At 50.1% G+C, this 72,089-nt stretch overlaps 1 protein-coding gene across 1 annotated transcript; it reads right to left on the bottom strand.

Moving 5' to 3' along the window:
* Positions 1–13,455: 13,455 nt before the first annotated feature.
* Positions 13,456–56,470, bottom strand: EIF4A3 (eukaryotic translation initiation factor 4A3). The gene is made up of 12 exons (XM_075338117.1): positions 56,194–56,470; positions 53,467–53,539; positions 51,180–51,246; positions 44,084–44,146; positions 43,825–43,957; positions 43,649–43,729; positions 42,853–42,994; positions 42,554–42,692; positions 41,928–42,043; positions 14,405–14,512; positions 14,180–14,307; positions 13,456–13,680 (listed from the first exon to the last, which is right to left on the bottom strand). The coding sequence occupies exons 1-12, from the start codon at positions 56,372–56,374 to the stop codon at positions 13,664–13,666; spliced, it is 1,248 nt and encodes a 415-aa protein (XP_075194232.1). The 5' UTR covers positions 56,375–56,470; the 3' UTR covers positions 13,456–13,663.
* Positions 56,471–72,089: the final 15,619 nt, after the last annotated feature.

Genomic DNA, 72,089 nt, shown 5'->3' with positions numbered 1-72,089 from the left:
GGGAGATTTAGAACTCGTACTAACAATTTGTGGATGTGACGGTGCCTTTTTATTGGAGACCTAATGTAGGAGCTGTCTCGATATTTAAAAAAGAGAATTTTGTTACTTACCGTAAATTCTTTTTCTTGTAGTTCCGTCATGGGAGACCCAGACCATGAATGTATAGCTACTGCCTCCGGAGGACACACAAAGTACTACACTCAAAACGTGTAGCTCCTCCCTCCTAGCATATACACCCCCTGCTAGCCAGTCCTAGCCAGTTTAGTGCAAAAGCTGAAGGAGGACATCCACCCACAAGAAGAGACAGAGTAAAACCCGGAAGAACCGGAACCTCTGTCTACAACAACAACAGCCGGTGAAGACACACGGAACAAGAAACCTGCCAACAGGCAATAGGGAGGGTGCTGGGTCTCCCATGACGGAACTACAAGAAAAAGAATTTACGGTAAGTAACAAAATTCTCTTTTTCTTTAACGTTCCTATGGGAGACCCAGACCATGGGACGTTCTAAAGCAGTCCATGGGTGGGAATAAACAGACAACTGAGAAGCAGGCAAAACCTAACTTCACAAATGGGCGACAGACGCCTGAAAGATGCGTCTGCCCAAGCCCGCGTCTGCCAAAGCATGAGCATGCCTTGGGTAGTGCTTCGAAAAAGTATGCAGACTAATCCGAGCTGCAGTCTGACAGACCTACTGAGCCGTAGCCTGGTGCCTGAAAGCCCAAAAGGCACCGACAGGTCTGATCAAGTGTGCCCTGATCCCCGGCGGGGAAGGCACTTGAGTACACTTGTAGGCATCGGAAATGGCCGACCTAAGCCAACGAACCAGGGTCGGCTTAGATGCCGAGAGACCGCTACGCTGACTAGCGGTCAGCACCAGAGAGAGGTGCACCGCCTAATAACGGCGGTGCGAGACACATAGATCCGGAGCGCCCGCACCAGATCCAGGATATGCAACGCTTCCTCAAAGCGATGAACAGGAGCCGGACAAAAGGAAGGCAGGAAAAATTGCCCCGGATAAGGTGGAAGCAGTAACCACCTTAGGGAAAAAGTCCGGAGTCGGACGGAGACCACCTTGTCTTGATGCAAAAGACCAGAAAAGGGGGTGACTCCGAAGAGAGTGCAACCAAAACTCTCTGGCGGGAAATTATGGCCACTAGAAAGACTACTTTCTGTGAAAGATGAAACAAAGAAACCTCCCTAAGAGGCGCAAAGGGGGGTTTCCGGGAACCGTGAGGACCGGATTAAGGTCCCAGGGCTCCATAGGCCGCCGGAAAGGTGGAATTATGTGAGATGCGCCCTTGAAGGAGCGCACTGGAGCCAGCCGGACGATACGCCGCTGGCACACACTGACAGAGCCGAGACCTGTCCCTTAATGAGGGATAGTCCTAGCTGTAGACCGGACTGTGGAAGGGACAGGAGGGTCGGCAAGGCCAAAAGGTCAAAGGACACTTTGGAGCTCGAGTCATAGTGGAGATGACTTCAGGAAGGATACCAGAAGTCGTCAAGATCCAGGACTCAAGAGCTACGCCGTCAATCTGAGAGTCCAGAATTCTGGCGGAAAAAACGGACCTTTTGAGAAAAGGTCTGGACGGTCCGGAAGATGCCATGGCAACCCAACGGACAGAAGGAGCAGGTCAGGGTACCAAGCCTGCCTGGGTCAGTCTGGAGTATGAGAATGACCCGACGGCCCTCTCTACTGATCTTGCGCAGGACTCTGGACAAGAGCTAGAGGGTGAAATACGTAAAAGAGACGAAACTGGGACCAAACATGAACCAGTGCGTCTGCCGCAAAACCTGAGGATCGTGGACCACGGTTGGACAGCTGAAATAGCCTGCCTCGCAGTTTTCACATCTAGGATGTGGGCTGCGGATACGGTGGACTAGGAGTCCCTTGTCCACTGAAGAATGCGTTGAGCCGCCAACATTGCCAGGCGGCTGAGTGTCCCGCCCTGGAAGTTGATGTAGGAAAACGCTGTCACGTTGTCCGACTGGACTCGAATGTGCCTAGCCGCCAACAGATGGTGAAAGGCTTAGAGAGCTAGAAATACAGCTCTGATTTCCAGCACATTGATCCAGAGGGCTGATTCGGACAGAGTCCAAGCGCCCTGCGCTCCACGGTGGAGATATACTGCTCCCAAGGCGGATAGACTAGCATCCTGGTGAGGATCACCCGGGACGGGGCCAGGAAGGAGCGTCCCTGAGACAGAGTGGCCGAAGCCACCACTGAAACGAGCCCCTGGTCAGTGGCGAAGCCACCACCCCGTGGAAGGAGGAAGTTCGCTTGTACAGCGGAAAACATCCAGTCTCAGAGGACGCAGGAGAAACTGGGCAAGGAATCGCTTCCATTGACGCCACCATCTGACCAGCACCTGTATTCGGTGTCTGATAGAACGACGTCGACCGCCAGCGGAGGGACTACTGTTCGACTAAGAGCAGCTTCACAAGTGCCGACAGTCTCGAATTGCGTCCCTGGGAACCTCTGGTTCGAAGTCAGAGTGGACTTGGACAGAATGACAAGCCACCCGAATTGGTTAGAGTGGCGAGAGTGAGCGAAGCACTCTGCTAAGAGTCTGCACTGGATAAAGCCCCGACAAGAAGACCGTCCAGGGCAAAAGATCACTGCCAATCCCTAGAGGTGAAGGACCCTAATCACAGCTGCCCCAATGAGAATACTCGAGGGGCCGTGGCTAACCCCAAGGGAAGAGCCACGAATTGGACCACTCCGATTGCAAAACGTAGCCAACGCTGGTGTGAAACTGCGATTGACACCTTCAGATAGGGAATCTCCTTGGGTTCTTGATTGATCCGGTGAAAAAAAACACACGGAACAAGACCGAGACTTTATGTGAAAACGCCACACCTGACCATGCTTGAAAAGCTAAAGATCCAGGTCGGAAGGCACCGCCCTCTTCGGGGACTAGGAATAGATTTAAGGAAAAATCTCAGAACCGTTCCCAGTCGGGAACTGGTACAATTACTCCATTGGCCTGCAAAAAATGCCACGGCCTGTGAGAAGGTGGCGGCCTTGGAGCCGGGGGGAGTTGACAGAAAAAATCTGTTTGGCAGGTGGATAGAATTCCATCCTGTAGCCATGGGAGATATAATCCCGCCCCCACTGAACGGAGACGTGTTAAAACCATACGTCGCCAAGTGGAGAGAGCCTGCCACCGACCAGGGAGGTTGTTGGCGTGGCTAGATAGCTCGGAGGAAGCTGACTTAGTGGCAGCATCTCCTGCGGTCTTCTGAAGACGCAGCTTCGAGCGCCATTTGGGTCTATGAACCTTGGCCGAGCTAGAGGGCGAGGCCGAGGGCTTAGAGAACGATCAGATGGAGGAACGGAAACAACCGAAACCTCAACTGATTCCTGCCCTGGACAGGTTCCCTGGTTTAGGTTTGTGGCAAGGAAGAACTCTCCCCGCCAAGAGCTTCCTTAATTTCATCCAGTTGGTTCTGAAGAGACTGGTCCCACAAAAGGGAGCCCAGCAAGGAACTTCTATAGAGGCATCTGCCTTCCATTTCCGAAGCCACAGGAGCCTGCGGATAGCGAGGAAAGTAGCCAAGGCCACCGCCGTGCGGTGTCCAGCATGGCAGACATGGCATAGGATGAAAAGAATGAAGTCTGGAAGTTCAGGCAACCGTTTCGGGCATAGAGTCCCTGTGAGGGAATGCATCTCCTCTAGAGAAGCAGAGAAGGCTACAAAAAAACCGCACTGCTGTAAGGCTGAGGAGAACGAAGCTCCTGCCGCCCCCATACAGATTTGGCCAGAAGGACAACCGGGCGGACCGCAAAACCTTAAGTGAGGAGCCATCAGCCACTGACATAACGGTCCGGGCTGAGCCACCTGAGGTGAATGAGCCCACTTCTTGACCACCATTGGTGGACAGGGAAAAAACAGTCCTCAGAATCACGCTTCATGGGAAGCGACTGTCAGAGCGGACCCTGGACTTGGTCACAGTGGCCTGAAAACTGGAGTGGTTAAGGAACACACATTGTGTTCTCCTAGGCAAGGTAACTCCGGCGGATTGAGGTCCAGTACAAAATTAATGTACCGTGGGATCCTTATAGAGGTGCCGTCAGCCACTGATACAACTATCCGGGCTGAAGTCTAGACACCGGAGGGACCACCCTTGGCGAATGAGCTCACTCCTTGACCACCTCTGATGGGAGGGGGAAACAGGCAGCAGAACCCCGCTTTGGGGTCTGACAGGACAGGCTGTGGGCTTGGACACAGTGGGCTGAAAAACTGGAGTGGTTAAGGAACACACTCCTTGTCCTGTTAAAGGTATACTGATGCCTTTCTGCCAGCGGGGAATACTCCCCTGATACAGGCGGATGGAGGTCCAGTACAAGTATAATGGACGCAATCCAATCATTAGCATCTGCGTCACCTACGGACGGATCAATGGTACATAAAGTAGCGTCCGAGCCCCTGGTAGAGACATCCTCCTCGTCCTGTGAGTCAGCTCGTAATCAGAGCTGCGGGACGGGGAGGACAGGGGACCCTGCGTCTCCCTGTCAGGAGGACGGGGTCTGAGACCAGAAGGAGAGTCCTCTGTGAGCTTTGCTGAGCGAGCTGTAGCAGAAAACGCCCTGAGAAGGGGGCTGCATGCTCAGCAGATGCCGGGACAGCCGACCCCTGGAGGATTCCAGCCAAACCAGGGGTCAGCCACCGAAGCCGGAGCAGCTGGAGGGACCACTAATGAGCCTCCAAGCTGAGGGGCCACAGTGGTTATGAGCTCGGTACAGCCGTACGAGACTACCTGCAGTGGATAATAAAAACAGCCTGCAGCCTCGCTCTGTGAGACATGCTGCAGAGGTGGGGGCTCTGTCTAGAATGGCCCCCAGCATATATAAACAGATAAAATAAGCAGCTGCACAAACCGGAGGTTGTGGCTGCCAGATCGTTTAAACAGACATGTCTGTGCCCTCTATCCCTCAGCCCAGGCCCCCACCTGTCACAGTGTGGAATCTCTGTGCCTATGCAGGCACAGAGAACGCTGAGAAAATGGCGACCGGAGCGAGGAGAGGGGGCGGGGCCTACTCTGAGAGCGGCAAATGAGGTAGCCAGGGGAGGGAATCCTTCCTCAGTGAGGAGTGTCCCTTCCCTGTGCTGCGCAGCCGCTGGGCGGAGCCACACTGTCCCTCTGCCTGACTGACATGCAGAGACAGTGGAAACCGAAACTAGGCCTCAGGCGAAGCCGGGGCCTAGAGTAAAACATGCGGCCGGCGTGCAGGCACCATCGGCGCGGTTCTCCAGTGAAAACTGGAGAACCGGCCGGAAACGTTAACAAAACATAAAACACACTCCCCCAATAAATAAATATAAAGGACCCCTGGAAAGACCACTTTCTGTGGTAATAACGTCTCATATACTTAGCTTGTGAGACGCAGGTTTGCCAGGTCCCTGGGGGGTGATAACTCCGTCCAGCAGGATCCTGAAAAAGGGCTGCGGATGGAGACCGGTCTCCTGCAAAGCAGTGAGAACCGTGTTGGCTCCCACTTCAAGCCAGAGCCCCAGCATGGGATGGTGAAGGAGCGCGGCATGAGAAGGCTCCAGCCTTGGAAAATCAACCTTAACAGCACCGCCGACACAGTGGGGTGAGAAGGGACATGCCGGGAGTCCATGCTGGACCCGCTTTTCTTCCAAATCTTTGATCCAGAAGGAAAAATCAAAAATCAAAATCAGAGAATGCATGTGTGTGTGTAACCTCCTGAAACACAAAGCATTGAACTGGCTAGGACTGGCTAGCAGGGGGTGTATATGCTAGGAGGGAGGAGCTACACGTTTTGAGTGTAGTACTTTGTGTGTCCTCCGGAGGCAGTAGCTATACACCCATGGTCTGGGTCTCCCATAGGAACGTTAAAGAAATAGGAGGCAGGTCACTGATGCATCAGTACTCTGTCATTCACAAATAGGAGGCAGAGCGCTATGAGAAGACCCTGCCCACCCCGATGCATGAATATAGTATTACAAGAAAGCTTAAAAAAAAAAAAAATGATTTCTTCAACACTGGTATCATTTTAATCAGTATTTGGCTCCTTTCACATTGCGTTTTGCCTTACTTTCAGTGGTCCCGTCGGGCCATCCATCCGAACCTCCCCTCCCCCACCCCGCAAAGCGTGTCTCAGACGCATGCGCCAACAGGGCCATTGAGTATAATGGAGCAGACTCAGCGTGTGCTCTGTCTTGCACATATACGTTTTCTGCAGGCGGACACGCGAACATAGTCAACTACATTCGGGTGTCTGCCTGCAGAAAACGTATATGCACGAAAATGGTACAAAACAAAGCACACGCTAACGTAGTGTGCTCCATTACAGTCAATGGCCCTGTCGGCGCATGCGAATGAAACATGCTTTGCGGGGTGGTGGAGGGGCGGTTTGGACGGATGCCCTGACGGGACCGGTGAACCCAAGTAAAACCGCAGTGTGAAAGGAGCCTTACAGCACCAACATGGCCATATCTGTACTGTACATGGCCAAATCCTGCTGACAAGTTTGCTTTAATATGGCTAAAACAGAGCAGTCACAAGAAGAAAAAATATGGCCAACCAATGCACTAGAGTGTTAAGTTCATTAAAAACATTACTCAGTGCTTGTTGGATTTTTTGCACGCCGAATTCTTTAAAAACTATTTCCATTTTTGTAGTAAATATGCAATTCTTGTATTGAAAGTGAAACAGGCTGATACTTCAGCAATATTCAATTTCATCTCCTCCCTCCCAGCCGAGGCTGGCATAAAGTCTCAGAATATCACACGTGCACTAGAGCTCTCAGCATAAATAAGATGATTTATGGGCATGGTCAGTAATTCTCCAGAGCTTGGGAATAGAAGCTGCTTGTTATACATACACAGTGCTGTTTCAGGAGCAGTAACTGGCCATGTTGATCCGAGTACCAGCTTACTAAATGCTGGTTCTCTTTTCCCGCTCATTGACGTAGAAGCAGTTATTCTACATGGACTCTGCTGCTGGAAGATGGGCTCTCTGTAGCGCGATACACTGTAGCTTCTACTGAGCATGTGCAAGGTTTCCAGAACCATGACGACAACTTTGTCAGATCTTGTCAATCAAGCTACGTGAACAGTCTGAATGGATTTGTACTCAAAATGTAGCAATGTATAAATGTACACAAAATGTTGAATGTTAAAGAATTATAGAGTCATTCTGGGATGGATTTGCAAAGTAAGTACACCTCCTCATCAGGGTTAGCCGATTGATCATCTGATATATGCAAATTATATTGTTATTTGGTAAAATATTTCTAATACACCAGCCACCCCAATTTTCCAGAATGTGTACCATTTTACCTTTAGCACACAGTATTGGGAATAAATTGCTAAAAAAGAAGGGAATTTTGTTTACTTACCGTAAATTCCTTTTCTTCTAGCTCCAATTGGGAGACCCAGACAATTGGGTGTATAGCTACTGCCTCCGGAGGCCACACAAAGTATTACACTTAAAAGTGTAAGGCCCCTCCCCTTCTGGCTATACACCCTCCCGTGGGATCACGGGCTCCTCAGTTTTAGTGCAAAAGCAAGAAGGAGGAAAGCCAATAACAGGTTTAAAGACAAATTCAATCCGAAGAAACATCGGAGAACTGAAACCATTCAACATGAACAACATGTGTACCCGAAAAAAACAAAAATCCCTAAGAAAACAGGGCGGGTGCTGGGTCTCCCAATTGGAGCTAGAAGAAAAGGAATTTACGGTAAGTAAACAAAATTCCCTTCTTTTTCGCTCCTAATTGGGAGACCCAGACAATTGGGACGTCCAAAAGCAGTCCCTGGGTGGGTAAAAGAATACCTCGTGATAGGGCCGTCAAACAGCCCTGTCCTACAGGTGGGCAACCGCCGCCTGAAGGACTTGTCTACCTAGGCTGGCGTCCGCCGAAGCGTAGGTATGCACCTGATAATGCTTGGTAAAGGTGTGCAGACTCGACCAGGTAGCTGCCTGGCACACCTGCTGAGCCGTAGCTTGGTGCCGTAATGCCCAGGACGCACCCACGGCTCTGGTAGAATGGGCCTTCAGCCCTGAAGGAACCGGAAGCCCCGCAGAACGGTAGGTTTCAAGAATTGGTTCCTTGATCCACCGAGCCAGGGTGGATTTGGAAGCTTGCGACCCTTTACGCTGACCAGCGACAAGGACAAAGAGTGCATCCGAGCGGCGTAAGGGCGCCGTGCGGGAAATGTAGATCCTGAGTGCTCTGACCAGATCCAACAAATGCAAACCTTTCTCAAATTGATGAACTGGATGAGGACACAAGGAAGGTAATGTGACATCCTGATTGAGATGAAAGGGGGATACCACCTTAGGGAGAAACTCAGGAATCGGACGTAGAACCACCTTGTCCTGGTGAAACACCAGGAAGGGAGATTTGCATGAGAGCGCCGCTAGCTCGGACACTCTCCGAAGAGACGTGACCGCTACTAGAAAGGCCACTTTCTGTGAAAGACGAGAAAGGGAAACATCCTTCATAGGCTCGAAAGGCGGCTTCTGGAGAGCAATTAGAACCTTGTTCAGATCCCAGGGCTCTAACGGCCGCTTGTAAGGAGGGAATATATGACAAACTCCTTGCAGGAACGTGCGTACCTGAGTAAGTCGTGCTAGGCGTTTCTGAAAAAATACAGAGAGCGCTGAGACCTGTCCTTTAAGGGAGCTGAGCGACAAACCTTTTTCCAACCCGGATTGCAGGAAGGAAAGAAAAGTAGGCAATGCAAAAGGCCAGGGAGAAACTCCCTGAGCAGCGCACCAAGCTAAGAATATCTTCCACGTCCTGTGGTAGATCTTGGCGGAGGATGGTTTTCTAGCTTGTCTCATGGTGGAAATAACCTCTCGAGATAATCCTGAAGACGCTAGGATCCAGGACTCAATGGCCACACAGTCAGGTTCAGGGCCGCAGAATTCCGATGGAAAAACGGCCCTTGAGACAGCAAGTCTGGTCGTTCTGGTAGTGCCCATGGTTGGCCTACCGTGAGGTGCCACAGATCTGGGTACCACGATCTCCTCGGCCAGTCTGGAGCGACGAGGATGGCGCGACGGCAGTCGGCCCTGATCTTGCGCAGCACTCTGGGTAACAATGCCAGAGGCGGGAAGACATAAAGGTAGCCGGAATTGCGACCAATCTTGAACTAAGGCGTCTGCCGCCAGAGCTCGGTGATCGTGAGACCGTGCCATGAAAACCGGGACCTTGTTGTTGTGCCGTGACGCCATCAGGTCGACGTCCGGCGTCCCCCAGCAGCGACAGATCTCCTGAAACACGTCCGGGTGAAGGGACCATTCCCCTGCGTCCATACCCTGGCGACTGAGGAAGTCTGCTTCCCAGTTTTCCACGCCTGGGATGTGAACTGCGGATATGGTGGAAGCCGTGTCTTCCACCCACGTCAGAATCCGTCAGACTTCCTGGAAGGCTTGCCGACTGCGTGTTCCACCTTGGTGGTTGATGTACGCTACCGCTGTGGAGTTGTCCGACTGAATTCGGATCTGCTTGCCTTCCAGCCACTGCTGGAAGGCTTGTAGGGCAAGATACACTGCTCTGATTTCTAGAACATTGATCTGAAGGGTGGACTCTTCCTGAGTCCACGTCCCTTGAGCCCTGTGGTGGAGAAACACTGCTCCCCACCCTGAAAGACTCGCGTCTGTCGTGACTACCTCCCAGGATGGGGGTAGAAAGGACTTTCCTTTCGACAAAACGGTGGGAAGAAGCCACCACCGAAGAGATTCCTTGGCCGCCTGAGAAAGGGAGACGTCTCTGTCGAGGGACGTCGACTTCCCGTCCCATTGGCGGAGAATGTCCCATTGTAGTGGACGGAGATGAAACTGCGCGAAAGGGACTGCTTCCATTGCTGCTACCATCTTCCCTAGGAAGTGCATGAGGCGTCTCAAGGGGTGAGACTGGCCTTGAAGGAGAGATTGCACCCCTGTCTGTAGTGAACGCTGTTTGTCCAGCGGAAGCTTCACTATCGCTGAGAGAGTATGAAACTCCATGCCAAGGTATGTTAGCGATTGGGTCGGAGTCAGACTTGACTTTGAAAAGTTGATGATCCACCCGAAACTCTGGAGAGTCTCCAGCGCAACGTTCAGGCTGTGTTGGCATGCCTCTTGACAGGGTGCCTTGACCAGTAGATCGTCCAAATACGGGATCACAGAGTGACCTTGAGAGTGCAGGACTGCCACTACTGCTGCCATGACCTTGGTGAAGACACGTGGGGCTGTTGCCAGCCCGAAAGGCAGAGCTACGAACTGAAGGTGTTCGTCTCCTATAACAAAGCGTAGAAAACGCTGGTGCTCTGGAGCAATCGGCACGTGGAGATAAGCATCCTTGATGTCTATAGATGCTAGAAAATCTCCTTGAGACATTGAGGCGATGACGGAGCGAAGGGATTCCATTCGGAACCGCCTGGTTTTTACGTGCTTGTTGAGCAGTTTTAGGTCCAGAACGGGACGGAATGACCCGTCCTTTTTTGGCACCACAAACAAGTTGGAGTAAAAACCGTGACCTTGTTCCTGAAGAGGAACGGGGGTCACCACTCCTTCCGCTTTTAGAGTGGCCACCGCTAGCCGCAGAGCATCGGCTCGGTCGGGAGGTGGAGAAGTTCTGAAGAAGCGAGTTGGAGGACGAGAGCTGAACTCTATCCTGTACCCGTGAGACAGAATGTCTCTTACCCAACCGTCTGTGACCTGTGGCAGCCAAATGTCGCCAAAGCAGGAGAGCCTGCCACCGACCGAGGATGCGGAGAGAGGAGGCCGACAGTCATGAGGAAGCCGCCTTGGTAGCGGGTCTTCCGGCTGTCATTTTTGGGCGTGACTGAGTCCGCCAAGAATCTGAGCTCCTCTGATCCTTTTGAGTCCTTTTGGACGAGGAGAAATGGGACCTGCCTGAGCCTCGAAAGGACCGAAACCCCGACTGTCCTCTCCTCTGTTGGGGTTTATTTTGTCTGGGCTGAGGTAAAGATGAATCTTTACCCTTGGAGTGTTTAATGATTTCATCTAAGCGCTCCCCAAACAGTCGGTCACGAGAAAATGGCAAACTGGTTAAACACTTTTTGGAAGCAGAATCTGCCTTCCATTCTCTTAACCACAAGGCTCTGCGTAAAACTACAGAGTTGGCGGACGCCATTGCCGTACGGCTCGTAGAGTCTAGGACAGCATTAATCGCGTAAGACGCAAATGCAGACATTTGAGAGGTTAAGGGTGCCACCTGCGGAGCAGATGTACGTGTGACCGTGTCAATCTGTGTAAGAGCAGCTGAAATAGCTTGGAGTGCCCATACGGCTGCGAATGCTGGAGCAAACGACGCGCCGATAGCTTCATAGATGGATTTCAACCAGAGCTCCATCTGCCTGTCAGTGGCATCTTTAAGTGCCGCCCCATCTTCCACTGCAACTAAGGATCTAGCTGCAAGCCTGGAGATTGGAGGATCCACCTTGGGACACTGGGTCCAGCCCTTGACCACGTCCGGGGGAAAAGGATAACGTGTATCCTTAAGCCGTTTGGAAAAACGCTTATCCGGATAAGCGTGGTGTTTCTGGATTGCCTCTCTAAAGTCAGAGTGGTCCAGAAATACACTTAATTTACGCTTGGGATACCTGAAATGGAATTTCTCCTGCTGTGAAGCTGTCTCCTCCACAGGAAGAGCAGGTGGAGAAATGTCCAGCATTTTATTGATGGACGCTATAAGATCATTCACTATGGCGTCACCATCAGGAGTATCCAAATTGAGAGCGGTCTCAGGATCAGAATCCTGATCAGCTATCTCCGCCTCATCATACAGAGAGTCCTGCTGGGACCCTGACCAGTGTGATGAAGTCGAAGGCCGCTCATAGCGAGCTCGCTTCGGCTGTCTGGGACTGGCGTCCGTGTCAGAGCCATCACCCTGGGATGCAAGAGACACCCCCGGATCCCGGAACTGTTCCAACTGAGGGGGACCAGGGAGCAATGAGTTAACAGTGTCCATGGCCTGAGTTACTGGTCTAGACTGCAATGTTTCAAGAATTTTAGTCATAGTCACAGACAATCTGTCAGCAAAGACTGCAAACTCCGTCCCTGTCACCTGGACAGTATTCACAGGAGGTTCTGCCTGGGTCACCTCCAGCAGAGGCCCCGGCCGAGCAAGTGCCACAGGGGCCGAGCACTGCACACAGTGGGGGTCAGTGGAACCTGCCGGTAGAACAGCCCCACATGCGGTACAAGCAGCATAGAAAGCCTGTGCTTTGGCACTCTTGCTTTTTGCGGTCGACATGCTGTTGTGTCCTCTGAGAAATCTAGGAGTTTATATAGCAGAGAATCCCCAGCGACCGTACAGTGCAATGTAAAGCTGCAAGCATAAAATACAATATACACTTCGGCACCAGTGGGGGTCAGCCCTTGAGGGCAGCTTACCGCCCGCTGAAAAGCGGTTGTGTGGGCACCAGAATCCCGTGTCTGGGTCTCCCAGTCTCCTCTCTCCAGCACAGACTGCACCTCAGGAATGGCTGCCGGCGTCCTGTGAAGAGGGGCGGACCGTGGGCGTGCCACAAACAAAGTGCGGGAAACTGGCGTCCCACTGTGCCCAGTGTGAGGGCTGGAGTATGCAAAGCAGACTCCAGCCCTCTGCGCTGACGTTCTGTACAGCGTCCCGCCCTTCCCCTGACTGGCAGGCCTGGGGGCGGGAACGAAACGAAACTAGGCCGCAGAAGCCGGGGACTCGAGTAATAAGCGCGGCCGTGATATATGCACGGCCAGCGCGGAAGTCCCCGGCGCACCACAAGTCCCAGCCGCGCCGCAGCGAAAAAACTGACAGCAGCGGCCGCGCGGCAGTTTCAGATACGTGTCCCCTCTCAGCAAAGCTGCAGATAGGAATGGCACCAGCGCGCAGCGCTGTTGTCCCCGGCGCACTAACACACCCAGCAGCGCTGCGGTGTGCGCGCGATATGTACGGGGACACAGAGTACCTTGACGTAGCAGGGCCTGTCCCTGACGATACTCGGCTCCATTCCAGCAGGTTCTCAGGGGCTGTGGATGGAGCACGGTCTCAGTGCCTGGAGACCGGTAAATCCCACTTCACCCAGAGCCCTAAGGGGGATGGGGAAGGATGCAGCATGTGGGCTCCAGCCTCCGTACCCGCAATGGGTACCTCAACCTTAACAAACACCGCCGACAAAAAGTGGGGTGAGAAGGGAGCATGCTGGGGGCCCTAGTATGGGCCCTCTTTTCTTCCATCCGACATAGTCAGCAGCTGCTGCTGACTAAACAGTGGAGCTATGCGTGTATGTGTGCCTCCTTCGCACAAAGCATGAAAACTGAGGAGCCCGTGATCCCACGGGAGGGTGTATAGCCAGAAGGGGAGGGGCCTTACACTTTTAAGTGTAATACTTTGTGTGGCCTCCGGAGGCAGTAGCTATACACCCAATTGTCTGGGTCTCCCAATTAGGAGCGAAAAAGAAAAATTAAATTAAATAACACATCCTTACGCACAAGGGGGTTTGTATTTTTATTGAAAACTCACCAAATATATTTACAGAGACTTACAATGGGATGCGTTTGGTTCATTGTACTGAAGCTTTAAATACAAGATAGAGATCAGGACAGTAAAATATTCTCTACAAATAAAAACCCGGGCAAAAAAATAAAACATGTTGGTCGATATTTCCATATAATCCTTTCACACAGAAATTCCATTTCAAATCAGATCAGCAACTGTGGAAGAAAAAACAAAAAAACATTAGTGAAAATATAATGCACTCCCATAATCAATGGGTATAATTCTCAACTTGTCAATTAAAGAAAATCTGTCAGCGTAAACTAGTATACCAAAAGTGATAACCGTTTTGTAACCCGATGTATCAGCACTCAGAAATCACGCCTTGAAGACATTTTAAAATTGGTCTGAAAGTGCACTGGGGATCCACTATTGTACTCAAATTCACCAATAGTTTGAGGCGTAAACTCATCCTGACAGATTCACTGAGTGGGCACTGCTCATCCATCCCGTGAATCATTCACAAAAAATGACTGATCAATAGATCAGACTGCGCATTGTTTCACTCCACAAAAGTCAGAATACCTCTATATTAAATGCAGCAATTTCCTAATTTACCCACCATAGCAGACAACTACACTGATAACTGGGAAACTCCCTGCAATGACTGTAGGTGGGCAAACAGGAATATTAGCTTTGGACTAAGGAGATACATACCATTCATAGGCATTTCATCAATCTGAGTAGAGTAGTACTGCTCAATGTCTCGCAAGATACGGATATCATCATTCTTTACAAAGTTAATAGCAACACCTTTCCTTCCGTAACGTCCAGAACGGCCAATTCTGTATTAAAAAAAAAAAAAAGTTATGCATGGCTAGTAAAAAGCTGTAACTAGAGCACATTAAGCACTTTGCACTGGTGATTACATTGAGAACATACCTGTGTATATACAATTCTCTGTTGTTGGGAAGGTCGTAGTTAATGATGAGGGAGACCTGTGGAACATCCAAACCTCTTGCCCAGACATCAGTGGAGATCAGTACTCGACTGTAAAAAGGTGAAAGAACACATAAGATTTATACCCCATCATCGGTTCTCTGAGGCTCTAAGTATTATTATGCCTCATTCTAAATTTGTACACATATGTCAGACATATAACACTGAAAAGGACACATTTTTTGTTCTCTTATTAATGGTGCACAGCTGCGAGTCAATGTGATAGCATCCTTACGTTTTCCACCACCGAGATCTCAAAAATCTTTCTTGTAGGCCAGGACCCATCTTGGAAACCTCAAAGTCTATACCGAGCACTTAGCTGATGAAACTTTATTGGAAAAGGCCACATATTTTGCTGCAGGGAGACAAAATATAAGGTGTAGCCCTCTCCACTAGCTCTCCTCTTTGGATAACAGAGGAAGGGGTCCTGATTATGGTAACCCACCCAACTGATATTCATACACAAGCTGAGGGCAATCCTTCATTAGTAAACCAAGTTCTTGCTCTTCACGGTTCAAATAAGAATGGACTTAATTTTCTCTAGATCATCATTAAAGAAGCACTGCCCCAAACGTTGATTAACCCCTTCACGACCGCGGGCCGTAAAATTACGTCCCTGCGGTCATAACCTTACTGCCCGCGGTCTGCCGACAGCATCATGCTGCGATCGGCACACATCTCAGCTGGTTTTCACAGCTGAGATGTGTGCCTGCTAGGCACAAGCAGAATCGTTATCTGCTCGTGCCGTTTAACCCCTGTAATGGCGCTGTCAATATGTGACAGCGCCATTATAAGCGCGATCGCGGTAACATTTTACTTACCGCCCGATACCGGAAGTCACGTGACGCGATCACGTGACTCCCGATAGTTGTCATGGTAGCACAGGGTCATGTGATGACTCCTGTACTACACCTGACTTGCTTTCACTTTCGCTGTGCCAGTGGCACAGCAAAAGAGAAAGAGCGTATCTGCTGTTTACAGCCTTGTAGCGGTGATCAGCAGATACTGCAGAGTGATCGGAATGCTGATCGCAATAGCCCCCTAGGGGGACTAGTAAAATGAAAAAAAAAAAAAGTTAAAAAAAGTAAAAAAAAAAAAAAACTAAAACGTTCAAATCACCCCCTGTTCGCCCCATTGAAAAGTAAAGGGTTAAAAAAAAATAAAAAATATACACACATTTGGTATCGCTGCGTTCAGAAACGCCCGATCAAAATATAAAATCAATTCATCTGATAAGTATACGGCGTAGCGGCAAAAAAATTCCAAACACCAAAACGACGTTTTTTTGTCGCCACAACTTTTGCCCTATAATGCAATAAGAGGCGATCAAAACGTAGCATCTGCGCAAAAAAGAGAATTTTGTTTACTTACCGTAAATTCTTTTTCTTATAGTTCCGTATTGGGAGACCCATACAATGGGGAACGGTTCAGAGGTTTCTACTCAAATCTCTTCCTAGTCCCCAAAAAGGACGGTTCCTTCCGGCCCATCCTGGATCTCAAGCTTCTCAACAAGCATGTGTGACGGGATGCCATTAGGTCCACGTCCGGAGTGCCCCACTTGCGGCAGATTGACTGAAACACTGCCGGATGCAGGGACCACTCGCCGCCGTCCACGGTTTGACGGCTGAGATAATCTGCCTCCCAGTTTTCCACGCCTGGGATGTGGACTGCGGATATGGTGGACTTGGAGTCCTCCGCCCATTGAAGGATGCGTTGTACCTCCAACATTGCCAGGCGGCTGCGTGTCCCGCCTTGGTGATTGATGTAGGCAACCGCTGTCGTGTTGTCTGACTGGACTCGGATGTGCTTGCCCGCTAATAAATGGTGAAAAGCTAGGAGAGCCAGAAGCACGGCTCGGGTTTCCAGCACATTGATCGAGAGGGCTGACTCGGATGGAGTCCAGGTGCCCTGCGCTCGGTGGTGGAGACATACCGCTCCCCAGCCGGATAGACTGGCATCCGTGGTGAGAATCACCCAGGACGGGACTAGGAAGGAGTGCCCCTGAGACAGAGAGGGGCCGAAGCCACCACTGAAGAGATCTCCTGGTCTGTGGCGACAGAGCCACTAACCTGTGCAAGGAGGAAGGCCGCTTGTTCCAACAGCGGAGAATGTCCAGCTGCAGAGGACGCAGATGGAACTGGGCAAAGGGAACAGCCTCCATTGACGCTACCATCTGACCCAGCACCTGCATCAGGTGCCTGATGGAATAATGGCTGGGCCTCAGCAGAGAGCGCACCGCCAGTTGGAGGGACTGTTGTTTGATTAAGGGCAACTTCACAAGTGCCGGCAGAGTCTCGAACTGCATCCCTAAGTACGTGAGCCTCTGGGTCGGAGTCAGAGTGGATTTTGGCAGATTGACAAGCCACCCGAATTGGGCTAGAGTGGCGAGAGTGAGCGAGACACTCCGCTGACAGTCTGCGCTGGATGAAGCCTTGACAAGAAGGTCGTCCAGGTAAGGAATCACTGCCAACCCCTGTAGGTGCAGAACCGCAACCACTGCTGCCATGACCTTGGTGAATACCCGAGGGGCCGTGGCTAACCCGAAGGGGAGAGCCACGAATTGGAAATGATCCTCTCCGATTGCAAAACGCAGCCAACGCTGGTGAGAAACTGCAATTGGCACATGCAGATAGGCATCTCTGATGTCGATGGATGCCAGGAAAAAGAGAATTTTGTTTACTTACCGTAAATTCTTTTTCTTATAGTTCCGACATGGGAGACCCAGACCATGGGTGTATAGCTTCTGCCTCCGGAGGACACACAAAGTACTACACTAAAAGTGTAGCTCCTCCCTCCGAGCATATACACTCCCCGGATGACAAATCCAACCAGTTTAGTGCAAAAGCTGAAGGAGGACATGCACCCATAAGTAGAGATAGAGTAAAACCCGGAATAACCGGAACCTCTGTCTACAACAACAGCCGGTGAAACCACACGGAACAAGAAAGCTGCCAACAGGCAACAGGGAGGGTGCTGGGTCTCCCATGTCGGAACTATAAGAAAAAGAATTTACGGTAAGTAAACAAAGAAGGGAATTTTGTTACTTACCGTAAATTCCTTTTCTTCTAGCTCCAATTGGGAGACCCAGACGATTGGGTGTATAGCTACTGCCTCCGGAGGCCACACAAAGCATTACACTAAAAAGTGTAAGGCCCCTCCCCTTCTGGCTATACACCCCCCGTGGGATCACGGGCTGCTCAGTTTTAGTGCTAAAGCAAGAAGGAGGAAAGCCAATAACTGGTTTAAACAAATTCAATCCGAAGTAACATCGGAGAACTGAAACCGTTCAACATGAACAACATGTGTACCCGAAAAAACCAAAAATCCCGAAGGAAACAGGGCGGGTGCTGGGTCTCCCAATTGGAGCTAGAAGAAAAGGAATTTACGGTAAGTAACAAAATTCCCTTCTTCTTCGGCGCTCCATTGGGAGACCCAGACGATTGGGACGTCCAAAAGCAGTCCCTGGGTGGGTAAAGTAATACCTCAAGTTAGAGCTGCAAAACAGCCGTCTCCTACGAGGAGGCAACCGCCGCCTGCAGGACTCTTCTACCTAGGCTGGCGTCCGCCGAAGCGTAGGTATGCACCTGATAATGTTTGGTGAAAGTGTGCAGACTCGACCAGGTAGCTGCCTGGCACACCTGTTGAGCCGTAGCCTGGTGTCGTAATGCCCAGGACGCACCCACGGCTCTGGTAGAATGGGCCTTCAGCCCTGATGGAACCGGAAGCCCAGCAGAACGGTAGGCTTCAAGAATTGGTTCCTTGATCCATCGAGCCAGGGTGGATTTGGAAGCCTGCGATCCTTTGCGCTTACCAGCGACAAGGACAAAGAGTGCATCCGAGCGGCGCAGGGGCGCCGTGCGGGAAATGTAGATTCTGAGTGCTCTCACCAGATCCAACAAATGCAAATCCTTTTCATACCGATGAACTGGATGAGGACAAAAGGAAGGTAAGGAGATATCCTGATTGAGATGAAAAGAGGATACCACCTTAGGGAGAAACTCCTGAATCGGGCGCAGCACTACCTTGTCCTGGTGAAAAACCAGGAAGGGAGCTTTGGATGACAGCGCTGCCAGCTCGGATACCCTCCAAAGAGACGTGACCGCTACCAGAAAGGCCACTTTCTGTGAGAGTCGAGAAAGTGAAACATCCTTCAGAGGCTCGAAGGGCGGCTTCTGGAGAGCAACTAGTACCCTGTTCAGATCCCATGGATCTAACGGCCGTTTGTACGGAGGGACGATGTGACAAACCCCCTGCAGGAACGTGCGTACCTGAGGAAGTCGTGCTAGACGCTTTTGAAAAAATACCGATAGCGCTGAGACTTGCCCTTTAAGGGAGCCGAGCGATAAGCCTTTTTCCAAACCAGATTGCAGGAAGGAAAGAAAAGTAGGCAATGCAAATGGCCAGGGGGACACTCCCTGTGCCGAGCACCAGGATAAGAAAATCTTCCACGTTCTGTGGTAGATCTTAGCAGACGTGGGCTTCCTAGCCTGTCTCATGGTGGCCACGACCCCTTGAGATAATCCTGAAGATGCTAGTATCCAGGACTCAATGGCCACACAGTCAGGTTCAGGGCCGTAGAATTCAGATGGAAAAACGGCCCTTGTGACAGTAAGTCTGGCCGGTCTGGTAGCGCCCACGGTTGGCTGACCGTGAGATGCCACAGATCCGGATACCACGACCTTCTCGGCCAGTCTGGGGCGACGAGCAGGACGCGGCGGCAATCGGACCTGATCTTGCGTAGCACTCTGGGCAAGAGTGCCAGAGGGGGAAACACATAGGGCAGTTGGAACTGCGACCAATCTTGCACTAAGGCGTCTGCCGCCAGAGCTCTGTGATCGCGAGACCGTGCCATGAAAGTTGGGACCTTGTTGTTGTGCCGGGACGCCATTAGGTCGACGTCCGGCCTTCCCCAGCGGCGACAGATTTCCTGAAACACGTCCGGGTGAAGGGACCATTCCCCTGCGTCCATACCCTGGCGACTGAGGAAGTCCGCTTCCCAGTTTTCTACGCCGGGGATGTGAACTGCGGATATGGTGGAGGCCGTGGCTTCCACCCACATCAGAATCCGCCGGACTTCCTGGAAGGCTTGCCGACTGCGTGTCCCGCCTTGGTGGTTGATGTATGCCACCGCTGTGGAGTTGTCCGACTGAATTCGGATCTGCTTTCCTTCCAGCCACTGCTGGAAGGCTTGTAGGGCAAGATACACTGCCCTGATTTCCAGAACATTGATCTGAAGGGTGGACTCCTGCTGAGTCCATGTACCCTGAGCCCTGTGGTGGAGAAAAACTGCTCCCCACCCTGACAGACTCGCGTCTGTCGTGACCACCGCCCAGGATGGGGGTAGGAAGGACCTTCCTTGTGATAATGAGGTGGGGAGAAGCCACCATTGAAGAGAGTCCCTGGCCGTCTGGGAAAGGGAGACTTTCCTGTCTAAGGACGTCGACTTCCCGTCCCATTGGCGGAGAATGTCCCATTGAAGTGGGCGCAGATGAAACTGCGCAAACGGGACTGCCTCCATTGCTGCCACCATCTTCCCCAGGAAGTGCATGAGGCGTCTTAAGGGGTGCGACTGGCCTTGAAGGAGAGAGTGCACCCCTGTCTGTAGTGAACGCTGCTTGTCCATCGGAAGCTTCACTGTCGCTGAGAGAGTATGAAACTCCATGCCAAGATATGTTAGTGATTGGGTCGGTGACAGATTTGACTTTGAAAAGTTGATGATCCACCCGAAAGTCTGGAGAGTCTCCAGCGCAACGTTCAGGCTGTGTTGGCATGCCTCTTGAGAGGGTGCCTTGACAAGTAGATCGTCCAAGTAAGGGATCACCGAGTGTCCCTGAGAGTGCAAGACTGCTACCACTGCTGCCATGACCTTGGTGAAAACCCTTGGGGCTGTCGCCAGACCAAATGGCAGGGCTACGAACTGAAGGTGTTCGTCTCCTATAACGAAGCGTAGAAAACGCTGGTGCTCTGGAGCAATCGGCACGTGAAGATAAGCATCTTTGATGTCTATTGATGCAAGGAAATCTCCTTGAGACATCGAGGCAATGACGGAGCGGAGGGATTCCATCCGGAACCGCCTGGTTTTCACGTGCTTGTTGAGCAGTTTTAGGTCCAGAACAGGACGGAAAGAGCCGTCCTTTTTTGGCACCACAAACAGATTGGAGTAAAAACCTTGACCTCGTTCCTGAAGAGGAACAGGGATCACCACTCCCTCTGCCCTTAGAGAGCACACCGCTTGCAGAAGAGCATCGGCTCGGTCGGGATGTGGGGAAGTTCTGAAGAACCGAGGCGGAGGACGAGAACTGAACTCTATCCGGTACCCGTGAGACAAAATGTCTGTTACCCACCGGTCTTTGACCTGTGGCAGCCAAATGCCGCAAAAGCGGGAGAGCCTGCCACCGACCGAGGATGCGGAGAGAGGAGGCCGAAAGTCATGAGGCAGCCGGCTTGGAAGCGGTCCCTCCGGCTGCTTTCTTTGGGCGTGAGTGAGTCCGCCAGGAATCCGAGCTCCTCTGCTCCTTCTGAGTCCTTTTGGACGAGGAGAATTGGGTCCTGCCCGAACCTCGAAAGGACCGAAACCTCGACTGTCCCTTCCACTGTTGAGGTTTGCTTGATCTGGGCTGGGGTAAGGAAGAGTCCTTACCCTTGGACTGTTTAATGATTTCCGCCAATTGCTCACCAAACAGCCTGTCTTGAGATAATGGCAAACTGGTTAAGCACTTTTTGGAAGCAGAATCTGCTTTCCATTCCTTTAACCATAAGGCTCTGCGTAAAACCACCGAGTTGGCGGACGCCATTGACGTACGGCTGGTAGAGTCCAAGACCGCATTGATAGCGTAAGTCGCAAACGCAGACATTTGCGAGGTCAAGGACGCCACTTGCGGCACTGATGGACGTATGATAGAGTCCACCTGCGCCAGACCAGCTGAAATAGCTTGGAGTGCCCACACGGCTGCGAATGCTGGAGCAAACGACGCGCCGATAGCTTCATAGATTTCAACCAAAGGTCCATCTGTCTGTCATTGGCATCTTTAAGTGAAGCCCCATCTTCCACTGCAACTATGGATCTAGCCGCAAGCCTGGAGATTGGGGGGTCCACCTTTGGACACTGGGTCCAGCGTTTGACCACGTCAGGGGGAAAGGGATAACGTGTATCCTTAAGACGTTTGGAGAAACGCTTATCTGGATAAGCATGGTGTTTCTGGACTGCTTCTCTGAAGTCCGCGTGGTCCAGAAAAGAGCTCAATTTACGTTTGGGATACCTAAAATGGAATTTCTCCTGCTGTGCTGCTGCCTCCTCCGCTGGAGGAGAAATATCCAGCAGTCTATTGATGGCCGCTATAAGATCATTCACCATGGCGTCACCATCAGGGGTATCCAGGTTGAGAGCAGTCTCAGGATTAGACTCCTGATCACCTAGTTCTGTCTCATCATCCAGAGAATCCTCTCGCTGAGACCCTGACCAGCGTGATGACGCCGAGGGTCTCTCCCAGCGAGCTCGCTTAGGCTGCCTGGGACTGTCGTCCGAGTCAGAGCCTTCAGCCTGTGATGCCTGGGACCCCCTTGGAGCACGGATTAGTTCCAGCTGAGGGGGACCGGGGAACATTGAATCAGCAGTGCCCATGGTCTGAGTGACCGGCCTGGACTGCAAGGTTTCTAGAATTTTTGTCATAGTCACAGACATCTTATCAGCAAAAACTGCAAACTCTGTCCCCGTCACCGGGGCAGGGTTCACAGGCGTCTCTGCCTGGGCCACTACTAGCATAGACTCCGGCTGACGAAGTGGCACAGGGACCGAACATTGCACACAATGGGGGTCAGTGGAAGAAGAAGGAAATTTTGTTACTTACCGTAAATTCCTTTTCTTCTAGCTCCTATTGGGAGACCCAGACGATCGGGTGTATAGCACTGCCTCCGGAGGCCACACAAAGCATTACACTAAAAAGTGTAAGGCCCCTCCCCTTCTGGCTATACACCCCCAGTGGGATCACTGGCTCACCAGTTTTAGTGCAAAAGCAAAAAGGAGGAAAGCCAAGAACTGGTTTAAACAAATTCACTCCGAAGTAACATCGGAGAACTGAAAACCATTCAACATGAACAACATGTGTACCCGAAAAACAACCAAAAATCCCGAAGGACAACAGGGCGGGTGCTGGGTCTCCCAATAGGAGCTAGAAGAAAAGGAATTTACGGTAAGTAACAAAATTCCCTTCTTCTTCGGCGCTCCATTGGGAGACCCAGACGATTGGGACGTCCAAAAGCTGTCCCTGGGTGGGTAAAGAAATACCTCATGTTAGAGCTGCAAAGACAGCCCTCCCCTACGGGGAGGCAACTGCCGCCTGCAGGACTCCCCTACCTAGGCTGGCGTCCGCCGAAGCATAGGTATGCACCTGATAATGTTTGGTGAAAGTGTGCAGACTCGACCAGGTAGCTGCCTGGCACACCTGTTGAGCCGTAGCCTGGTGTCGTAATGCCCAGGACGCACCCACGGCTCTGGTAGAATGGGCCTTCAGCCCTGATGGAACCGGAAGCCCAGCAGAACGGTAGGCTTCAAGAATTGGTTCTTTGATCCACCGAGCCAGGGTGGCTTTGGAAGCCTGCGACCCTTTGCGCTTACCAGCGACAAGGACAAAGAGTGCATCCGAGCGGCGCAGGGGCGCCGTGCGGGAAATGTAGATTCTGAGTGCTCTCACCAGATCCAACAAATGTAAATCCTTTTCATACCGATGAACTGCATGCGGATAAAAGGAAGGCAAGGAGATATCCTGATTAAGATGAAAAGAGGATACCACTTTAGGGAGAAACTCCTGAATGGGGCGCAGCACTACCTTGTCCTGGTGGAACACCAGGAAAGGAGCTTTGGATGACAGCGCTGCTAGTTCAGACACTCTCCGAAGAGACGTGACCGCTACCAGAAAGGCCACTTTCTGTGAGAGTCGAGAAAGTGACACATCCCTTAGAGGCTCGAAGGGCGGCTTCTGGAGAGTAACAAGGACCTTGTTTAGATCCCACGGATCTAAAGGCCGCCTGTACGGAGGTACGATATGACAAACCCCCTGCAGGAACGTGCGCACCTGAGAAAGTCGTGCTAGACGCTTCTGAAAAAACACGGATAGTGCCGAGACTTGCCCTTTAAGGGAGCCGAGCGACAAGCCCTTTTCCAACCCAGCTTGCAGGAAGGAAAGAAAGACAGGTAACGCGAATGGCCAGGGAGATACTCCTTGTGCAGAGCACCAGGATAAGAAAATCTTCCACGTTCTGTGGTAGATCTTAGCAGACGTGGACTTCCTAGCCTGTCTCATGGTGGCAACGACCCCTTGGGATAATCCTGAAGACGCTAGGATCCAGGATTCAATGGCCACACAGTCAGGTTCAGGGCCGCAGAATTCCGATGGAAAAACGGCCCTTGGGACAGTAAGTCTGGACGGTCTGGTAGTGCCCACGGTTGGCCGACCGTGAGATGCCACAGATCCGGGTACCACGACCTCCTCGGCCAGTCTGGGGCGACGAGTATGACGCGGCCGCAATCGGATCTGAACTTGCGTAACACTCTGGGCAAGAGTGCCAGAGGTGGAAACACATAAGGGAGCCGGAACTGCGACCAATCTTGCACCAAGGCGTCTGCCGCCAGAGCTCTTTGATCGCGAGACCGCGCTATGAAGGTCGGGACCTTGTTGTTGTGCCGAGACGCCATTAGGTCGACGTCCGGCACCCCCCAGCGGCGGCAGATTTCCTGAAACACGTCCGGGTGAAGGGACCATTCCCCTGCGTCCATGCCCTGGCGACTGAGGAAGTCTGCTTCCCAGTTTTCTACGCCCGGGATGTGAACCGCTGATATGGTGGATGCTCTTTCCTCCACCCACATCAGAATCCGCCTGACTTCCTGGAAGGCTTGCCGACTGCGTGTCCCTCCTTGGTGGTTGATGTATGCCACCGCTGTGGAGTTGTCCGACTGAATTCGGATCTGCTTTCCTTCCAGCCACTGCTGGAAGGCTAATGGGGCAAGATACACTGCCCTGATTTCCAGAACATTGATCTGAAGGGTGGACTCCTGCTGAGTCCACGTCCCTTGAGCCCTGTGGTGGAGAAAAACTGCTCCCCACCCTGACAGACTCGCGTCTGTCGTGACCACTGCCCAGGATGGGGGCAGGAATGATCTTCCCTGCGTTAATGAGGTGGGAAGGAGCCACCATAGCAGAGAATCCTTGGCCGTCTGAGAAAGGGAGACTTTCCTGTCTAGGGAAGTTGTCTTCCCGTCCCACTGGCGGAGAATGTCCCATTGAAGTGGACGCAGATGAAACTGCGCGAACGGGACTGCCTCCATTGCTGCCACCATCTTCCCTAGGAAGTGCATGAGGCGCCTTAAGGGGTGCGACTGACCCTGAAGGAGAGACTGCACCCCTGTCTGTAGTGACCGCTGCTTGTCCAGCGGAAGCTTCACTATCGCTGAGAGAGTATGAAACTCCATGCCAAGATACGTTAGTGATTGAGTCGGTGCCAGGTTTGACTTTGAAAAGTTGATGATCCACCCGAAAGTCTGGAGAGTCTCCAGCGCAACATTCAGGCTGTGTTGGCATGCCTCTTGAGAGGGTGCTTTGACAAGTAGATCGTCTAAGTAAGGGATCACCGAATGACCCTGAGAATGCAAGACTGCTACCACTGCCGCCATGACCTTGGTGAAAACCCGTGGGGCTGTCGCCAGACCAAATGGCAGAGCTACGAACTGGAGATGGTCGTCTCCTATCACGAAACGTAGGAAACGTTGGTGCTCTGTAGCAATCGGCACGTGGAGATAAGCATCTTTGATGTCTATTGATGCAAGGAAATCTCCTTGAGACATTGAGGCAATGACAGAGCGGAGGGATTCCATCCGGAACCGCCTGGCGTTCACATGCTTGTTGAGCAGCTTTAGGTCCAGAACAGGACGGAACGAGCCGTCCTTTTTTGGAACCACGAAGAGATTGGAGTAAAAACCTTGCCCTTGTTCCTGCAGAGGAACAGGGATCACCACTCCTTCTGCTTTTAGTGAGCACACCGCCTACAGAAGGGCATCTGCTCGGTCGGGATGTGGGGAGGTTCTGAAGAACCGAGGCGGAGGACGAGAATTGAATTCTATCCTGTACCCGTGAGACAAAATGTCTGCTACCCACCGGTCTTTGACCTGTGGCAGCCAAATGTCGCAAAAGCGGGAGAGCCTGCCACCGACCGAGGATGCGGAGGGCTGAGGCCGAAAGTCATGAGGCAGCCGCCTTGGAAGCGGTTCCTCCGGTTGCTTTCTTGGGGCGTGACTGAGCCCGCCAGGAATCTGAGCTCCTTTGCTCCTTCTGAGTCCCTTTGGACGAGGAGAAATGGGTCTTGCTGGAGCCTCGAAAGGACCGAAACCTCGACTGCCACTTCCTCTGTTGAGGTTTGCTTGATCTGGGCTGGGGTAAGGAGGAGTCCTTACCCTTGGATTGCTTAATAATTTCAGCCAATTGTTCACCAAACAGTCTATCTACAGATAGCGGCAAGCTGGTTAAACATTTTTTGGAAGCAGAATCCGCTTTCCATTCCTTTAACCACAAGGCTCTGCGCAAGACAACAGAGTTGGCAGACGCAATTGAGGTACGGCTTGTAGAGTCCAGGACAGCGTTGATAGCGTAAGTCGCAAACGCAGACATTTGCGAGGTTAGGGACGCTACTCGCGGCACTGCTGGACATATGATAGAGTCCACCTGTGCCAGGCCAGCTGAAATAGCTTGGAGTGCCCACACGGCCGCGAATGCTGGAGCAAACGACGCGCCAATAGCTTCATAGACAGACTTTAACCAAAGGTCCATCTGTCTGTCATTGGCATCTTTAAGTGAAGCCCCATCTTCCACTGCAACTATGGATCTAGCTGCAAGCCTGGAGATTGGGGGATCCACCTTTGGACACTGGGTCCAGCGTTTGACCACGTCAGGGGGAAAGGGATAACGTGTATCCTTAAGACGTTTGGAGAAACGCTTATCTGGGTAGGCATGGTGTTTCTGGACTGATTCTCTGAAGTCAGCGTGGTCCAGAAAAGTACTCAGTTTAGGCTTGGGATACCTGAAATGGAACTTCTCCTGCTTTGCAGCTGCCTCCTCTGCAGAAGGGGCTGGGGGAGAAATATCCAACAGTCTATTGATGGCCGCTATAAGGTCATTTACCATGGCGTCACCATCAGGAGTATCCAGATTGAGAGCGGTTTCAGGATTAGACTCCTGATCACCCTCCTCTGTCTCATCATGTAGAGACTCTCCTCGCTGAGACCCTGATCCGCGTGATGACGTGGGGGGCCTCTCCCAGCGAGCACGCTTAGGCTGCCTGGGACTGTCATCTGAATCAGAGCCGTCAGGCTGAGATGCCTGGGACCCCCTTGAAGCACTGATTAACTCCAACTGAGGGGGACCGGGGAACATTGCCGCAGCAGTGTCCATGGACTGAGTAACTGGCCTGGCCTGCAAGGTCTCTAGGATTTTTGTCATAGTGACAGACATCCTGTCAGCAAAAACAGCAAACTCTGTCCCCGTCACCGGGACAGGGTTCACCGGCGACTCTGCCTGGGCCACCACCACCATAGGCTCCGGCTGACGAAGTGGCACAGGGACCGAACATTGCACACAATGGGGGTCATTGTAACCTGCCGGTAGATTAGCCCCACAAGCGGCACAAGCAGCGTTCACAGCCTGTGTCTTGGCACCCTTGCGTTTTGCAGATGACATGTTGTCGTCTCCTCAGAGCAATAGGGGTAGACAGCCAAGAAGCGACCTTACAGTGCAATATATATAGATATATCTGGTACAGGAAAAAGTACACCAAATAACACTGTGGCACTAGTGGGGCCAGCACGAATGTGCTGCTTACCGCCCGCTTAACGCGGGTGTGTGGTCGCCAGAAATCCCTTGTCTGGGTCTCCCAGAGCCTGTGTCCGTTCCCCAGCTAGACTGCATGCAGGAATGGCTGCCGGCGTCTCTGTGGAGGGGGGGCGGGCCCTGGGTGTGCTCAGACAAAAAGCGGGAAACCTGCGTCCCACTGTGCCCAGTGAGAGGGCTGGAGCATGTAAATAAGGCTCCAGCCCTCGGCGCTGACGATTGCACAACGCCTGTCCCTGATTGACAGGGAGGGGGCGGGAACGAAGCGGAGCTAGGCCGCAAAAGCCGGGGACTAGATTTATAAGCGCCGCCGTCGTAAAAGCACGGTCGGCGCTAAGTCCCCGGCGCACTACAAGTCCCAGCCGCGCCGCCGCTCCCAGAGCGGCCGGCGCGGTAGTTCCCAACACATAAAGTCACTCAGCCAAACTGCAGTGACTCAAACCCCAGCGCGCAGCGCTACTGTCCCCGGCGCACTAGCACACCCAGCAAGTCTGGAGTGTGCGCGGCCAGTCCATAGGGGGACACAGAGTACCTGAATGTTGCAGGGCCTTGTCCCTGAACGGTACCCCGGCTCCTTATCCAGCAGGTGCAATGGGTCTGTGGACGGAGCCCGGCCTCAGGGCTTGGAGGCCGGTAAGATCCCACTTCCTCAGAGCCCCACAGGGGGATGGGGAAGGAAAACAGCATGTGGGCTCCCGCCTCCGTACCCGCAATGGGTACCTCAACCTTACAAACCGCAAGTGGGGTGAGAAGGGAGCATGCTGGGGGCCCTAGTATGGGCCCTCTTTTCTTCCATCCGACATAGTCAGCAGCTGCTGCTGACTAAACAGTGGAGCTATGCGTGGATGTCTGACCTCCTTCGCACAAAGCAGAAAACTGGTGAGCCAGTGATCCCACTGGGGGTGTATAGCCAGAAGGGGAGGGGCCTTACACTTTTTAGTGTAATGCTTTGTGTGGCCTCCGGAGGCAGTGCTATACACCCGATCGTCTGGGTCTCCCAATGGAGCGCCGAAGAAATTCTCTTTTTCTTCATCGTTCCTTATGGGAGAGCCAGACCATGGGACGTCTCAAAGCAGTCCATGGGTGGGAATAAACAGAAACTGAGAAGTAGGCAAACCTAACTTCACAAATGGGCGACAGCCGTCCGAAGGATGCGTCTGCACAAGCTCGCATCTGCCGAAGCATGAGCATGCACTTGGTAGTGCTTCGAAAGGGTGTGCAGACTAGACCAAGTGGCAGCCTGACAGACCTGCTGAGCCGTAGCCCAAGAGGCACCGACAGCTCTGGTCGAGTGCGCCTTAATCCCCGGCGGGGGTGGCCCCTGAGAACATTGGTAGGCATCGGATATGGCCGACCTAATCCAACGAGCTAGGGTCGGTTTAGAAGCCGAGAGACCCTTGCGCTGACCTGTGGTCAGCACAAAAAGAGAGGTGCACCGCCTAAGAACAGCGGTGCGTGACACATAGATCCAGAGCGTCCGCACCAAATCTAAAGCATGCAACGCTTTCTCAAAGCGATGCACAGGGGCCGAACAAAGGGAAGACAATGAAATGTCCTGGTTAAGGTGGAAAGGAGACACCACCTTAGGGAGAAGGCCCGGAGTCGGACGGAGAACCACCTTGTCTTGGCGAAAAAAAACAAAAAGGGTGACTCCGAAGAGAGCACAGTCAAATCAGAGACTCTCCTGAGAGAAATTATGGCCACCAGAAAAACCACTTTTCTGTGAAAGACGAAACAACGAAACTTCCCTAAGAGGCTCAAAGGGGGGTTTCTGTAAGGCCGTGAGGACCAGATTAAGGTCTCAGGGATCCAGAGGCCGCCGGTAAGGCGGAATGAAGTGAGATGCGCCCTGCATGAAGGTGCGCACCTGGGCCAGCCGGGCGATACGCCGCTGGAGCAACGCTGACAGAGCCGAGACCTGTCCCTTGAGGGAATTGAGGGACAGTCCTAGCTGCAGACCGGACTGTAGAAAGGACAGGATGGTCGGCAAGGAAAAACGGCCAAGGGGCATGGCCGGAAGAACGACACCAGGACAGGAAAATTCTCCAAATCCTGTGGTAAATCCTGGCCGAGGAAGACTTCCGAGCCTGAGTCATAGTGAAGATGACCTCGGAAGGAAAGCCTGAAGCCATAAGGATTCAGGGCTCAAGAGCCACGCCGTCAATCTGAGAGCCGCAGAATTCTGGCGGAAAACGGACCCGGTGAGAGAAGGTATGGGCGGTCCGGGAGATGCCACGGCACCTCTACGGACAGACGGAGCAGGTCTGGGAACCAAGCTCGCCTGGGCCAGTCTGGGGCGATGAGTACGACCCGACGGCCCTCCATTCTGATCTTGCGCAGGACTCTGGGCAAGAGAGCTAGAGGGGGAAACACGTAGGCCAGACGGAACTGGGACCAATCCTGAACCAGCACGTCCGCCGCCAAGGCCTGAGGATCGTGGGAGCGAGCCACGTAAACCGGGACCTTGTTGTCGTGCCGGGATGCCATTAGATCCACTTCCGGAGTGCCCCACTTGCGACAGATTGACCGGAACACTGCCGGATGCAGGGCCCACTCGCCGCTGTCCACGGTTTGACGGCTGAGATAATCTGCCTCCCAGTTTTCAACGCCTGGGATGTGGACTGCGGATATGGTGGACTTGGAGTCCTCCGTCCACTGAAGGAATACGTTGAACTTCCAACATTGCTAGGCGGCTGCGAGTCCCGCCTTGGTGATTGAAGTAGGCAACTGCTATCGCGTTGTCTGTCTGGACTCGAATGTGCTTGCCCACCGACAGGTGGTGAAAAACTACGAGAGCTAGGAGTACAGCCCTGATTTCCAGCACATTGATTGAGAGGGCTGATTCGGACGGAGTCCAAGTGCCCTGTGCTCGGTGGTGGAGAAACACTGCTCCCCAGCCGGATAGACTGGCATCCGTGGTGAGAATCACCCAGGACGGGGCCAGAAAGGAGCGTCCCTGGGACAGAGAGAGGGGCCGAAGCCACCACTAAAGAGAGCTCCTGGTCTGTGGCGACAGAGCCACCAGCCTGTGCAAAGAAGAGGTCCGCTTGTCCCAACAGCGGAGAATCTCCAGCTGCAGGGGACGCACATGGGACTGGCAAAGGGAACCGCTTCCATTGACGCCACCATCTGACCCAGCACCTGATGGAATGACGGCGGAGCCTCAGCAGAGAGCGAACCGCCAGATGAAGGGACTGCTGTTTGACTAAGGGCAGCTTCACAAGTGCCAGCAGAGTCTCGAATTGCATCCCTAGGGACGCAAGGTCCTGGGTCGGAGTCAGAGTGGACTTGCAAGCGTGGCGAGAGTGAGCGAGACACTCCGCTGAGAGTGAGCGAGACACTCCACTGACAGTCTGCACTGGATGAAGCCTTGCTAGAAGGTCGTCCAGGAGAGGAATCACTACCAACCCCTGGAGGTGCAGAACCGCAACCACTGCTGCCATGACCTTGTGAATACACGAGGGGTCGTGGCGAACCCGAAGGGAAGAGCCACGAATTGGAAATGTTCCTCTCCGATTACAAAACGTAGCCAACGCTGGTGTGTTCCTCTCAGAAACTGCGGTTGGCACAAGCAGAAAGACATCTCTGATGTCGATGGATGCTAAGAAATCTCCTTGGGTCATTGACTGATCGCAGAGATTCCATGCAAAAAAGCCGCACCTGACATGCTTGTTGAGAAGCTTGAGATCCAGGTCGGAAAGCACCGTCCTTTTCGGGGACTAGGAAGAGATTTGAGTAGAAATCTCAGAACCGTTCCCAGTCGGGAACTGGTACAATTACTCCATTGGCCTGCAAGAATGCCACGGCCTGTGAGAAGGCGGCGGCCTTGGAGCAGGGGGGAGTTGATAGAAAAGAAGGGAATTTTGTTTACTTACCGTAAATTCCTTTTCTTCTAGCTCCAATTGGGAGACCCAGACAATTGGGTGTATAGGCTATGCCTCCGGAGGCCGCACAAAGTATTACACTCAAAAGTGTTAAGCCCCTCCCCTTCTGCCTATACACCCCCCGTGCTCCCACGGGCTCCTCAGTTTTGGTGCAAAAGCAAGAAGGAGGAAAAAGAATTATAAACTGGTTTAAAGTAACTTCAATCCGAAGGAATATCGGAGAACTGAAACCATTCAACATGAACAACATGTGTACACAAAAAAACAGGGGCGGGCGCTGGGTCTCCCAATTGGAGCTAGAAGAAAAGGAATTTACGGTAAGTAAACAAAATTCCCTTCTTTGTCGCTCCATTGGGAGACCCAGACAATTAGGACGTCCAAAAGCAGTCCCTGGGTGGGTAAAATAATACCTCGTAAGAGAGCCGTAAAACGGCCTCTTCCTACAGGTGGGCAACCGCCGCCTGAAGGACTCGTCTACCTAGGCTGGCATCCGCCGAAGCATAGGTATGCACCTGATAGTGTTTCGTGAAAGTGTGCAGGCTCGACCAGGTAGCCGCCTGACACCTGCTGAGCCGTAGCCTGGTGCCTCAAAGCCCAGGACGCGCCCACGGCTCTGGTAGAATGGGCCTTCAGCCCTGAGGGAACCGGAAGCCCAGCCGAACGGTAGGCTTCGAGAATTGGCTCCTTGATCCACCGAGCCAAGGTTGATTTGGAAGCCTGTGACCCTTTACGCTGGCCAGCGACAAGGACAAAGAGTGCATCCGAGCGGCGCAGGGGCGCCGTACAAGAAATGTAGAGTCTGAGTGCTCTCACCAGATCTAACAAGTGCAAATCCTTTTCACATTGGTGAACTGGATGAGAACAAAAAGAAGGTAAGGAGATATCCTGATTGAGATGAAAGGGGGATACCACCTTAGGGAGAAATTCCGGAACCGGACGCAGAACCACCTTGTCCTGGTGAAAAACCAGGAAAGGGGCTTTGCATGACAGCGCTGCTAGCTCAGACACTCTCCGAAGTGAAGTGACTGCTACTAGAAAAACCACTTTCTGCGAAAGGCGTGAGAGAGAAATATCTCTCATTGGCTCGAATGGTGGTTTCTGAAGAACCAGCAGCACCCTGTTCAGATCCCAGGGTTCTAACGGCCGCTTGTAAGGAGGAACGATGTGACAAACCCCCTGCAGGAACGTGCGTACCTGTGGAAGTCTGGCTAGGCGCTTCTGGAAAAACACAGAGAGCGCTGAGACTTGTCCCTTAAGGGAGCCGAGCGACAAACCCTTTTCCAGTCCAGATTGAAGGAAGGACAGAAAAGTGGGCAAGGCAAAAGGCCAGGGAGAAAAACCCTGAGCAGAGCACCACGACAGGAAAATTTTCCACGTCCTGTGGTAGATCTTGGCGGACGTTGGTTTCCTAGCCTGTCTCATAGTGGCAATGACGTCTTGAGATAACCCTGAAGACGCTAGGATCCAGGACTCAATGGCCACACAGTCAGGTTGAGGGCCGCAGAATTCAGATGGAAAAACGGCCCTTGAGATAGCAAGTCTGGTCGGTCTGGTAGTGCCCACGGTTGGCCGACCGTGAGATGCCACAGATCCGGGTACCACGACCGCCTCGGCCAGTCTGGAGCGACGAGGATGACGCGGCGGCAGTCGGCCCTGATCTTGCGTAACACTCTGGGCAACAGTGCCAGCGGAGGAAACACATAAGGGAGCTGAAACTGCGACCAATCCTGAACTAAGGCGTCTGCCGCCAGAGCTCTGGGATCTTGAGACCGTGCCATGAATGTCGGGACCTTGTTGTTGTGCCGGGACGCCATGAGGTCGACGTCCGGCACCCCCCAGCGGCAACAGATCTCCTGAAACACGTCCGGGTGAAGGGACCATTCCCCTGCGTCCATGCCCTGGCGACAGATAATCTGCTTCCCAGTTTTCCACGCCTGGAATGTGAACTGCAGAGATGGTGGAGGCCGTGGCTTCCACCCACATCAAAATCCGCCGGACTTCCTGGAAGGCTTGCCGACTGCGTGTGCCGCCTTGGTGGTTGATGTATGCCACCGCTGTGGAATTGTCAGACTGAATTCTGATCTGCTTGCCTTCCAGCCACTGCTGGAACGCTTTCAGGGCAAGATACACTGCCCGTATTTCCAGAACATTGATCTGAAGCGAGGACTCTTGCTGGGTCCACGTACCCTGAGCCCTGTGGTGGAGAAAAACCGCTCCCCACCCTGACAGACTCGCGTCCGTCGTGACCACCTCCCAGGATGGGGGTAGGAAGGATTTCCCTTTCGATAATGAAGTGGGAAGAAGCCACCACCGAAGGGAAGCTTTGGTCGCCTGAGAGAGGGAGACGTTCCTGTCGAGGGACGTCGGCTTCCTGTTCCATTTGCGTAGGATGTCCCATTGAAGAGGACGCAGGTGAAACTGCGCGAAAGGAACTGCCTCCATTGCTGCCACCATCTTCCCCAGGAAGTGCATGAGGCGCCTCAAGGGGTGTGACTGGCCTTGAAGGAGAGATTGTACCCCTGTCTGTAGTGACCGCTGCTTGATCAGCGGAAGCTTCACTATCGCTGAGAGGGTATGAAACTCCATGCCAAGGTATGTGAGCGATTGGGCCGGTGTCAGATTTGACTTTGGAAAATTGATGATCCACCCGAAACTCTGGAGAGTCTCCAGGGTAGCGTCGAGGCTGTGTTGGCATGCCTCTTGAGAGGGTGCCTTGATCAGGAGATCGTCCAAGTAAGGGATCACCGAGTGACCCTGAGAGTGGAGGACCGCTACTACAGTAGCCATAACCTTGGTGAAAACCCGTGGGGCTGTTGCCAGGCCGAACGGCAGTGCCACGAACTGCAGGTGTTCGTTTTCTATGGCGAAGCGCAAGAAGCGCTGGTGCTCTGGAGCAATCGGTACGTGGAGATAAGCATCTTTGATATCGATCGATGCAAGGAAATCTCCTTGGGACATTGAGGCGATGACGGAGCGGAGGGATTCCATCCGGAACCGCCTGGTCGTTACGTGTTTGTTGAGAAGTTTCAGGTCCAGGACAGGACGGAAAGACCCGTCCTTCTTTGGGACCACAAACAAGTTGGAGTAAAAACCGTGGCCCTGTTGCTGAAGAGGAACAGGGATCACCACTCCTTCTACCTTCAGAGTGCCCAGCGCCTGCAGAAGAGCCTCGGCTCGCTCGGGAGGCGGGGATGACCTGAAGAATCGAGTCGGGGGACGAGAGGTGAACTCTATCTTGTAACCGTGAGACAGAATGTCTCTCACCCAACGGTCTTTTACCCGTGGAAGCCAGGCGTCGCAAAAGCGGGAGAGCCTGCCACCGACCGAAGATGCGGAGTGAGGAGGCCGAAAGTCATGAGGAAGCCGCTTTGGTAGCGGCACCTCCGGTGGCCTTTTTAGGACGTGACTTAGACCACCATGCGTCAGAGTTCCTTTGATCTTTCTGAGGCCTTTTGGACGAGGAGAATTGGGACCTGCCCGCGCCCCGAAAGGACCGAAACCTCGACTGCCCCTTCCTCTGTTGGGGCATGTTCGGTTTGGGCTGGGGTAAGGATGTATCCTTTCCCTTGGATTGTTTGATGATTTCATCCAAAACGCTCGCCAAACAATCGGTCGCCAGAAATTGGCAAACTGGTTAAGCGCTTTTTGGAAACAGAATCTGCCTTCCATTCCCGTAGCCACAAGGCCCTGCGGAGTACCACCGAATTGGCGGCTGCAACCGCCGTACGGCTCGCAGAGTCCAGGACAGCATTAATAGCGTAAGACGCAAATGCCGACGTCTGAGTGGTTATGGACGCCACCTGTGGCGCGGACGTGCGTGTGGCTGCGTCAATTTGCGCTTGACCTGCTGAGATAGCTTGTAGCGCCCATACGGCTGCGAACGCTGGGGCAAAAGAAGCGCCGATAGCTTCATAGATGGATTTCAACCAGAGTTCCATCTGCCTGTCAGTGGCATCTTTGAGTGAAGCCCCATCTTCCACTGCAAGTATGGATCTAGCTGCCAGTCTGGAGACTGGAGGATCCACTTTGGGACACTGAGCCCAACTTTTGACCACGTCAGGGGGAAAAGGATAACGTGTATCCTTAAGGCGCTTAGAAAAACGCTTATCTGGACAAGCATGGTGATTCTGGACTGCCTCTCTGAAATCAGAGTGGTCCAGAAACATACTCTGTGTACGCTTGGGAAACCTGAAACGGAATTTCTCCTGCTGAGAAGCTGACTCCTCCACCGGAGGAGCTGAGGGAGAAATATCCAACATACGATTGATGGACGCAATAAGGTCGTTCACTATGGCGTCCCCGTCCGGAGTATCAAGATTGAGAGCGGCCTCAGGATCAGAATCCTGATCAACTGTCTCCGCATCATCAACCAGAGATTCCCCCCTCTGAGACCCTGCACAATATGATGATGTCGAGGGAAAATCTAAGCGAGCTCGCTTAGTCGGTCTGGGGCTGGGGTCTGTGTCAGAACCCTCAGCCTGGGATCCATGAGATACCCCGGGAGGACATTGTTGGTCCAGCTGAGGTGGGCCAGGGAACAAAGATTCAACAGAGTCCCTGTGCTGAGATACCGGCCTGGACTGCAAGGCTTCTAGTATCTTAGCCATAGTCTCAGAGAGTTTTGCAAACTCCGTCCCCGTCACCTGAACAGTGTTAGCAGGTGGCTCCCCCTGGGCCCCTCTTAGCAGAGGCTCCGGCTGAGTAAGTGCCACAGGGGCCGAACAGTGCACACAATGAGGGTCAGTGGAACCTGCCGGTAGCGGGGTCGTACATGCGGCGCAGGCAACATAATAAGCCTGTGTTTTGGCACCCCTGCCTTTCGTGGGCGCCATGCCATTATCTTCCCTGAGTAACACAATAGGGTATATAGCCAGAAATCAACTGTGCACCATACAGTGTAAAACATATATACCATAAACATATAATGTTACACTACTGCACAATGGGGCTAGCACCACAGGTGCTGCTTACCACCCGCCTAAAGCGGTTGTGAGGCCACCAGAGTCCCTGCCTGGGTCTCCCAGACTTTGTCCCCCTCTGCAGCGTCCGAGGAGCTGACAGGAATGGCTGCCGGCGTCCTGAGGAGAGGAGGGAGCCGTGGGCGTGACCCAGAAAGAGCGGGAACTGGTGCCCGCACTGTGCACAGTGAGAGGGGTGGAGTATGCAAAGCATGCTCCAGCCCTCAGTGCTGCTCGTTCTGTGCAGCGTCCCGCCCTTCCCCTGCCTGTCAGGGCTGTGGGCGGGAGGAAAGGAAACTAGGCCGCAAAAAGCCGGGGACTCTAGTAATAAACGCGGCCGCCGTAAAGGCGCGGCCGGCGTGAAAGTCCCCGGCGCACTACAAGTCCCAGCCGCGCCGCAGTGTTTCCATGGCCGCGGCGGTCAGTGCGGCAGTCCCTATACATAAACACACTCAGCAACGCTGAGTGTGTAATGGCACATATTAACCCGGTCAGCGCCGTGGTCCCCGGTGCACTAGCACACCCAGCAAAGCTGGAGTGTTGCTGTGCGCTGTCCCCACAGGGATACAGAGTACCTCCAAGTAGCAGGGCCATGTCCCTGAACGATACCCGGCTCCTATCCAGCAGGCTCCACAGGAGTTGTGGATGAAGCATGGTCTCAGTGCCTGGAGACCGATAGGATCCCACTTCACCCAGAGCCCTGAGGGGGATGGGGAAGGAAAACAGCATGTGGGCTCCAGCCTCCGTACCCGCAATGGATACCTCAACCTTACAACACCACCGACAAGAGTGGGGTGAGAAGGGAGCATGCTGGGGGCTCTATATGGGCCCACTTTTCTTCCATCCGACATGGTCAGCAGCTGCTGCTGACCAATCTGTGGAGCTGTGCGTGCGTGTCTGACCTCCTTCGCACAAAGCAAAAAACTGAGGAGCCCGTGGGAGCACGGGGGGTGTATAGGCAGAAGGGGAGGGGCTTAACACTTTTAAGTGTAATACTTTGTGCGGCCTCCGGAGGCATAGCCTATACACCCAATTGTCTGGGTCTCCCAATGGAGCGACAAAGAAAATCTATTTGGCGGGCTGAATAGAATTCTATTCTGTAGCCGTGGGAGATGGTAACCCACACCCACTGATTGAAGACGTGTTGAAACCACACGTCGCCCAAGAGGGAGAGCCTGCCACCGACCAAGGACCTTGCTGGCGCGGCCAGATAATCAAGAGGAGGCTGCCTGGTGGCCGCAGCTCCTGCGGACTTCTGAGGACGCGGCTTCATGCGCCAGTTGGTTTACGGACCTTGGCTGAGTTAGTGGACGAGGCCGAGGGCTTAGAGGACGACCAGTTAGAGGAACGAAAGGAACGAAACCTCGACTGGTTCCTGCCCTGGACAGGTTTCCTGGGTTAGTGGCATGGAAGTACTCTTCCTGCCAAAAGCTTCCTTAATAATTTCATCCAGGTGTTCACCGAATAGACTGGTCCCAGCAAAGGGAACCCAGCAAGGAACTTCTTAAAAAGTATCTGCCTTCCACTCTCGAAGCCACAGGAGCCTGCGGATAGCGAGGGAAGTAGCCGAGGCCACTGCAGTGCGGTGACAGTCTCCAGCATGGCAGACATGGCCTAGGATGAAAAGACTGAAGCCTGGAAGTTAAGGCAACCACTTCGGGCATAGAGTCCCTAGGTGAGGGGATGCATCTCCTCCAGAGAAGCAGAGATGGCTTTGAGAGCCCGCACTGCTGCCAAAGATGGGGAGAACGAGGCCCCTGCCGCCTCATATATAGATTTGGCCAGAAGGACAACCTGGCGGACAGTGGGATCCTTAGAGAGGAGCAGTCAGCCACTGATACAACTGTCCGGGCTAAAAGCCTAGACACCGGAGGGTCCACCCTTGGTGAATGAGCCCACTCCTTGACCACCACTGGTGGGAAGGGGAAACAGTCATTAGAACCACGCTTTGGGAAGCGTCTGTCAGGACAGACTCTGGGCTTGGACACAGTGGGCTGACAAACTGGAGTGGTTAAGGAACACACTCCTTGTTCTCTTAAGGTATACTAATGCCTTCCTGCTAGAGTGGAATGCACCCCTGATACAGGCTGATTGAGGTCCAGTACAAATATAATGGACGCAATCAAATCATTAGCATCTGCGTCACCTTCGGACAGATCAATGTACATGACGTAGCGTCCGAGCCCCTAGTAAAAGCATCCTCCTCGTCCTGCGAGTCGGCTCGTGAATCAGAGCTGCGGGACGAGGAAGGAAAGGGGACCCTGCGACTCCATTTTAGGAGGACGGGGACTGAGACCAGATGAGGAATCCTCTGTGAGCTTTGCTGAGCGAGCCGTAGCAGCAGAAGCGCCCTGAAAAGGGGGCTGATGCAATGCTCAGCAGTGTCCGGGACAGCTGTCCCCTGGAGAGAGGGATTCTGCCCAAACCGGGGGATCAGCCACCGGAGCCGGAGCAGCTGGAGGGACCACTGATGAGCTTCCAGGCTGAGAGACCACTATGTTAGAGCAAGCATCACAATGTGGTTATGTGCTCGGTACAGGCAGTACGAGTCTACATGCAGTGTATAATAAGAACAGCCTTGCAGCCTTGCTCTGATGTGAGACATGCTGCAGAAGTGGGGGCTCTGTCCAGAATGACCCCCAGCAGAGTATATAAACAGAGTATATAAGCAGCTGCACAACCGGAGGTTGTGGCTTGCCAGACCGTTTAACATAGGGACATCTCTGTGCCCTCCAGATCCCCCAGCCCAGGCCCCCATTTGTCACAATGTGGTTATGCAGACATTGAGAACGCTGAGAAAATGGCGCCGGAGCGAGGAGAGGGGGCGGGGCCTACTCTGAGAGCAGGATCTGGAGGGCAAATGAGGTATACAGGGGAGGGAATCCTTCCTCAGTGAGGAGTGTCCGTTCCCTGTGCTGAACAGCCGGTGGGCAGAGCCACACTGTCCCTCTGCACTGACTGACATGCAGGGGTAGAGAATCGAAACTAGGCCTCAGGCGAAGCCGGGGCCTAGATTTAAACATGCGGCCAGCGTGCAGGCACCATCGGCGCGGTTCTCCAGTGAAAACTGGAGAACCGGCCGGAAATGTTAACACAGTCATATAACACACTCTCCCCAACATATAAAGTACAAGGGACCCCTGGAAAGACCACTGTCTGTGGTAATAACGTCTCAGTACTTAGCTTGTGAGACGCAGGTGCCAGGTCCCTGGGAGGTGAGCGCTCCGTCCGGCAGGATCCTGAAAAGGGCTGCAGATGGAGACCGGTCTCCTGCAAAGCAGTGAGAACCGTGATGGCTCCCACTTCAAGCCAGAGCCCGAGGGGATGGTGAAGGAGCGCGGCATGTGAAGGCTCCAGCCTTGTAAAATCAACCTTAACAGCACCGCCGACACAGTGGGGTGAGAAGGGACATGCCGGGAGTCCAGATTGGACCCGCTTTTCTTCCAAATCTTTGAAATCAAAAATCAAAAATCAGAGGATGCATGTGTGTGTGTGACCTCCTGAACACAAAGCATTGAACTGGTTGGATTTGTCATCCGGGGAGTGTATATGCTCGGAGGGAGGAGCTACACTTTTAGTGTAGTACTTTGTGTGTCCTCCGGAGGCAGAAGCTATACACCCATGGTCTGGGTCTCCCATAAGGAACGATGAAGAAATCCCCTTGGGTCATTGAGGCAATGACTGACCGCAGAGACTCCATGCGAAAATGCCGCACCTGAACATGCTTGTTGAGAAGCTTGAGATCCAGGATGGGCCGGAAGGAACCGTCCTTTTTGGGGACTAGGAAGAGATTTGAGTAGAAACCTCTGAACCGTTCCCCATTGTCTGGGTCTCCCATAGGAACGATAAAAAAATAAGAATTATTCTTACCGTTAATTCGATTTCTAGGACCTTCCACGACAGCATAGGAGGTTGTCTCTCCACGCCCTAATTGGGACAGGAAGTTCAAGAGGTTTAAAAGGACCCTCCCACCTCCCATAGCCAGTGTCTTACAAAGAACCCATAGCAAATGAGAAGTACAACATATCCATGAATATATGAATATAAAAGGGGAGGGAATTACCTGCTGTCGTGGAAGGTCCTAGAAATCGAATTAACGGTAAGAATAATTCTTATTTCTCTAGTCCCTTCCACGACAGCATAGGAGGAATACCAAAGAATTGATACCTAGGGGGGGACCACAGCCTGCAGGACTGTCCTGCCAAAAGCCAATCCCTGCTGGAATCCGGATCCAGACAATAATGCTTCGTGAAAGTATGGAGGGAAGACCACGTAGCCGCCTTGCAGATCTGCTCAGAAGAAGCCCCTGCCCATGCAGCCCAGGAGACAGAGGTAGCCCCGGTGGAGTGCGCCGTGAATCCGGTAGGCGAAGAGAGATGCTGAGCGAGGTAGGCGTCTCAAATTGCCCGCACAATCCAGTTGGCGACGGCACTCTTAGCCACCTTCCTGCCCTTATGTCGGCCAAAGGGCTGGATGAACAGGATATAATCAAGGCGCCAGGAAGCAGTAACCTCCAGGTAGTGCAACACTGTCCGACGAACAACCAAAGAATGAAACCTCTCCATGCCCCATGGGGACAGGAAAGACACTGGCTATGGGAGGTGGGAGGGTCCTTTTAAACCTCTTGAACTTCCTGTCCCAATTAGGGCGTGGAGAGACAACCTCCTATGCTGTCGTGGAAGGGACTAGAGAAAATGGTACCGTTAAAAACGTCAGCTCGAGACGCAATAAATAAGCCGCCACTGAGCCATAGATCCCAAAAAATGAGAACGCTACGGGTCATGGAATATGGTGCAAAACGTGCGCCACTTTTTTCGGACAAAATTCCGATTTTTTTTTAACCCCTTATATAAAAGTAAACCTATACATGTTTGGTGTCTACGAACTCGCACTGACCTGAGGCATCACACCCATACATCAGTTTTACCATATAGTGAACACAGTGAATAAAATCTCTCAAAAACTATAGTGCTATTGCACTTTTGCAATTTTTCTGCATTTGGAATTTTTTTACAGTTTTCCAGTACACTATATGGTAAAACTGAGGCTTTCATTTAAAAGTACAGCTCGTTCCGCAAAAAATGAGCCCTCACATGACCATATTGACTGAAAAAAAAAAAAAAAGTTACATCTCAGAAAAAGAATGGAGAAAAAAAAAAACGGAAAGCGAAATATCGGCCGGTCGTGAAGGGGTTAAATGTGTGTGCCCATGCATGACATGTAGAGTGAGTATTAGTATGTTCATCTGCCACTGCTATTTCCGGTATCAGAGCCACTTTCTTCTCTCGTCAGTGATGTTTCCCCTCTGCAGACTGTCTGGTCACGCTGTGTGATCCGGAAGTTACTTTTACAATGCAGGTCTATGGTGCGTCAGAACGAGGCTCCATAGGCATTCACTGTAAATGAGACTTCTGGCTCAAGCATAGAGTGTAGAATGAGACGGCAGGTCTCATTTGCGGTGACGTCACTGAGAAGGGCAGAAGGCTGGCGGTGGACACTGGAGAGAACAGTGGTAGGTGAGTACAGTATAGTAACACTCACTACATTACAGAAGTATAAATTAAAGCAATAATAATAAATGATACAAAATTAAAAAGGTCGTGGGACTGGTTCTTTAAAAAGGGAAGTGTGAATGTGTTAAACCCAAGGCCAAGCGAACAGCTCATAAATCAGGGATGCTGAATTTGTCAGCCAGAAAGCTGGCCACTGGCAAAAGAATCCTGCACATCCAACACAATGATTACATATATACCTGGCACCAGATCTGAATTCCTTCATGATGGACTCTCTCTCTTTCTGGGGCATGTCACCGTGCATTGAGGACACAGTGAAGTTAGCCTCCCTCATTTTCTCTGTCAACCAATCAACCTATAAAGAATAGAAACAAAAAGATTTTATAAAGAAAACAGTTAAAATGACACCTTCAAAAGTGGGAGTTTTCACCACAAAAAAATACTGTATGTGAGGGCACTCCAGGAATCTGACAACTGATGTGATGATCAGAGACACATATAGCCAACCATCATTTATGGCAATCAGGAGCATGATTAGTTACCCTTCTTTTATATATTATCTGATTAAAAGGAATTGAAATGGTAAAAATAAAATAAATAAATGGGGAATATCATAACAAAAAGGTACTAGTGAAACAAGTCACTGTCTTAGATCATTTTAATTAGATATATATCTCTATCTCTCCCATATATATATATATATATATATATATATATATATATATATATATATATATATATATATATATATATATATATATATATATTTTATTTTTTTTTACTTAAATGACACACACCTACCTATTATACATAAACAAAAAAAAGATTAGGGTGTAAGAATGACCTTTCACAAATAGTTCCTCACCTTTCTTTTGGTGTTGCAGAAGATCACTGCTTGTGTAATGGTGAGTGTATCGTACAGATCACATAATGTGTCAAATTTCCATTCTTCCCGCTCCACTGCCACAAAAAACTGCTTAATGCCTTCCAGCGTCAACTCATCACTGTAAGAAGAGAGACCAGAATGAAACTGTGGCTTATCCACTAACACTGCAATATTACAGTGGACCACAAGTAAGTTTATTACTACAGAGATGAGCAATGGTCTCTCATCAATCAAAACCATTAAGTAAATGGGAAGAAAAGCTGCAGCTAAACAATTACCGTTTCACCAGGATACGGATGGGATCAGTCATGAACTTATTGGTCATTTCCAGGATTTCATGAGGAAGCGTGGCACTGATCAGACACACCTGTGTAGCGGGTGGCAGGTACCTATAGACATCATAAATCTGTTCTTTGAAACCTGAAAAGCAAAGATTATTCAGAAATTAAAAGCATAAACTTAGGCAAGAGAATAAAATCTAACATTGATGCAGCTAATGCAGTTTCATCACTGTGTTACAGTAAACTGCAATGCCATCAGCACCGAGCAATCTCATCGCGACTGCAAGATTCAGGCGGTCAATCTGTTTATGAGACCCAGCTCTGATCGGATCAGTTACTGTTGGGTGCCGGGTATGTCACAGCATGTAAGCTGTATGGAACAGTCAGCTCCTGAGCCCGCTGAATGCAGCAGGTGTACACATTGCCATTAATTACAGAGAGGGATATTTATTTAAAAAAAAAAAAAAAAGACACACCCCTAAACATGTGTTGGAAAAGGGGGAGGGGTGAAGTTAAAAAAAAAAAAAAAAAAAAAAAAAAAAGAACCAGGAGAGCGCAGCTATAAATTATACATTGATCTACTGTGGCCAAGTTAAAATTCACAGCTCTGAACATGAAATTCTTAGTTGACTATTCAGATCTAAATTGTATGAAGCCCACTGCCATGTCACAATGAACATTAGTGAGTCAAGAGCATTAAGGTGTGGCATTGTGCTGAACCATAGTAGATCAATATATAGGATTGTGATCTGAAAAGGTTTTGCTTTTGGAGAAGGTCATATGGAAGACAAACCTTTATTAAGCATCTCATCAGCTTCATCCAAAACGAGCATCTTAATAGCCCGCGTTCTTAAACTTCTGCGGCGAATCATATCTATGTGTAATAAAATGGAGACAATGATAAATTCATCCAAGAAAACATCTGAAAACTCATTACAAAGAAATAGCAAGTCGGAATGAAAGGCTTACCAAAGACGCGGCCTGGTGTGCCGGCAACTACATGCTGCCCATAATCCAGTTTTCTGATATCTTCTCCTACATTGGTTCCTCCGATACACGCATGACACTGGACATTCATGTAGTCCCCCAAGGCAAGGAGAACCTGGAATTGGAGGCAGCGTGTTAAGATTATTAAATATTCTCCTATTGGGGGATTTATCCAAACTAGTTTAAAAATGAATTAGTAAAATAAAAGCCACCTGAAAGACAAGAAGCTAATCTGTTTTACCTTCTGAATCTGTCCGGCCAATTCTCTGGTTGGTGCTAAAATCAACGCCTGTGTTTCTCTGACCTAGAAATCAAAACGTAGTTATGATTTATAATGAAACATAAAATACATTAACAGAACAACAATTCAATATGTACAAACAACAGAATCCTAACACGGGTATACTGACCGGCCATTTAGTAAATTAAATGTCTTAAAGTCTTAAAGGAGATGGGGTGAGAAGTGCCTCTAAATCAAGGTAGGTGTCCAATATGTCCTGATGGACCACACCCCTAGAAAATTACCAAACAAGGCCCATTTAACGAATCTGATAGTGACCACGATGTCTGGAGCGCTCGAGAATCTCCTGACCTGACCTGGAGCTGCTGAGTTCAGGTGAGGAGACTGGTCATAATCGGACATTGAATGTTGGACTTGTGGAACGGACCCCAATGCAAAATTAGTTAATGGATTACAACTTCATTTAAAAAAAAAATTAAAAAAGAAGGGAATTTTGTTTACTTACCGTAAATTCCTTTTCTTCTAGCTCCTATTGGGAGACCCAGACAATTGGGTGTATAGCTTCTACCTCCGGAGGCCACACAAAGTATTACACTTTAAAAAGTGTAACCCCTCCCCTCTGCCTATACACCCTCCCGTGCATCACGGGCTCCTCAGTTTTGGTGCAAAAGCAGGAAGGAGGAAACTTATAAATTGGTCTAAGGTAAATTCAATCCGAAGGATGTTCGGAGAACTGAACCATGAACCAAAAGAACAATTCAACATGAACAACATGTGTACACAAAAGAACAACAGCCCGAAGGGAACAGGGGCGGGTGCTGGGTCTCCCAATAGGAGCTAGAAGAAAAGGAATTTACGGTAAGTAAACAAAATTCCCTTCTTTGTCGCTCCATTGGGAGACCCAGACAATTGGGACGTCCAAAAGCAGTCCCTGGGTGGGTAAAAGAATACCTCGATAAAAAGAGCCGAAAAAACGGCCCCCTCTTACAGGTGGGCAACCGCCGCCTGAAGGACTCGCCTACCTAGGCTGGCATCTGCCGAAGCATATGCATGCACCTGATAGTGTTTCGTGAAAGTGTGCAGACTCGACCAGGTAGCCGCCTGACACACCTGCTGAGCCGTAGCCTGGTGCCGCAATGCCCAGGATGCACCCACGGCTCTGGTAGAATGGGCTTTCAGCCCTGAAGGAATCGGAAGCCCAGAAGAACGGTAGGCTTCAAGAATCGGTTCCTTGATCCACCGAGCCAAGGTTGACTTGGAAGCCTGCGACCCCTTACGCTGGCCAGCGACAAGGACAAAGAGCGCATCAGAACGGCGCAAGGGCGCCGTGCGAGAAATGTAGAGCCGGAGTGCTCTCACTAGATCTAACAAATGCAAATCATTTTCACATTGGTGAACTGGATGAGGGCAAAAAGAAGGTAAGGAGATATCCTGATTGAGATGGAAAGGGGATACCACCTTAGGAAGAAATTCCAGGACCGGACGCAGAACCACCTTATCCTGGTGAAAAACCAGGAAGGGGGCTTTGCATGACAGCGCTGCAAGCTCAGACACTCTCCGGAGTGATGTAACTGCCACTAGAAAGGCCACCTTCTGCGAAAGACGTGATAGAGAGACATCCCGCAGTGGCTCGAAAGGTGGTTTCTGAAGAGCCTTTAGCACTCTGTTAAGATCCCATGGTTCCAGCGGCCTCTTGTAAGGTGGGACTATGTGGCAAACTCCCTGCAGGAACGTGCGGACCTGCGGAAGCCTGGCTAGACGCTTTTGAAAAAACACAGAAAGCGCCGATACTTGTCCCTTGAGAGAGCCGAGAGACAAACCCTTGTCCATTCCGGATTGCAGGAATGAAAGAAAAGTGGGCAAGGCAAACGGCCAGGGAGTAAAACCCTGATCAGAGCACCAGGATAAGAAGATCCTCCAAGTCCTGTGATAGATCTTGGCGGACGTTGGTTTCCTGGCCTGTCTCATAGTGGCGATGACAGCTTGAGATAACCCTGAGGACGCTAGGAGCCAGGACTCAATGGCCACACAGTCAGGTTGAGGGCCGCAGAATTCAGATGGAAAAATGGCCCTTGAGACAGCAAGTCTGGTCGGTCTGGGAGTGCCCACGGTTGACCCACCGTGAGGTGCCACAGATCCGGGTACCACGACCTCCTCGGCCAGTCTGGAGCGACGAGGATGGCGCGGCGGCAGTCGGACCTGATCTTGCGTAACACTCTGGGCAGCAGTGCCAGAGGAGGAAATACATAAGGCAGTCGAAACTGCGACTAATCCTGAACTAATGCGTCCGCCGCCAGAGCTCTGTGATCTTGAGACCGTGCCATGAATGCCGGACTTTGTTGTTGTGTCGAGACACCATGAGGTCGACGTCCGGCGCTCCCCAGCGGCGACAGATCTCTTGAAACACGTCCGGGTGAAGAGACCATTCCCCTGCGTCCATGTCCTGGCGACTGAGAAAGTCTGCTTCCCAGTTTTCTACGCCCGGGATGTGAACTGCAGAGATGGTGGAGGCTGTGGCCTCCGCCCACAGCAGAATCCGCCGAACTTCTTGGAAGGCTTGACGACTGCGTGTGCCGCCCTGGTGGTTGATGTACGCGACCGCCGTGGCGTTGTCCTACTGTATGCGGATCTGCCTGCCCTCCAGCCACTGATGGAACGCCTTTAGGGCTAGATACACTGCCCTTATCTCCAGAAAATTGATCTGAAGGGAGGACTCTGTCGGAGTCCAGGTTCCCTGAGCCCTGTGGTGGAGAAAAACCGCTCCCCACCCTGACAGACTCGCGTCCGTCGTGACCACAGCCCAGGATGGGGGCAGGAAGGATTTTCCCCTCGACAAAGAAGTGGGAAGAAGCCACCACTGAAGAGAGGTTTTGGTTGCCAGTGAAAGAGATACGTTCCTGTCTAGGGACGTCGACCTCCTGTCCCATTTGCGGAGAATGTCCCATTGAAGTGGACGCAGATGAAACTGCGCAAAGGGAACTGCCTCCATTGCTGCCACCATCTTCCCTAGGAAGTGCATGAGGCGCCGCAAGGGGTGTGACTGGGCCCGAAGAAGAGAGTGCACCCCTGTCTGCAGCGAACGCTGTTTGTCCAGCGGAAGCTTGACTATCGCTGAGAGAGTATGAAACTCCATCCCGAGGTAAGTCAGTGATTGGGTCGGTGTCAATTTTGACTTTGGGAAATTGATGATCCACCCGAACCTCTGGAGAGTCTCCAGAGCAATGGTCAGGCTGTGTTGGCATGCCGCCCGGGAGGGAGCCTTGACTAGGAGATCGTCTAAGTAAGGGATCACCGAGTGGCCCTGAGAGTGTAGGACCGCCACCACGGATGCCATGACCTTGGTGAAGACCCGTGGGGCTGTCGCCAGGCCGAAAGGCAGTGCCACAAACTGAAGGTGTTCGTCCCCGATGGCGAAACGCAGGAAGCGTTGATGCTCCGGTGCAATCGGCACATGGAGATAAGCATCCCTGATGTCGATTGATGCTAGGAAGTCTCCTTGGGACATCGAAGCGATGACAGAGCGGAGAGATTCCATCCGAAACCGTCTGGTTCTCACATGTCTGTTGAGCAGTTTGAGGTCCAGAACGGGACGGAATGATCCGTCCTTCTTTGGCACCACGAACAAGTTGGAGTAAAAACCGTGACCACGTTCTTGAAGGGGAACGGGGATCACAACTCCTTCTGTCTTCAGAGTGTTCACCGCCTGAAAAAGTGCATCGGCTCGCTCGGGGGGCGGGGATGTTCTGAAGAAACGAGTCGGAGGACGAGAGCTGAGCTCTATCCTGTAACCGTGAGACAGAATGTCTCTCACCCATCGGTCTTGGACATGTGGCCACCAGGCGTCGCAAAAGCGGGAGAGCCTGCCACCGACCGAGGATGCGGTTTGGGGAGGCCGAAAGTCATGAGGCGGCCGCCTTGGAGACGGTGCCTCCGGCGGTCTTTGGAGGACGTGACTTAGACCGCCATGCATCAGAGTTCCTCTGGCCCTTCTGTGGCCTGTTGGACGTGGATGATTGGGACCTGGCTGAGGGCCGAAAGGACCGAAACCTCGATTGAATTTTTCGTTGCTGAGGTCTGTTTGGTTTGGACTGGGGTAAGGACGAGTCCTTTCCCTTGGATTGCTTAATAATTTCATCCAATCGCTCGCCAAACAAACGGTCGCCAGAAAATGGCAAACCGGTTAAGAAATTCTTGGAAGCAGAGTCTGCCTTCCATTCGCGTAGCCACATGGCCCTGCGGACTGCCACCGAATTGGCGGACGCTACCACTGTACGGCTCGCAGAGTCCAGGACTGCATTCATGGCGTAGGATGAAAATACCGACGCCTGAGAAGTCAAAGACGCAACTTGCAGAGCAGAGGTACGTGTGACCGCATTAATCTCAGACAGACAAGCTGAGATAGCTTGGAGTGCCCACACTGCTGCAAAGGCTGGGGCAAAAGACGCGCCTGTGGCTTCATAGATGGATTTCATCAGGAGTTCTATCTGCCTGTCAGTGGCATCCTTGAGCGATGAACCATCTGCCACTGATACTACGGATCTAGCCGCCAGTCTAGAGACTGGAGGATCCACCTTGGGACATTGAGCCCAACCCTTAACTACGTCAGCGGGGAAGGGGTAACGTGTGTCATTAAGACGCTTAGAAAAGCGCTTGTCCGGAAATGCTCTGTGCTTCTGGACAGCATCTCTGAAGTTAGAGTGATCGAAAAACGCGCTCCGTGTATGTTTGGGAAACCTGAACTGGTGTTTCTCCTGCTGAGAAGCCGACTCCTCTACAGGTGGAGGCGGGGGAGATAGATCTAACACCTGGTTGATGGACGCTATAAGGTCATTTACTATGGCGTCCCCTTCCGTTGTATCAAGATTGAGAGCAACGTCAGGGTCAGAGCCCTGAGCTGCGACCTTCGCTTCATCCTCCAGAGAGTCCTCAAGTTGAGACCCCGAACAGTGTGATGAAGTCGGGGAAGGTTCCCAGCGAGCCCGCTTAGCCGGTCTGGGACTGCGGTCCGTGTCGGAGTCCTCCCCGTGAGACCTAGGTGTCACCCCAGGAGCACGCTGCTGCGCAGACCGAGAGGGGCCTGGGGGCGATGAACTCACAGTGCCCGAGGCCTGTGTAAGGACCGGTCTGGACTGCAAGGCTTCTAGTATCTTAGCAGACCATCTGTCCATAGACTGAGCCATGGATTGTGAAAGCGACTCAGAGAGTTTCTCAGCCAAAACTGCAAACTCTGTCCCTGCCACCTGGACAGTGGAAGCAGGGGGTTCTACCTGAGCCGAGGGTCCCACCAGTGCCCGAGGCTCCGGCTGAGCGAGTGCAACAGGGGCCGAGCATTGCTCACAGTGAGGGTAGGTGGAACCTGCAGGTAACATAGCCGCACAAGAGGTACAGGTTGCAAAATAACCCTGTGTCTTGGCACCCTTGCTCTTTGCGGACGACATGCTGTTGTCTCCTCGGAGAGCGATCACTGAGGGTATATAGCCAAAAGCAAAACAATGTGGCCGAACAGAGAATAATATAATATAATATAATATAATATAATATAATATAATATAATATATTATATTATATTATATTATATTATATTATTACGAAAACGGCATGTGGCTCCAGCCTTTGTACCCGCAATGGGTACCTCAACCTTAACAGCACCGCCGACTTAGTGGGGTGAGAAGGGAGCATGCCGGGGGCCCTGTGGGGCCCCTCTTTTCTTCCATCCGATACAATCAGCAGCTGCTGCTGACTAAAATGGGAGCTTGAGTGAATGTGTGCCTCCTTCAACACAAAGCATAAAACTGAGGAGCCCGTGATGCACGGGAGGGTGTATAGGCAGAGGGGAGGGGTTACACTTTTTAAAGTGTAATACTTTGTGTGGGCTCCGGAGGCAGAAGCTATACACCCAATTGTCTGGGTCTCCCAATGGAGCGACAAAGAAAATACTGAGCTGGAGAATCATTTAGCCAGATAAAATTTGACCATATAGTGAACATTGTGGACCAAAAAAAAAAAAATGGTGGAATTGCACTTTTTTTTTGCAATTTTACTGTAGTTGGAATGTTTTTCATTTTCTAGTATATTATATGGTAAAATGAATGACATCATTCAAAAATATAAACTTGTCCTGAACCCTGCCAGGAGGATGAACGTTGTTTGCCTCCCAGCAGCAGTGTTCAATGTGCAAGCGCTGGTGAAGTTCAGGATGCTATTGACCTGTAGATTAACCCTATATCTGCAGGTTAATAGTATTTTTCCACAACACTTCCACAACCGCTCAGACAAAATAGTAAAGAGTGCAGCCAGAGTCGGACGATTGGCTTCAGAGGGCACGAGACACAATGTCACGTCTCCCACTGGCAATAGCGTCACAGATATCTCTGGAATGGCACAGCTGTGGGAGGAGAGTATACGCTGTTTATTTTAATTAAGGTCCTGAATTTATTACGCAGGTAGGGTCCAGTAGTGAATAAAGCTTTTCATTGTATTATGATGTTAACCCCTTCACGACCAAGGACACATACATATATACACACACACACATATACTATATACACATACATACATACACATCCTTGGCATCTCTGTCCCTTTAATTCCCTGCATGACTGCTGATCTGATGACATGTGCAGCTGAGATCCACCCGTGATTGTTAACCCCTTAGATTGTGCTATCAAACTCTGACAGCGCTATCTAACACGCATTAATCATGTAGTTTCCCGCCACCAACTGTGCTCCCATGACACAATTACGGGGCACCAATGGGTTGCCATGACAGTGTGGGGGGGGGGGGGGTCAGAAGATTACCAGTCGCAGTTATGATTTCTGTGAATGGCGGAAGAGCGTCGGCCTTCACAGGAGATCAGCATTTCTGCTGTTAAGAGTTATGCTGAAGCATCGCTCTGATCAGCAGACGCGATCAAAAAAAAAAAAAAAATAAAAAAAAAAAAAAAAAAAAGTGTAGGCATAAAAAAGGATGAAAAAATGAAAAGAGAATAGCCCAAGAGTGAAAGGGTTAATAAATTATTACTTGCCGCATGGAAAACATGAATACTGTTCTAAATGAAGCATCACAGGATTGGTTATAACTAAAAAGTAAAATTACCTGAATATCCAAACACTGAAGAACAGACACACAAAATGTAGCCGTTTTGCCTGTACCAGACTGTGATCTGAAAGACAAAAGCAAATACATCAAGTCATAAATGACATAGCCTAAAGACTGGATTGCAGTGAATACATACATCAGCTTTAGGTTATCATAAAAGAAAGAACATTACTGGACCACAACGTGACGGCCCCAAATAAGTTACAATGGGGACTGTCAGAATCTGGTCAGGTTCTTCCTTTTTTACATCAAGATAGCACTACCACCTGCTGACAAAATAATGGAAGAAGAAAAAACAGATGAAGACGCCAACACAGTTATGAACAAAGCTTTAAAGTGGTATTCCACCTCCAAGATCCTATAAATATGTAGTAGGTGTAATAATAATAATAATAATAATAATAATAATAATAATAATAATAATAATAATAATAATAATAATATCAAATACCTCCAATAACAAATGTAGTATACTTCTACTGATTAGCTATGTCGCCTAGCTCTCATGCAGGACATTGCAGCCTAGGTATCCATGTTTACGTCCACTCATATAGAGACAGTTAGTTGCCCATGGTCGTAACCATGGATACCTAAGCTGCAACGCCCTGCACATGAGGTAAGTGACATATCTATCTAATCAGGAGAACTGTACTAAATTTCTAAATGGAGGTATTTGTTGTTATTATTATTGTTACTACACCTACTACATATTGGGATAGGATCTTAGAAATGGGAATAATCCTTTAAGCAAAAAAAAAAAAAATAAAAAATCATGGTTGGAGTCTACAGCTCTTTTACATCTCTAGATCATTGCACTTGCAAATTCGTATTCCTGGCATGTTAAGGTGCATGGCTGATGCCTCGGAGGGGCTATTCTGAATGTACACATTTGGCGGCTTTCACACTACGTTTTTTTAACATGCGTCATGAACGTTTTTTTAACGCAAAAACTGATCCAGTGCAAATGCGTTTTCATTTCAATGCATTTGCAATGGACTCAACATGCGTTTGCGTGCGTTATAGTGAGGATCCAGCGACTTGCAGTTTTTTAACTTTTTTCAAAAACGCTACTTGTAGCGTTTTTGAGCTGCGTCCAAATACTGCAAATTGCTGGATCCTGACTATACTGCACACAAACGCATGTGAACGCTGGCATGCTGATAGACAGGATCCTGCTTGATCTACTGAGCATGCCCAGAAACCAGCCTCGCGTGATCAGTCTCTCTCTCTCCCCCTCCCTCTCTCCCCCGCCTGAGAGCGGAGGACACTCGTAACCAAGGTAAATATTGGGTAACCACGGGCTTAGTTACCCGATGTTTATCTTTGTTACGTGTGCAGGGAGCAGGCAGCCCTGCTCCTAGCAGCTGCAGACGCTCGTAACCAATGTAAATATTGGGTATCCAAGCAAGTTACCCGATGTTTACCTTGGTTACAAGCCTCCGCAGCTGTCGGATGTCGGCTCCCAGTCTCACGTTCAGTTCCCCTCACTCCCGATCACATGACTCCAATGCCCGCCCATAAACTTAAAGTGACAGGATCCTGCAAAATAACACATGCGTTTTTCTTTGCAATAACAGGATCCACTTTTGCAGCAAAAAAACGTTCATGACGAATGCTAAAAAAACGTAGTGTGAAAGTAGCCTTAATGAGGTTTCTACAAACTGCAGAAAACATTCACATAGGAAATGATCACTACCAGAGATAGAAGATTTAATATGCAGCTGATTATCATTGGACAAAATAAGGAAAACTAAAGCAAATCGTCATCAATAACCTCTTGTGTGAATGGATGTGTATAAGATCGCACTCTGAGCATTCACAAAGCTGCTGCATGTGTACACTGCCTAAACCCTGCACAAAGCTGCCCATAGAAATCAACATGGCCCCCATTCAGACAAATGGAAAAGCTGAGCCAGCCAGTATCTCCCCATTATGGCTTACAATGGGTAATGATAATTGTGCTCCCGGCCTCTATGGAATCCATTAATGGGTTTCTCGGTGATCAAATTTTGATAGTGTTACTGCACAGCACATAACCGCTGCAGCCTGTCACTGGGCTCAGTGGTAATGTTGATGTTGACAGCGCACGCTTTCTTTTCAGTCCAGTGATTGGCTGTGTAGCCTATGAAAGGCTGGAGAGAGGCATTACTAGAGCAGGGATCACCAAGTAAACCAATTTTTGTGATTTTTAACCCCACCCAACACAAAAAAAAAAGAAAATGGAGCACAGATACCCATCAAAAGCAAATGTAATAGATATTGTGCAACTCCCACAATTACTTACTGTGCAATTACATCTCTGCCTTTAATGATCTGTTTAATCGCCCTCTGTTGAATGGCGGACGGCTTCTCAAACCCTGAAAAGTAAATTTAAGGCCATGTAAATGCAAAAAAGGAAAGTAAATACAGACCACAGTCAGAAGAATCCAACAATTTGTATAACTGTGGCTTCCATAACAGAGAAGGGGGTCCCACTGTAGGTACCGGGTGTGGGATGATCTTGTTCTAAAGGCCACGTCTCACTAAGCAACATCGCTGCTGAGGCACAACTTGCTAGCGATGTTGCTGTGTGTGACATCCAGCAACAACCTGGCCCCTGCTGTGAGGTCGCTGGTTGTCGCTGAATGTCGTGGACCATATTTTTAGTTGTTGCTCTCCCGCTGTGAAGCACAGATCGCTGTGTGTGACAGCGACAGAGCAACAACTGAGCAGGGAGCCGGCTTCTGCGGACACTGGTAACCAATGTAAATATCGGGTAACCAAGAAGCCCTTTCCTTAATTACCCGATATTTACCTTTGTTACCAGCGTCCGCTGCTCTCACGCTGTCAGTGCTGGCTCCCTGCACACATAGCCAGACTACACATCGGGTAATTAACCCGATGTGTACTGTGGCTAGGAGTGCAGGGAGCCAGCGCTAAGCGGTGTGCGCTGGTAACCAAGGTAAATATCGGGTTGGTTACCCGATATTTACCAAGCGCAGCATCGCTTCCATGCGACGCTGCTGGCTGGGGGCTGGTCACTGGTGAGATCTGCCTGTGTGACAGCTCACCAGCAACCCGTGTAGCGACGCTCCAGCGATCCCTGCCAGGTCAGGTTGCTGGTGGGATCGCTGGAGCATCGCTTAGGCTGCTTTCACACTACGTCTTTTTAACATGCGTCCTGAACGTTTTTTTAACGCAAAAACGGATCCAGTGCAAATGCGTTTTCACTTCAATGCATTTGCAATGGACTCGCGTTAACATGTGTTCACCTGCGTTTGCGTGCGTTATAGTGAGGATCCAGCGACTTGCAGTTTTTTAACATCTTTCAAAAACGCTACATGTAGCGTTTTTGAGCTGCGTCCAAATACTGCAAATCGCTGGATCCTGACTAAACAGCACGCAAATGCATGTGAACGCTGGCATGCTGATAGACAGGATCCTGCTTGCTCTACTGAGCATGCCCAGAAACCAGTCTCGCGTGATCAGTCCCTCTCTCCTACCTCTCTGTCTCTCCCCCTCCTCCACCTGAGAGCTGTGGGCATTCGTAACCAAGGTAAATATCAGGTAACCACTTATCTTAGTTACCCGATGTTTACGTTGGTTACGTGTGCAGGGAGCCCGGCTCCTAGCAGCTGCAGATGCTCGTAACCAAAGTAAATATCGGGTATCCAAGCAAGTTACCCGATGTTTACCTTGGTTACGAACCTCCGCAGTTGTAAGAAGCCGGCTCCCAGTCTGGCACGTTTAGTTCCCATCACTCCCGATCACATGACTCCAATGCCTGCCCCTAAACATCCAGTGACAGGATCCTGCAAAGTAACACATGCGTTTGCATGCGTTTTTTGCTGTAAAAGCAGGATCCGCTTTTGCAGTAAAAAAACGTTCAGGACGCATGTTAAAAAGACGTAGTGTGACGGTACCTTAACCCACAAGGAAACCTCTCAGGTCCCAACTTATTGAAAAGACAATCTATATGAAGTCTTATGACTACAAGTCCAAGCTGTTGCTTAACAACAAAGAGGCGACAAATCAAACCCCAGTGGAGATTGGGGCTGTCCCTTCAGCCAACAGAACTGAACACGGCTCTTATCCAAGATACTTTGTCAGCACTTCTCCCACCAGATTTCTTCTGTCTCCCAGGACTGGAGTGAATGAATGGACATAGACGCAAATTCACCACTTTTTTTTCTCCATTAAGGGACTTTGTTTCTGTTTTGGGGGTGAACATCTTCAAAATGCCAATCGATTCATGAGTTGGTGCCAAATCAAAAGGTCTTTATCCTGAACGGAACAGTTTTTGTAACTTATGGGCAAAGCGAAACACGTTTCGCAAAATGGTGCCAATATCGCACCAAAAAACTGGTGCGCAGAAAAACATACCATGGGGAACAGAGTGAAGGTGTGCGAAGCTTTGCAACTTTTTTTTTTAAAAAAGTCACAACTCATGAATCAGACGGAAACAACAACAACACCGCCCCAGCTGGGGTCACGCGCGCAACCGCCCAGCTGGGGTCACGCGCGCAACCGCCCAGCTGGGGTCACGCGCGCAACCGCCCAGCTGGGGTCACGCGCGCAACCGCCCAGCTGGGGTCACGCGCGCAACCGCCCAGCTGGGGTCACGCGCGCAACCGCCCAGCTGGGGTCACGCGCGCAACCGCCCAGCTGGGGTCACGCGCGCAACCGCCCAGCTGGGGTCACGCGCGCAACCGCCCAGCTGGGGTCACGCGCGCAACCCAGACCCATGAGTAGGCTAGAACATCAATATACCCTACAGATAAGGCAACAGAGTCACATCGAAGGAAAAGCACAGAATAAAGAAGATTCCCTTACAGCAACCAATCAGATTGCAGCTTTCACTTTCTAGTGGAGCATAAAAATGAGAGCTGGAATCTGATTGGTTACAATGTGCTCTACACCAGTCTCCGTACATTCCAGGCGCGGACAAAGGGAAGAAGGCGAGATTTCCACCATATGTTACCCAGCATTCACCGGGCTGCTCAGCTGTGGAATGCCCACGGCCTGCACTCACCATACGCGTATATGCCTCTGAGTAAATCTTCCCGCAGTCCCATCGTGTCGAAGGTGGGAGTCACGTCCACTTCCTCGCTCGTTTCAAACTCCACTTTCGTCATGTCTTCCTCCCTCAGGAGTCGCTTACGGCTGGACCCGCTGGTCACCCCCACAGGCCCGGCGGCTGCTGCACTCGCCATTTTCCCGACAGGCTGCAAACCGGACACTAGCGGCTGATATCGCGCCGAGGCACACTATGGCAGGCGGAAGCGGGTTCCCAGAAGGCAGCGCGAGCGAGCAGGCAGTCCCATAGGATACGTCATGACGCTATCACGTAACATCGCGATACTTCCTCCTCCCTGCGGAAGAGGAAAATCTTTCATTCAGGTTGTAACTAAGTGCGCCGCCATTTTATCGGAGCCTACCCAATTTCCGAGACCCGTAGAAAATAGTCCTTGTGTGAGCACAGAGAATCAGTGACGTTCCAGCCTTGCCGGCTCCTCCGCGTGTACAGAGCCGCGCCTTTACCACCACGGTGCCGTGGGCTTCTGACTGCAGCCCGCTGTATAGAGCCCACACATAGATCCGGCCTGTTCTTATGCTCACATGGCCATTCTTCATTCTGGCCGACCCACGTCAAGGGTCCTCATCCTAGCAAGGCCACACGATTATGAATAAAGCTTTGTCAAAGCCATATACCAGGAAATATAAAAAAACAAAGCAGCCTTCATTAAAGCATGACATACCAAAAAGAGAGAAACAGCATCAAAAACACCTAAAAAATGTAATTTACCTAATAGGTGCAAGAATGTAAAGCGCCATGGAATAAATGGCGCTATAATGAATAATGTATGCAACAAAGACGCAAACTCTCATGGGATCGTACTCTAAGGGTATATGCCCACGATCAGGACATGCTGCATCCTGGACGCGGCGGGTCCTGACCTGTGGGGCCGCGAGTCTCCTCCGCAGGAGAACGCAGCCACTCAAGACCATGACTTGGACTCGGGCCGCTGCGGTCTCTCTTCTGTTCTCCCTGCGGAGAACACTCGTGTCTCTGCAGTAAAGCATTGACGTGCTGTGGCTCGGGAAGCCGCATCGCAGTTTGGTTTACGCTTCGGGCCGCACGCACAGTGGGTATAGGAATTCTAAAAATCCCATCCACTGTGCTTGTACTGTACAATGCAGCGTTTTTGGTCGCAGCTGAAACACTTTGTGCAAAACGCTGTGAACCCTGATTGTGGGCACGCAGCTTAAGGCCTCATGCACATGTTGAGTATTTGTTAATTTTTTTACCTCAGTATTTGTCAGTCAAAACCAGGAGTAGGTAAAAAATGCAGAAGTGGTGAAGTGTTTCTACAAGGCTATGTCCACACTCTGCAGTTTTGTCGTAACCATAAAAATGCACCCTGTGGCCAAAAAAATAAATCGCATCTTTAGGCCACAAAACGCATAAAAAATATGCATCAGTTTTTTAACCATACATTTTTGATCCGTTTTCTTATCCCCAATGGGTGAAAAACGCAGGGTAAAACGCAAAAAGAGTTGACATGCTGCATTTTTTGTTGTCACTGCAAATCTGAAATCTCAGACTTTGCTGGGGACAGAAAAGCATGCAGTTTGTGGTGACTAAAAGGTGACCACAAACTGCACCAGAAAAACATAAAAAAAAAAACCTGCAGCATGCGCATGGGGCCTAATACTTTCCCACTTCTGGTTTTGGCTTAAAAATACTGAGGTAAAAAATTCAAATACTCAGATTGTGCACATGGCCTGAGACTAGAGTAAGGCGGCCATATTTTCTCTCGTCCAAGAAAATCGTTCCAATTATGTTAATCAGAATCTGATCAGTGTGATCTGATTTTCTTGGATATAAAGAAGATGGGGGGGGGGGATATGTCTCCATCCTCTCCGTTTTGTCAGTCCGTGGAAATTAGATGTCATCTGAGTGAGTTCCATGGTGTTCCACAGACCCGCTGACTTGCATGGCCGAGGACAATCTGATTTAGGCCGGATTCAGACGTCCGTGTTTCAGGTACATGTGACATCAGTTTTTAACACAGATGCCACACTTACCCATGTTAGTCTCTGGAGTTACACACACGTCCGTGTTTTGACACAGACCGTGTGCCCTTCGTGGCCCTGCATGCACATGTAACGGGGTGCCAGGGGTGCCTCGGTGGTTGTAGTCGTGGCCCCATTTTCTATCAGGCTAACCCCCGGCTCCGCCGTCACTATTGGGGCAGGAGATGGCTTGATGGGGCAGAGTGTGGTGATGCAGAGAACGCTGTCAGACGTATAAAGACTTTGCAGACGACGGTCAGTTGAATCAGAAGGCACGTTTATTGCACACATCTTCACAACAGTGGCAGTAAGCTGATAGCGTCGTTTCACAACTCCTGATGGGGGAGAAAACACGTCTTCTTATAGTCTCCTCTCGTGGGGATGTGCCCGGCTACTCTACTTCACCTGGGCTCCCACTCCGGCTACCGCAGACCAGACCCACTCAAACCTGTTTCACCATAGAGGACACTTTCTCTTTCTCTGTTCTTCGTACGCTGCTCACTTAGCTCCCACACCCTGCCCCCACTGCTCCTTCTCTCCTGTCCCGGACTCGACTGCCTCCTGACTCAAAACCTTTTTCCTACAACCCACTCTCTCCCTCCCCCCAGCTGCCGGCTCCACCTCTCTTCTGCACTGTTTCTATGGGGACAGCCGTCCCACCCGGCCACTAGGGGAAACCCACTAAAACAGTATAAACACAATTTATCATTAACATTAACATTACAACTTTATCTACCCCAGCATGGGGTATCTTCAGGGGGGAAAACTACTCCTATTTGTAAGGGGACCGTCCACCCCTTACACACATACGGAGACATGTCCGTTTTTCTCCGGCATCACAGGTGTCACACGGATCACACACTGATGTGATTCGTGTGACATCAGCGTCACACGTACCGGGGAAAATATGGGTCTTTGAAATAAAAAGATTTTCCATATTCACCTGTATCCAGCGATGCTGTCTCCGGCTCTACTGTCTCCTGCTTCTGACCCCCGCTAATTGTGCTCATTGAATATTCACTGCACCTCTGACCTGGAAGCAGCAGCATTGCGGGGGACAGCATCACCAGTGACATGTGAGTATCCAGCAAGCAGTGTGCGTGCGATGACTCCAGGAGGTCATCTGAGTTCCCAATAAACTCTGATGAACTTGTGAAGTTACCAACGTGACATCAGTTGCGCGCACACTGCTTGCTGGATACTCACCGGTCACTGGTGATGCTGTCCCTGGTGATGCTGTCCCCGCAATGCTCCGGCTTTCAGGTCTGAGGTGCAGTGAATATTCAACGAGCATAATTAGCGAGGGTCAGAAGTAGGAGACAGCAGAGCCGAAGAAAACAGCGCTGGATACAGGTAAATATAGAAAATCTTTTTATTTTTAGAGACAAGTGTTTTATCCGGTACGTGTCACATGTATGCAAACACAGATATCACACGTATGACCATACCCATGCGTGTGGCTTGCACCTGATTAAACACGGACGTCTGAAACCGACCTTATAAATACACATTGCGCTTGCTGTGATTTTCTCCTGGCATAGACTCAGTCAGCCCCTTAGAATTACTTTGGAACAAGCGCCGTTCCTGATTATTTGGGGTGCTCTTTTTGGCTTTGTATTTTCATCCACAAATAAATAACAGCAGTGTATTACAGTCCAGGTACATGGATAGCACTTATATAAATCTCATGCCCACTACGCTATTGTGTTTACGCTGCAGAAATTGACCTGCCGTGGGTTGGTTTTTTTTAATTTAAATCCACAAAGTCATTTTCTCTTTCAGAAGCTATGCATTTTATTTGCAGATTTTCCCATAGACTCTGAATGAGAAGAGGAAAATCCTCAGATAAACACGTGTTATCAATGCGTTTCCACAATCAGACCTCGGCCATGTTGAATCTGAACACTGACTGCTTATGGGATCCCAGGCTCATGTTCCCATAATGTGCAGTAACAATCCTATCCAATCTGTGCAATAAAATATAAAGATTATGAATACAACAGAATTAAATTGATGCACAACATCTCCTAAATCAAATAACCCATTAATCATAAAGCCACTCCATAAATAGATATAAGAAACAACAAAGAAAAGCAACGGAGATGAAATAGCTGAGATAAAAATATATTTTTTATTAATCAATCAATAGCTATAGCATAGATAGTAATTAAGGAAAAAACACACAAACACAAAACAAGGTGCTACTAGATGTTCACAAAAAGGAATTTTTGTGGGGGGTGGGGGAACCAAATCCCCCTTTTGATCATTGCCCTCTATTCTAATTATTATATTTATATTTTGTAGTCTCCCTGTACTTCCCTTTAATTTATACCTTTGTGTCTGCCTCTTGTGGGATTAGATTGGGATTTGTTTTTTTCCCTCTCCCTTCCCCCTCCCACAAAAATCCTTTTTGTGAACATCTAGTAGCACCTTGTTGTTAATGTGTTTTTTCCTTAATTACTATTTATGCTATAACTATTGATTGATTAATAAAAAATATATTTTTATCTCAGCTATTTAATCTCCGTTGCTTTTCTTTGTTGTTTCTTAAAATGTAAAGATTATGTCTGACAGCTTCAGCTAGTCAAAAACTGAAAGATAAGAGATTCGGGGCCTCCCCCGAGCCACCAGGTACCACTTATCTGGATGGCGGAGTCCCACAAATCAATCTGCTCAGCTCTACCAATGACTGGCTTCTTTCAGCAAAATAATGCACATTACCACACTGAGGAAATGGTTAGGAATGGTTCAAAGGAACAAGAATTATATTTCAAGGTGTTGATTTTGCCTCATCCCAGAGTTCAAGCATCTGTAGGATTGAGTGTAAAAACAAGTGTGATCCATGGAGGCCTCATCTCTTATCTTACAAGACTAAGGCTGTGTGCGCACTTTGCGTTTTCACCTGCATTTCAGCAGCGTTTTGAACTGCAGCGTTTTCATGCCAAAATGCATGCGTTTTGATTTTCCTGCAAAGTCTATGGAAAATGGGGATTTCTTGTGCGCACTTTGCAGTTCAAAACGCTGCGTTTAATTTGCATAATTTTGTGCAAGAACTCTGCGTTCAAAGAAGCAGCATGTCAATTGTTTTTGCCATTTGGGCTGCGTTTTGCTAACATTGAAGTCAATGAGAAATTGCAAAAAGCAAGAAACATCAAAATTTCAGCGTTTTACCTGCTTTTTAGCTGCAGAAAACATGCGTTTATGACATCAAAATAATGGAATCATATGTCCCTTTACACACACACACATAGTCCGACAATTAAATTAATGAAAAATATTAATTTATTGATATTTTAGCCATGTAGTTTAAAACCGCTATAATTATATTAAATATAACTTTTTTCGTTATGATTTAAGAAATTATATTTGTTTTCATTTTTTTTCCCTTTTTTCATAGTGTTTGTATGTTAAAACTTTATTTAGTAGTGTCTTTGTAATCAAAACGCAGCTGACTTGCAATGGAAAAGCAGGTAAAAGCGCTAAAAACGCGGCTAAAGCGCGGTAAATACGCACGTGTATTTATCGCCTTTTGATGGTCAAAAGAAACTTTGGCAAAAGCAATTTCTGCCAGAGGATGCGTTTAGAACTGCAACTACCTCGACTCAAAGTGCGGTCACAGCCTTAGGCTATGTGCGCACGTTGCGTCGGTGTACCTGCAGTTTATTCTGCACGTTTTCCTTCCCTTGGTTTTTGACCAAATGGCTTTTGACAATTTTTTAGTGCTAAAAACGCGTTTTTAGTGCGTTTTTAGCGCTTTTTACCTGCGTTTTCACCTGCGTTTCTGCAGATGCGTTTTTGAGATCAAGACACTGAGAAATAAAGTTGAATTAGTCAAAAAGAATGAAAAAAGAGAAAAAAAGTATAAAATTAACTTTTAATAAAATTATATGGGAAATTATCAATTTTAATGTAATAATAGTGGTTATGCACATTTTAACAGAAAAATAGCTAAAGTTTATTATTTTTTAACATTTAAATTTTCGGTTATTGTGTGTGTGTAAAGGAACATTAGAACCCATTAATTTTTGGCCAGAAAAGCATGCGTTTTTGGAGCCAAAAACGCAGTTGAAAAGCAGGTAAAAAGCATGAAAAACGCAGGAATTGTGATTTTGGTTGCTTTTTGCCATTTCTCATTGACTCCAATGTTAAGGAAACGCTGCAGAAATGGCAAAAACAACTGACATGCTGCTTCTTTTTCAGCATGGTTTTTGACCACAAATATGCAAATTAAACGCTGCTGAACAAAAAGCAAAGTGCAGACAGGATTTCTGCTTTTCACATAGACTTTGCTGGAAATCAAAAACGCATGCGTTTTTGCACAAAAACGCTGCTGCCAAAAACGCTGCAGAAACGCGGTAAAAAACGCAACGTGCGAACATAGCCTTAAACAGGAGTTCCGGCTCTGCTGACATCTGCATCAAGGCAGGAGCGGAGCCGTTGACATCACTTCTACTGATCCCTCCATGGATGCCACCCCGCCGCACAGCATGCCAATAATCACACAATTGTGAAACTAAAAAGTACAGCCCTCGTGACATCAGATTTGGTGGAATGTCAGTCACACATGTTCTGACAGCACCCTTCGTAAAAAAAAACCCCTCTACTAGCAGGTTAATTTTCACTGACAATAATGGATGTTTTTCTCATAAAAAGTTAGATGATTCAGTGGTTTTTTTTAATTATTATTTTGTTAAAAGGTATTGTCCAGGATGATGATAATGATGACCTATCTTTATGATCATAAGTATGTGATCAATCACCTGTTTTCAGATCCCGTGACCACCAGTACACAGTATACCGTCAGAATGCCACAGTTTGGTGCCATACATAGTTCAGTGGCTGTTCTCAGGTACTGCAGCTCAGCTCCCATTCACTTCAAAATGTGAATGGGAGCTGCGGTGTCCCAATCCATCCATCCAAACAATCCATAAGGACTTCTGGCGGCTGTGGGGCATGGTAAGATCTGGGTTTTTAGAGAGAAAAAAAAAATAGGTTTAAAGGCATGGCAAGATCTGGTTAATGAGGATTCTGGTTTCAGATCCCCACCAATCTCATAAGGATGATCCATCCTAAGAATAGGTCATCAGTAGCATAGTCTTGGAAAACCCTTTTGAAGTACACAATAATTTACACTAAGAAAAACTTTTTATTAATGTTAAATAATTTTATACAAGTTTAATCATCTACTGATAATCCTCTACCAAAATGATCTTGTGTGACAGATTTCCAATCCCTATACCATCACCTACGGTATGGCAGCAGTGCAGAAGTGTTACAGACGAAAACTGTACTAACATCCAGTTTTACCTGCAAATACCACAAGGACATTAAAGAGCATTTGTCACTACAATCATACTCCCTGAACCACGAGCTGTATGAATCAGTCACTGGCTGCATTACGGCAGATACTCTGTTATGTTACAGCATTTCAGAGAAAACACATACATTGAAATGCCAACCAGGGGCCATGTGTCTCGAATGACTATCCTGAAGCAGGTTATAGGTTGCTTTTTACTGCCCCGTACACATAGACTGATAGGTCTCTCCCTATACACACAGTAAGGGTTCACTCACACATAACACGGCCAAGTGCTATCCAATGTTTGTTGGCTAGCACTCGGCCCAATGTTAAAGTATGAGGCAATGCCAACTTAGGCAGGAGTCACACTTGCGAGTGACTCATGTGAGAGTCTCGCATTGCATCACTGGGCACGGCCTGCCGCTCTCCAGACAGTAGCGGGTCAACTATATAGAAATGCATGCGGCTGACCCACTCCTGTCCAGAGAGCAGCAGGCTGTGCCGGGTGATGCGATGCGAGTCACTCGCAAGTGTGACTCCAGTCTTACTCAGCATGCTGCGAGTGCATCTGCTTATTGGATGACGCACACAAGTCTATGGGTGCGTGGAAATCAATGGACTGCACTCGAGCGTCATCAGAGTCTGATATACACATGTGCTGCCCCCGTGCCAGCAGCCGCTGCTGCTCGGATCCTCACCTCCTAAGGGGGTGGCTCGAGGGTCTCCGGACCCGGGGGTCCCGCGGACTCGCAGAATAAAAAGGGGGGAACGTAGATGTACGGACTAGGCCGTATTAAGTTCGTGATGCCATCCACGGTGTGTGGTGAAGTGGGACACCACCGCTGCTGTTATGGGGCGCCCGGGGGAGATGTAGTGGCAGCTGGATGTTAACCCCTCCGTGGGAAGGGATGGTTGCCCCGGGGCCCAGTGTCTTTGTGCAGGGTATGGCGATGGCAAGGGCCGGCGCGCCTGAGCAAGCAGGGGACTGTTTGGTTACTCACAGTAAATGAATCACACGAGTCTTTCGGTAAACCAAAGGTGCTGGTGGCCGGCCGCCGCGACCGGTTGCATTCAGGTCCCCCACCCAGGCTGGTGGTCACTGTTCTTTTCCTTTGTACTGACTTTGTGTAAGGTGGACTTCCTAGTCTGAAACTCAGGAGTCCGCTACCGGCTGGATGTGGCCTGAGGAGCCGTGCCCGCAGACGCTGGCCCGTGGGATCTATGGGCCCTGGCGGTGACCTCCTATCCCTATCGGTGGGCTGTTGTCTTCTATGAGGGACTTTGGGTGGGACAGGACCTCTAATCCTGGCCTCAATCAGTTAATTAACCAGGCTGCTGGTTTACGGTCCTGACTTCAGGGTCTGAGTAACCCCCTTTGTGCTCCGGTTTCCGGATCGGTTCCCCGTGACGGTACCGGCAGGCTACAACCCTGTCCCGGTCCACCACGGTTCTGCCGAGCTGTCTTCCTGTCTCCTGCTGACGGAGACCACCGTCTGCCACCTAGCCACAGGCACCAGTGCTCCTACCCTGGCACCGTTCAACTTGAACTTCCTCTGCTGGAGCTACACCTAGATCCAGCTCACACGCCTCTCAACTTGAACTACTAAGCTGATCTACCTGTTTTCCCGCCCCGGGCTGTCTAGACCCCTGGGTGGGCGTGTCCAACTGCCTGATCCTGCCCACTGGTGTGTCTGTCTTTCCCTAAGGGGGGGGGTGACTAGGGTTTCAGGTCGGCTGTGTGTTTCCTAAGTGAGGGAAGGGTGTTGTGCGGGGGCCTATCTGTGACTACCTGGTTTTGCCAGGGCGTCACACACAAACACAAATGGAGAAGTTAAAGGGGTTTTCCCACAAACAATTTCATTTTAGTCAATAGATCTTGGAATACTAATAATTTTTACAATTGGATGTAATACAAAATAAATTTAAAAAATGTTCCTGTGCTGAGTTAATCTTATAAATGTGTACCTGCTATGTACTGTGTATTAGCTGTGGGAAAAAGGAAAAGTTATCCAGTTCCAGAAAGTTAAAAAGTGGATTTTTATTCAGAAAATAATTAAAATTCCATGTTCCATATTTGCATTAAAAACGCATCATAGCAGGTGTTTGATGGAGACGCGTTTCGGATGTATCAGTCCTTAGTCTAGAAACAGACTAAGGACAGATAAGTCCGAAACGCGTCTCCATCAAACACCTGCTATGATGCATTTTTAATGCAAATATGGAACATGGAATTTTAATTATTTTCCGAATAAAAATCCACTTTTTAACTTTCTGGAACTGGATGCTGGATAACTTTTCCTTTTTCCCTTACCTTGTGGTAGTAAGGTGTAACTACCTTTAAGTCCATGCACCGTTCTGGCTGAAATTGAATCTCCTGAAAGGGTGAGCTGTTTTTTTTCTTCTTTTTGTATCTGTGTATTAGCCGTGTTTGACAGTGCAGAAATATGGTCTGATCATACCACATCTCCTGGGTAGGGGAGGGAAAAAAAAGAGAGTATACAGATTGCACAAAATGGAATCATAAATGATTCTTCCTTTGAGGTAAAACATTGTTTAAAAACAGGCAGGAAAATATTTTACTTCACAGAAAGAATCAGCTGTGATCCCATACTATAATGTCTGTATACTACTTTGAGTCCTCCCCTGAACAGGAGATGTGGTATGATCAGACCATGTTCCTGTACAATCAGACACGCCTGTTATGATCCGGAACCATGGAAGACCACCACAAATCATTGGTAAAAGGTGACAAGAGCATTGGTAATTAATCTGGCCGCCATCCCCTTACTAACCATCACAACTAGAAGTAGCCGAGGGGTGAACTAACATCCTGTGCACCGCGAACCCAGCCGGGGAACTAACTATCCTAAAGGAAGGAAAGATGAATAACTCTCTGCCTCAGAAAATAGACAAGAATAGCAAGCCCCCCACATTCAAAGACTGCGGTGATATAGGAAAAACACAATACACAGATAGATGACAGGATTAGCAAAACGTGAGGCCCCCACTGACTAAATAAAAACCTAATAGGAAAGGACAGGAAAGGGACTGATGATGGCCAGAGAAAAACCCTGTAAAATTCCAAATTCCTGATAGTACAAAAATGCCCTCAGATCGCACGATCTGAACTCCGTCCTATACCAGGTGCTTTTGTCATACCAATGAACAGAAAACAAGAATCATAACAAATTCAACAAGCCACAAACACATGGACCCAAAGGAGCTATACTCCAAACAGAACTGCAGGGAGTTCCCCAGCCAAGCAACTGAGGGGGAAAATCCCTGCATGCAAATAAACTGAAAACAACCACAGCAAATGACAAACCCAGATAAGAGCAAAAGAACCAAACAATAAATAAAGAGCAAGCACTTATCTGGGGTAGATGTGGTGTGGAGCAGGATGAAGCAGGCTAGTGATACAAAGAACAACTGACATCCGGCATAGCCTGCTATCAGACCAGGATTTAAATAAGCAGAGAGTTAGCAAAGGAAACGCCCATTGCACAACACACCTGGTCCAAATCCAAACCTTTCCTGGCCACCAGAGGGAACCTCCCAGCAGCCAAAACATAACTAACATTCACAACACACGGCCATTACACAGTACATAGCAGGGACACGTAAAGTGTGTCCACCTATGTCCTGTCCACCGCCATTAACTTGAGAATGGCGGCAGCTATAGGCATAAAAGTGGTGTCTAGGTATAGTAAAGTAGCCATGCGCTACACAATTAAACCACCTATAGCACCACCTGGTGGAAAACAACGGAGTTAGCATTTTTATCTTGAAAACGGAACGAGATAGAGAAAAAAAGTGATTCACAAATTTGTAGGGCATCATCAATTCAATACGAATCGACACCTTGTATACAGAAATGCTATGATATGAAACCCATGACCCCCCCACAAAACATTGAATGCTGGTCATGCATATGGCGCTCATTTAATTTTGATGCTCAAGTGGCCACCGTCAGCTGCAATGCACATCTGGACTCTGGACAGCATACTGTATCTTGCTGCACGTTGTGCAATATGGTAGGTGACACGTTTGCACAAGAATCTGTGATACGTCGTCATAGGTCCTGCAATGTTGCTGGAGGGGTCGCATACACCTGCTGTTTGAGGTGACCTCACAGAAAGAAGTCCAATGGGGTCAGGTCAGGTGAGCTTGGAGGCCACTCCACGCAGCCACCATACCCAATGACTTGTAGGAAGGTCTCCATGAGGTATCGCTTCATGTCCGCAGCCTTGTGAGTTTTACACATTCTAATCATAGCATTTCTGTATGCAAGGTGTCGATTCATATTGAATTGATGATGCCCTACAACTTTGTAATTCACTTTTTTTTCTCCATCTCATTCCGTTTTCGAGATAAAAATGCTAACTCTGTTGTTTTCCACCAGGTGTCGCAATAGGTGGTTTCATTGCATAGCGCATGGCTACTTTACTATACCTAGACACCACTTCTATGCCTATAATTGCCGCCGATCTCAAGTTAATGGCGGTGGACAGGATATGGGTGGACACACTGTATATAAGATTATGTCAGCACAGGAACATTTTTTTATCCACATCAAACTGTGGAAATTATTATCATTCCAAGATCTATTGATTAAAATCAACTTTAAAATGAACTTTGTGGAAAAATCCCTTTAATTTCTCAATTTTCTCCTCAGCTGCGGTCTGATTTTCATATGAGAGAGAATTGGATCACAGTAAACAAACACTAGGCTCACTCCTGGACCAGAGTTTGAGACGAGTGTCATTAATATAATCTGTGTGATATTTTTCCATGAGAGAATATACGCCCATGTAAGGGAGTGTGGCAGCCCTGGGGCTCAGTCGCCCCATATTGCATCTGACTTAAGTTGTAATGCTCATCCGGGTAAGAAGAGGTTAACCACTAGTGTTTTCTAGCTTACACAACAAAATGAGTCAGCAGTTATACAACATCCTGTGCTCATAGCTTACACAACACTTCCAGCAGGGGAAACTCCCAGTTGTTGGGACAACCACGGGTGAGTCATCAGGAAGGTGGGGGCTGCCTGGGGAAGTGAGCGAGCACACACAGTTGCACTTCATAACAATTTGAGATCAGTCTGTGACACAGAAGAGAGAACAGCTTCAGACAGAGAAGAGCAAGGCCTCTGGGGGAATGCCGAACGGCTCCCCTCAGAGGGGCCGACCGGGTATCGGGCAGGCTGAGAGAGAAGCAGGAGAAGACCAGGTGGAGCTGAGACAGAGGAGCAACACGGTAACTAGAGGGTGAGCCCCAATAACCCCTTTCAGGACCGGCGCCACACAGGGTGCAGAAGCCCTAGGGTAGAACATACTCCACGTTTGACTACCAGAATCTGCAGGGAAGGGGAATTTCATGTCCCATTGCCCACCATCAAAAATCCCGGGGCACCACCAGCATATAGAGACAGGAGCCACGGCCACAGTTGGGTCCATAACAAGTTTTGCGCTCCCTGTGTACGGGACTTCAACTAAAACCAAGGAAACTGAGGTCCCCAAGTAGCTTCACGCCATGGGGATCCACACTACAAGGCGCAAGGAGGAAGGTCTCACACGCTTCACAACACCGGTGGTGACCTCTGATTCATCCGAGATCGGCTGGAGCCCATCATGGCGTAGCACACAAACTGTGAGTAAAAGACCTGGAACCGCAACTGTTGCCTCCGCCTCTTATTGCCGGCGCCGCCGCCCTGCGCTTTGGCGCCAACGGACCTTCCCCTGTCACCACCGTCCTCCCTGGGGCTTGCTCCACCCGTGAGAAGCTGGACTATCTGAGCAGCGTTACCATCAGCCCCGGAGGAGAGCGACATCTCGCAGTGGAGGCCAATTCCTGGCCGCGAACCACGGGTGGCGCTGCAAAGCAAACCCACATCCCCTGTTACCTGTCACCTTGCACCCTCTTTGATATAGCCGACGGGGCTAAGTCCTCCAGTCCTGTTCGTGCCCCTCTAGTGCTGTCCGTGCCACCGACAGTACTGTCTGTTTCCACCCAGTGATGTTCAAGGCCCAGCCCCTCCTGTGATGTGTATATGCCCCAAATCCCTCCTGTGATGTGCATATGTCCCCAGCCACTCCTGTGATGTATGTGTATGTCCCAAGCCCCTCCTGTGATGTATGTATATGTCTCCAGCCTCTCCTGTGATGTATGTATATGTCTCCAGCCTCTCCTGTGATGTATGTATATGTCCCCAGCCCTTGCTGTGATGTATGTATATGTCCCCAGACCCTCCTGTGATGTATATATATGTCCCCAGCCCCTCCTGTGATGTATATATATGTACCCAGCCTCTCCTGTGATGTATATATGTCCCCAGCCCCTGCTGTGATGTATGTGTCCCCAGCGTCTCCTATGTGATGTATATGAATGTATAACATTTACCAATCTTTTGACTGAGCTCCAGACCGAGACAAACCTGGAAAAGTAGTTGTGAGAAGCAACATGATCAATATCACCGAACATCACCTCCGCACCAAAGAGAAGCAGCTCCAACTGCCACCACAATATGGGCGTATGTGGCGCGCCCACTGGGTCTGGGGGGGGGGGGGGTACTCGTCACCTGGCCGGTGTAGGGGGTGGGATTTCACAGCAGCCAGGCCAGTTCCGTGACCCCGGCGGTGTCAATAAAGATGAATGATGGGAATATTTGCAGGGGAGAAGAGTTTGTATGGGTAACACCACCTGTGGTCTGCGGCTAATATAGGAGCCACCGCTGCTGGAGGTATCCTCTGGGGCAGATGGTAGCGCAGCTCGGTTGGTGCAGCTCTCCACAGGCAGAGCTCAGGCCCCAGGGATGATGGGAGTCGTATTTTCCTGCTGCCGTGCAGCTAAGGCGAGGGTAGTGTGCTGGAAGTATTGGATCACACAGGGGTTGCAGTCAAAGCTCTTTACTCACTGAAATATCACCGCCTCTGGAGTGAGGAGCTCCACTGTCATGGGCTCCAGCCGATCCCGGATAGTTCGGAGGCCAAGACCGGTGCTTCTTTCTGTGTGTCCTTCCTTTTGGTAGTTCCTCTACCCTAGCGCCTGGTTAGTGGAACGGGTCACGGGTGCTTGTCGCACTCCCCGTGAGCCCTGGGATCCCCCCTTCTATCTAGGAACCCGGGTCGAGTGCTCCAGCTCCAGACCATGGGTCCCTTGCTTTTCTGAGAGCTCTTCCAATCCGTGACTGTTCACGGTCGCTTTCCTTTCCTTTCTCCTCGGTGTGTGTTTGTCTCCTCACTCCCTCTCGATGATGCTGCACCCCCCCGGGTTGCTGAACTAGTGGGCAGGAGGTCCCATACCTCGTGATGACCTCCCCCAGCACCCTACCCTAACCCAGTCCCAGTGTGAGGGCAACTGACTGTGTGTTGTATGGATTGTGGTGGCAATGACCTCCTCCGTACATAGGATGAATACTGCACCTCAGCTGAGGTGAAGTACCCTGTGGCGACTGAGGCCTCAGGGGCACCACATATGTGTAAGTTAAATAATTGTTTGACCAAATATTTTAGGGTAAATTTCAAGTTGATAATTTTTTGTTAGAAATTTTCAAATGGCCCCCAGCAGAAAAAAGGTTCCCACCCTTGCTTTAGGGAGAGATCTGTCAGTCAGGGGTAGTGGGCTGGGGAGAAGACGCTAGGGACCTGCTTTTGACTAGTCAGAGACACAGCCCGATTTATCAAGACATGCCCGGCTTAATGAGGGGGCATGTTGTAGTCAGATGTTTCTGATTCATTAGAGCACCTCCGTTCACCTGAATGCAAATCTTACTCTAGTGAGGGATTGGTGTAAGATTTCTGGTGTTAAGGGCCCGTTACACGCTACGATATATCTAACGATATGTCGTCGGGGTCACGACGTTAGTGACGCACATCCAGCATCGTTTCACATATCGTTGTGTGTGACAGCTACGAGCGTCTGTGATCCTGCAAAAATACTCACCTTATCGTTGCTCGTTGACACGTCGCTCATTTTCAAAAAATCGAACGTCCTTCTGCGCGCCAGTTGTTCATTGTTCCCGAGGCAGCACACATCGCTCCGTGTGACACCCCGGGAACGACGAACTGCAGCTTACCTGCATCCCGCTGGCAATGCGGAAGGAAGGAGGTGGGAGGGATGTTACGTCCTGCTCATCTCCGCTCCTCCGCTTCTATTGGGCGGCTACTGAGTGACGTCGCTGTAACGCCGAATGTCCGTCCCCCTTCAGGAGCGGGAACGATCGCTCATGCGATTGCACGATAAATCGCCACGTGTAAAGCAGCCTTAAGAAGCTCTGCAGCTCAAATTGAATTAGACCCAATTGGGTACAGCTGGCCAAATCTGGTATAAAACACGAAAAGTGGCAACATTTTTGCATCACTGTGAAACTTTCAAAGTGATAGAAGACAGAATCATCTGGCATAATCGGGGCCATAATTAGCTTTTTAAAGTATGTGTTTTCTCTGAGAGGAGAATACAACATACATGACTGCAGTAACACCGCTATTATTGGATTCAAGTTGCACGTTGTCCAGGCAGCATGACCGACTGAGAGGTTCACTCTGACAATTATTGGA

The sequence above is a fragment of the Anomaloglossus baeobatrachus genome, chromosome 3, assembly GCF_048569485.1.
Source record: "Anomaloglossus baeobatrachus isolate aAnoBae1 chromosome 3, aAnoBae1.hap1, whole genome shotgun sequence".
Lineage (NCBI taxonomy): Eukaryota > Metazoa > Chordata > Amphibia > Anura > Aromobatidae > Anomaloglossus > Anomaloglossus baeobatrachus.
The sequence above is the reverse complement of the archived record's forward strand: the minus strand, read 5'-3'. Positions and strand labels throughout refer to the sequence as shown.

Excerpts from the sequence above, each read along its gene's own strand:
- EIF4A3 (XM_075338117.1), bottom strand. The coding sequence starts at position 56,374 with ATGGCGAGTGCAGCAGCCGCCGGGCCTGTGGGGGTGACCAGCGGGTCC. Across the intron at positions 43,958-44,083 it reads TGGCCGGACAGATTCAGAAG|GTTCTCCTTGCCTTGGGGGA; the intron begins GTAAAACAGATT and ends CTCCAATTCCAG. Across the intron at positions 42,995-43,648 it reads TGATGAGATGCTTAATAAAG|GTTTCAAAGAACAGATTTAT; the intron begins GTTTGTCTTCCA and ends TTTGCTTTTCAG.